This window comes from Pezoporus wallicus, unplaced genomic scaffold, assembly GCF_028554395.1.
Source record: "Pezoporus wallicus isolate ANWC-B61680 ecotype Strahan unplaced genomic scaffold, APGP_CSIRO_Pwel_v1 contig_4131, whole genome shotgun sequence".
Taxonomy (NCBI): Eukaryota; Metazoa; Chordata; class Aves; order Psittaciformes; family Psittacidae; genus Pezoporus; species Pezoporus wallicus.
In genome coordinates this window covers 4443394-4515482 of record NW_026641950.1, presented here as the reverse complement: position 1 = coordinate 4515482, position 72089 = coordinate 4443394, and the positions used below count along the sequence as shown (strand labels likewise).

The 72089-nt window shown below is 38.9% G+C and overlaps 2 protein-coding genes and 2 long non-coding RNA genes across 4 annotated transcripts; 2 read left to right on the top strand and 2 right to left on the bottom strand.

Moving 5' to 3' along the window:
* Positions 1 to 38781: 38781 nt before the first annotated feature.
* On the bottom strand, positions 38782 to 48427 carry XKR9 (XK related 9). The gene is made up of 3 exons (XM_057426275.1): positions 48149 to 48427; positions 41654 to 41877; positions 38782 to 40542 (listed from the first exon to the last, which is right to left on the bottom strand). Exons 1-3 carry the CDS (start codon positions 48421 to 48423, stop codon positions 39899 to 39901), a joined length of 1143 nt encoding a protein of 380 aa, XP_057282258.1. The 5' UTR covers positions 48424 to 48427; the 3' UTR covers positions 38782 to 39898.
* Positions 48428 to 48549: 122 nt separating this feature from the next.
* LOC130608389 (uncharacterized) lies at positions 48550 to 51676 on the bottom strand. Its single transcript, XR_008974529.1, has 2 exons — positions 51463 to 51676; positions 48550 to 48702 (listed from the first exon to the last, which is right to left on the bottom strand). It is a non-coding gene; the product is annotated as an uncharacterized LOC130608389 (long non-coding RNA).
* A 5744-nt stretch (positions 51677 to 57420) lies between these two features.
* On the top strand, positions 57421 to 70134 carry LACTB2 (lactamase beta 2). Its single transcript, XM_057426273.1, has 7 exons — positions 57421 to 57676; positions 58201 to 58364; positions 59597 to 59720; positions 61950 to 62128; positions 66112 to 66260; positions 67303 to 67384; positions 69977 to 70134. Exons 1-7 carry the CDS (start codon positions 57555 to 57557, stop codon positions 70018 to 70020), a joined length of 864 nt encoding a protein of 287 aa, XP_057282256.1. The 5' UTR covers positions 57421 to 57554; the 3' UTR covers positions 70021 to 70134.
* Positions 63172 to 64768, top strand: LOC130608390 (uncharacterized). The gene is made up of 2 exons (XR_008974530.1): positions 63172 to 63295; positions 63606 to 64768. It is a non-coding gene; the product is annotated as an uncharacterized LOC130608390 (long non-coding RNA).
* Positions 70135 to 72089: the final 1955 nt, after the last annotated feature.

Here is a 72089-nt window from a genome sequence, read left to right as displayed (position 1 = left end):
AAGGTCTGCTCATCATCACGCAGCTGCATAGAGTCTGCCCATGTCTTCAGTGTTGTGCAACTCAGATCCCCCTTCTCACAAAGGTTACAGTAGAATGCAAAGAGATTCAGAGAAAAGCAACAGGGATGATCAAAGTGACAGGAAAGCATTCAGGCAGGAAACAGTGAGGATTTTTTCAGACTGGAAAAGACATTTGAAGGCAGCTGTGATAGAGTTCTGCAAAATGAAGAGTGGCATCACAGATACAGATCAACTGCTTTTTGTCTCTTCCTAACCACAGGCAAAGAGGCATCAAATGAAATTAGTAGGTGGCAGGTTTAAAGTGGACAAAAGGTGCATAGATGTATGTGCACAACAAACAGCTAAACTTTGGAACTACCTCCTACTGCATGTAATGAAAGGTAAGAGCTTACCCAGGATTGAAGAGAGGCCTTTGAACCCCAGGGTCTCTTACACAGGTCTCACAAAATATTTCTAACAGTTTCTTGGTGTTCTTTTTCCTTTCTGCCGGGTCTTATGTAATTATGTTAAGTTATACTTTAGCTGTGAGCTGCAGTTTCCTAGCACAGTGTGGTGCCTTCTGCTTCACCTCAGAAATTAAAATTAATGGAGAAGATTTTGATTTTGCTAATTATTAGTACTAATGATAGTGAATGACATGTAACTTCTGAATATAAAGGACCAATGAATGCTTTACACATTGCAAATACTTTAACCTGCTAACCTGTTGACATCAGCTCTTAAAAAAAAATGGGTTTTGTCAGATCTGCATTATTCCCTTCCCTTATCACTGTAAGAGTATATTCTGAACAACAACACATCTGTAAGGGAGACTATGACATTTTTCCTTTCTCTGATGCTTTACAATTGAGAAAGGTCATCTGTTTTCTATTATTTTATTTAATCATCTTATTTTTATATAGATATATGCAATTTAATATATATATCTCTACCTTTTAGTCTTGAACCTCTTTAAAGCCATTGACTTAACTACTAATTTTGCCCGTATGAAAGCTAGCAGCCCAGATTCTAGTCTAATACTTAACATACAAATAAATGTACTTCAGCTAGAATAGTGATTTTTCTTTGTTTTACCTGTGGCATGGCATAAAGGGAATTCTTTATACACTAATAGAGGGTTCATCTTTCTAAACTTAAAAAAAAAAATAATCCTGGAACTATGGCCCAGCAGTCTGAAGGCTTCTTAGATATCACTTTATCTGTGTAATCTGACCACATTCTTCAGTTAATGTCTGTCCCATTTCTGTGACCCACTTACTTTACTAATGTTTGTAAAATAATGACTTTAGGTAACAATCAGCAGCAGTTGCATATAAATGACTTTTTTTATAAAAAGAAACCCTATAGAAGTTTCCTATTGGCTTATTTTATTCCTAAGAGCCAAAGGCTAGATGTTGTGATACCATAGATGCTAAAGCAATTTGTTTTGGATTCGAGAGATCTTTAAATTACATCCTTTGTAAGGTCCTTTAAATACAGGCTTTATTTTAATACACTCATAAACAAGTAGATCACAAAAAATACACCAAAAATTTATTTGATCAGAAAATACAGAAATGCAAGAAAGCCACTATACTATTATGCTGCTTTATATTTACTGTTATTCTGATGTTTCTATTGAGGAGAACATTCTTCACTTTTCTATGTGGCATCCTTGGTTACTCTAAACCATATGTACCTGAACCAAACAGTCCAACTCTGAACACGTGGTTGACTTTCTTGGGCATCTCCACTGCAGTCCAGTTGTTATCTGTCTTTCAGACAACCCTGGCTCTGGACAGCATCTTATATTTTTAACAGAAATAAAAACAATAACAAAATAATGGGAAATAATGAATATTTAATGCTTATTAATATTTAAAATATATCCAAATTACTTAAATTTATTAAAGGGAAAATAAAGTAAGTTGCTCTGTTTCATGATTTTTACACATGCCAGAAAACCTTGTAGAATACCTCTTGCTCACTCCAACATAGTAGCTGATTTTGCAAGGCGGCGTGTGCAGACTTCTACACTTGAAGCACAGACATACAACACAAGAATTAAGCCTTTCCAGTCCAGAGACAGCTTACAACACAAGTAAGTGGGTGGGGTTTGTTCCTTAAAGTACCTCTTTTTAATTCATGGTAATTTCTAATCTAAAAAAGCCACTTATTACAGAGGGTTATTGTAGAGACTCTCATGTCCAAGGAACAAGTTTTGGGGAAGGGCTGTGACAAGTGTCTGAACTGGGAGTTACATAGATTAAGCAAATTGCCAATTCTTTAATTTCAGCAAATTTCTTTAAACTTTCCTTATATAGGGCAGAAAAGAAATCTCAAGTTCATTTTGAAAAAGATCAATAAATAGTAAAACATGAAAATCAACTAATAACCAGATGGTTTCATTCAGAAGGACCCTGACAGGCTGGACAATTGGTCTGAGAGGAATCTCATGCAGTTCAGCAAGAAGTGCAAAGTTCTGCATCTGGGGAGGTACAACCCTGTGCACCAGTACATGCCAGGGGCCAACTGGCTGGAAAGCAGCTCTGCAGAAAAGGACCTGAGGGTCCTAAAGAACATCAAATTCAACACAAAAGCAGCCTAACAAGAGATGAAGCTTAGTCTAAAAAACACTAATCTGCTTTCAGAGCTGATATTGTGTTCCCTATGTATTTAGGGAATGCCTGCGCTGATATTTATGCACTAGAAAGTCACAAGACTGCAAGTGAAGATTAGTTTGTTTCTCATTTGAATGTCCTGTCACTTGGATGTCCCATCCCTCTCCCGTGGGATCTACAATTTGCCATCTACCAGGATCAAGTTCTGACTGCAAGTGCTTCTTCAGAAAATGCCAGAGACAGTGTTGGATTTTAAACATGAGCCCTTGGAAATATTTGTTTATTTACTCCTTTCAGCTTCTTTACAAAATTAAAACAATGAAACAAGCCCAACAGGCTGAAATATGTTACCCATATATAAGAGATTATTACTGAGCACTTGTATATAGTTTATAGCTCTTGCATGTTTATAATTTTACTTTTTTATAATTTGTATGACTTTTTATATACTTTTTATATAATTAATTTTTTTTTTATACATCTACTAATGGTGTGATATCTGTAATCGTATGTAGAATATGCCCAAATGATCTAAAATATACTGTCTCTTCTCACTGGGGAAAATACCTGTGTTTCCCTATCATTTCTTACTGAAAATCTGCATTCGTTTACATGGAAAATAAATACAAAACATTGCAAAGTAAAGAAATGGAATGTGTTTTAATCACAGTAAGCTAAATCCATTGGCAAAACAAAACCTAAAATGCCCAACGGTTGGAATTTAATTTTATTTTATTTCATTCAAGTAAATCACACCTCCTAAAATAAAGGAATAACATAATACACATGTACAAGTCTGTGACAGGTAGCAACATCATGTAGCAGAATAATGTAGATTGTTAGAAATTCCATTAAATTACTTGCTTTGGTGCTACACAAGAAAATAATGTGATACTTATGATTCATTCATTGTAAGATACTTTTGGTGTTTGTTGCTGACTTCTTGCAGAAGCTTTATTACTGACTGGCAGATCATCCCTTACATTTGGTACATGACACACAGCTGGATTATTTGTTCTGAATGTTCTTTATAAATGCAGCCTGTTTTCATAGAAAACCATTTCTGAATTGACCCTGCCTTTCTCTGAAGATATCTTCCTGTTTTCTGAATGGTTTTAACAATAATTTAGACCACTGGACCCAGTCTTCTAAACAGCCTTCTACCAGCAATGCACTTTTGATAAGAACTTCTGGACACATCAGCCATAATTCCTGGCTGATAATTCCACGATATAATCCCTGACAAAAATCTGTACACATGTCCAGCTGCCTGATCCTAGCAGTTTGCCCACAGACTGATATGAAAGCTACGCCTATATCACAACAGGGGGCAGATGGTAGCCTGGCCAGACACACCTGTGGCAGCTTAGATTTAACTAGTCTGGGTAACCAAGTCCAGGGGAATTGTGCTGCTGTTTTATTTCTGGGGCTCTTGGCTTCCCTTGAGGAGATGTGGAGTGCTGGATCTTTACTTCTATCACAAACTTACAGTTAGTTTGAACAAAAATGGTTGACCAGAAGCTCCTCTGTGCTACACGTCTCACCACAAAGTATTCAGAGTTCCTTTACAGATACTGTGGTAAGAAGATGAAGAAATAATTTTAACACATGGGAGACCAAGCCCAGGTCTGTTTCTGGATTTAAGCAGTCAGGATGATGTTTGGCTGTATGTCTTTCAATCAGTACCTTAATTATACAGAGGAGCTGCAATAAGTTCTTGTTTTAAGCCAATAAGTTCTTGTTTTAAGCCAATAAGTTCTTGTTAAATCACTGTAGCAATTGAAATCTTTCACCAAAGAGAAAACAGGCAGCAAATTGTCTCATTCTCTTTCTTGGTCCTTATGGCAAAGTGAGTTGCATGATCTTTAGCAGAGATGTTGCTGGAGTACATCATAGTGTGGAAAGGTGAAATGTGTCCAGCACAAGGCAGGGTAATCCATTCCAGATTCATGTGTAATGCAGGGAAAACAGGTGCAAACAATTGAGCTTGCTGTCAGTAAGCTATGGTGATCGCTTTTGATATCTTAATCGTTAGTTGATCCATGTGCAACATTGGCAACATCACTGTCATAGCTGACTGCCTTCTGCACATCTGTAAACCTTTTCTGGGTGCTTCTTGATGTGTGTGTGAGTCCACCAAGTCCTGACATCATGAGAAACTAAATTGGGCATGATTGCTGTCATTTCCGTTTTCCTGCTAGAAGACCAGAGAGTTGACAAATGTCAATAACTGCTAATAGCTCACTACTGTTTGTCAGATGCCACACAGGGCAGGCATGAAGAGAAAGCAGTGTGTTCCTCTGAGCACCACTCAGCAACCAATTCATTCACTGCTATCTAATTGTTTTTGCAGATAAAGAAGTTGCTGTTGCTTCACTTCATGACACCCTGGTAACAACAGCTCAGCATTAAACATGTTCCCACTGTGTCTACCGACCTCCAGCAAACCCTACTGCAGATTTCCTTACAGGTAATAACAATAGTTTGAAAACAATTTTTAGGCTACAGCACAGCTTTATTCATGATGCTGTCAGCTAATAAATTAGCCACCTTTTCTCTTTTTCTGAAGAAAACATTATCACAATTATAGACACCTAATTTATGTCCTCTCCGCAAAGCATAACATTGAAACTGGTGACAGAGGCTGCTGTGGTGGATGTTTCTATCTCCAGGTTACACTAACTTGAGGATAGCAGGTTTCTACTGCTCAATAAGATTTGTGTATTCTGCTCATCTTAAATGCCAATTAATTTTTGCAACAATAAAATGGGGGTTTTGTCTCTACAGCCAGCTTGTGTTCACAGCAGGATTCAGGTGAAAATTGTGTCTTCTCAGAGGAAGGCTTGCTCATACAAAAATATAGCCAATGCTCTACATGTTTCATTTATTTCCTTAATAATTGTTTTGGATTCCTACCTATTTTACATTATGATAGTGAATATTTTGACTGGCTATGTGATACATTTCAGTTACCATTGAGTCAATCTGGGCTCCACTTATTAAAGAATAATAAAACAAACATTAACTCTAATTACATTGAAGGTGAGAAAGAGCCAACATGTGTTGTTGCCTCATCTTCTCCATTACTATAATACCATAGCAAAGAACTACAGAAATTCCTGCAGTTATATGTAACCTATCCATTGACTTCTCTGTATTATCAGTTTTGGAAGGAGCAGCCAGACTTATAGAAGACTATCCGACAGAATATTGCTGTTCTCTAGAAATCAGAGCTGGAAATTGCTATGAGATGTTATTTAGTCTGCTCCTGTCCTCCCACTCACAGGAGGATCATCTCAACAAGCTCTGGGACATGTTTCCTAAAGCCTTCCCATAAGGAAGATGTCTTCCATTTTTTTCCTTCAAGAGTCTGTTTAAAAAGAGATTTACCTCATGCATGCCAGGACACAGATTCAAACAGAGGATTAACTGTAGTCCTTCTGTTAGACTGTCATTTCCTAATCTATAAAACCAGGGGGGATATCCTTGATTTTCAAAAATTGATAAACCTTGGAATTTAGGGTTGGGGGCAGTGGGTATCCAAGTTTCTATATATTTTATAAAACAGTTTTTTTTATGCATACTATAATACATAAATTCATATAATTCATAATATAATACATAAATTCATTTAACATATGTATATTGACAGATATGTATAATCAAACTTATTGAGACATAATCATAAGTAGCCTCCAATGTCTTTCTAATGTCACTGTCACTGTGAGCATCTAGTTAATACTCATCCCAGTGCTCCTGGGATAAAAAAAGCAGTACTTTTGTGCATTCAGATTTCACATCAATCAAATTTAGGGGTGTTACAGGAAAGGGCACCTGCACCCATACTGGCACAGACAGCGATCAGATGATCTCACTAATGAATTCCATTTTATTACTGTAATTAAAAAATATGCTCTTCCCTTTCTCTTTTTCTTATTTTCTTTTCAGGAAGTTTTCAGAGATCCTCTTGTCTTGACTAGGAATCTGCAGAGTGATCTCTGGTCCCAGGAAGCTCCTAGCTTACAGTTTAGAAGAAAAGCACTAACTGGTTTTGTTTGACATATTTTCACAGGCACAAAGTTCTGCCTATTCTCTCTTTTTGCAAGTTACATGTTTTTATGTTCTGCTATTTTTCCCCATTGGAAAGATTTTCCTTCTTGTGGTAACCCTTCAGAGCACCTGGCTCAGGAGAGGAAAAGACAGGAAAGCTTGATTTATACAGGATGCCAGTGACTTTCTTCTGGCTGTGAAATTTAGCTCTGTCCATCTGATGCCTTTTAAAGCACAACCATGTGTGAAAAAATAATGAATCTTTTCAGCTTCCTTTACCTTTTAAAACAAAAAGGTAATGTATTTATTTTAAAAGCTGATTGCTTTTTTTAGTCTTATATTTCATTTCAAAATATATTGCTTTATACAATATAGATCATTTAGGATGGATGCTGATAGGTAATACAGTAGTATGCCCTTCAGGATTATATAATATCATAATTAAATATTAAAGCATTAGAAAAATGTATCTGGACAACATGATTGACTTTTGAAAGAAAAGCCTCGTAAGACCAGAAAGAATTCATGTAATTATATGGAAAATTGTGACCATGTAGCAAGTCAAGCCCAGCTCTACTCAGTGACATAACACCACGTGTGTATTCCCCATCCGGTCGCATCCATCCTCTATGAAGCGTGCTGCAGTTTGCACCTAACCGCATCTGCACTTTGGATCACCCGTGGCGCCCCAGCCTGTGTCTGCCAGCAGCCCATTGGCTCCCAGCAGCATGAAAATGATTCAAGAGGTGCCACAAGGGAGCCCAGCTGGCCAAGCCATACCCTGCTGCTCAGCACGGGGTTTCTCTGTATCAAGGAGTCACGGAGCGTGGCCGGAGCCCATGCCCTCTGCCAGCACAGTGGCTGCCTGGCAAGGAAGGAGAAGGGCCAGTAATGCTTAAAAGAATATGCAAACTGCAGACTGGCAGGTGCAATATTATGTTTGGCTCCCATTTTGGCTGAAAATGTGTGACAGAGTAAGTGAAGACAGGTAAATGAGCGAGCAGGAAAGTGCCAGGACACTGTGTGTGACCATTAAAAGCCTGCTGCAGGGGGAACCAGGCCGGGCTACATTGCAGTGCTGTGCTGCTGCAGAGAGGCTGGGAGTGTTACAGGCTTGAGGATCAACAGGGAGATCAGAAATCTGACAAGTTTTTGGTTTGGCAGCTGGCTTTATCAAATAGTCCAATACCTCAAACTTACAGAGAGTAACAGGTTTTGGCACATTCAGCTACATGCAGCAGTAATGAGACATAATATCTATATTAGAATTTGAGATGGAAAGATACTTATAGCTGATCAGATGTCTTCAGCATAGACTAAAATGCTTAGTCTGAAGAAGAGTCAATCAAGGCAGTAAAGATGGCAATCAGTAAAACCTTGTGTGGTATGAAGTTGAATGGGGAGCTGTAGCAGAGTATACTAAAAATAGGTGGCATCAATTAAAATTAGTTGGAATTATGTTCAAAGTGAGTAAAAGAATCATAGAATCAGAATAGTTAGGGTTGGAAAGGACCTTCAGATCATCTAGTTCCAACCCCCCTGCCATGGGCAGGGACACCTCCCACTAAACCATATCACCCAAGGCTCTGTCTAATGTGGCTGTGAACACCACCAGGGATGGAGCATTCACAGCTTCTCTGGGCAACCCATTCCAGTGCCTCACCACCCTTACAGTAAAGAATTTCCTTCTTATATCCAATCTGAACTTCCCCTGTTTAAGTTTTAACCCATTACCCCTTGTCCTATCACTACAGTCCCTAATGAAGAGTCCCTCCCCAGCATCCCTATAGGCCCCCTTCAGATACTGGAAGGCTGCTATGAGGTCTCCACACAGCCTTCTCTTCTCCAGGCTGAGCAGCTCCAACTTTCTCAGCCTATCTTCATACAGGAGGTGTTCCAGTGCCCTGATCATCCTCATGGCCCTTCTCTGGACTTGTTCCAACAGATCCATGCTCTTTTTATGTTGAGGGCACCAGAACTGCACACAATATTCCAAGTGAGATCTCACGAGAGCAGAGCAGAGGGGCAGGATCACCTCCTTTGACCTGCTGGTCACACTCCTTTTGATGCAGCCCAGGATACGGTTGGCTTTCTGGGCTGTGAGCGCACACTGAAGCTGGCTCATGTTCATTTTCTCATCAACCAATACCCCCAAGTCCTTCTCCACAGGGCTGCTCTCAATCCATTCTATGTCTAGCCTGTATTTTTGTCTGGGATTGCTCCCATGTGTAGGACCTTGCACTTGGCATGGTTAAACTTCATGAGGTTGCCGTCAGCCCACCTCACAAGCATGTCAAGGTCCCTCTGGATGGCATTCCTTCCCTCCAGGGTATCAACCAAACCACACAGCTTGGTGTTATCAGCAAACTTGCTGAGGGCGCACTCAATCCCACTGTCCATGTCACCGACAAAGATGTTGAACAAGACCGGTCCCAACACCGATCCCTGAGGGACACCACTCGTTACTGGTCTCCAGCTGGACATTGAGCCATTGACCACAACTCTTTGTGTGTGGCCGTCCAGCCAGTTCTTTATCCACCGAGTGGTCCATCCATCAAATTGATGTCTCTCCAATTTAGAGACAAGGATGTCGTGTGGGACAGTGTCAAATGCTTTGCACAAGTCCAGGTAGATGACATCAACTGCTCTGCCCCGTCCATCAGTTCTGTAGCCCCATCACAGAAGGCCACCAAATTGGTCAGGCAGGATTTGCCCTCAGTGAAGCCATGCTGGCTGTCACCAAGCACCTTGTTGATTTTCCTGTGCCTTAGCATGCCTTCCAGGAGAATCTGCTCCAAGATTTTGCCAGGCACAGAGGTGAGACTGACTGCTCTGTAGTTCCCTGGGACATCCATTTTCCCCTTTTTTAAAATGGGGATTATATTTCCCTTTTTCCAGTCATCAGGAACTTCACCTGACTGCCATGATTTTTCAAATATGATGGACAGCTTAACCCTATCCCTAGTAAATGCTTAGAACATAATGGATGCTGGGAGGTTACATGGATTTAAGCACTGATTGTACAAACTCAAGGGAAAAACTCCACTGATGCCATCAGAAACCCAGATTATTTGTCTAGGTGAAGACTCTAAGCTGCAAACAGATTTTATCACTATTTGCTCTGTTCTCTCACATTTCTGTAAACATTTGTCATTGCACACTACTGAAAACAGAATACTGCACTAGATTAACCTCTAATCTCCTGCTTGATATCTATATAGTCTTAATTGCACTGCAGTAAAAATGGGGGGACCAACTACTTTAGTGGTTAGCTGGCATTTCCAGTTTTCTGGAATGAGCCCTGGCATCTACTCAGAAAAACAAAAGATTTTCTAACACAGCCAGATGTGGCGAAAGTAATTTCCAATTCTCCTCCAGTCAAATCCAATCCTTTGGCCAACTTCTTGATCACAGCATTAGCATTTGCCCTTTTTAAGTGAAGAACTTCCACTCTTATCAGTTTGCTCAACCGGGTTCACCACAAATCTTCAGAAACTCCTGTATAGACAAAAAATGTCCACCAATTCAAAATTAAGGGGGCTCCACTGTTGAATCAATAGAAAGAATAAAGAACACTCTTGAAATTCATCTACAGGCGAGATTATCATAGACAGCTAGGATTGTGCCAACATATAAGGAACCAGAATGATCCAAAACCTGCAAAAGGTTGTCCTTGACAGCTATAGCTGGGCTAGCCTTTACATTTGTAACTCACATCTAGGAGACTCTGGAAAAAATTAATTGTTCTGGAAGAAGCCAGATAAATCATGTTTTAAATTGTTTTTGTGGGAAGGGAGCCCTTTAGTCTATTAACAAATGGCTTGCAAACTGACCCTGTATTCTATTTATGTATTAGCTGAATAGTTTAATGCATTTCAGCTTTTTCTGAGTTGTTCCAAAACAGTCTGTCAATGGTTGCATGAGTCATAGGTCATTGTTTCTGAGAGCTGATTGGATGACTGCAGTTTTTAATACAGAGACAAAATGTGAAAAATAGCACCCAGAGAATAAAACACTTAAAAAGGTCTGTGCCAAAAGATTAATCAATTATGGTGAAATGCTTTCCTTGGGAGAGTTACAGCCTTTTATGCTGTCTGAGCACTCAAAACACATGGGTGACATGACCTGCAAATAACAGTTAGCTGGATTCACCACTTTACCTTGGACTGTTTCATACTCTACAGACATATCTTTTTTACGGTGCTTGGGTCAAGATATAGAGCATGTTTCTTTCTAAACAAATTTTTCATTGACTCCAAGCTGTTAATGGCAGACAGTAAATGCATGGCCTTGACTGCTATTTTCTGAGCTGTTTCTCCTTGCTTCTCATACACTGAGGAGAGGATGCACAAGAGGCTTAAGTTTAAGAAACACAAAAGTCCTGTTACAGAACCACACGCCTCTAACTATTGGTGTACAAGTGTTCAGGGTGTGTCACTCCTGCCCCAGGCAGTGTCTGCTGCCATGCACTGGACTACCCTCTGATGAGCCTCAGAGGTACTCACACACCACACAACAAGTGACTCAGGGCAGGAATCTCCCTCCTGGGGCATGCTTTCTGAAACCAACACAAACCAAACTATTCCTTTATGCTCTAGCAGGTACAAAATAGTTTTTTAAGAGCCTCAGCTCCTCTGTGTTAACACATCCATCTTGGAGTTGCCTGTCCTTTCCTTGTCCTTGCCAGCTTTGGTTCTTCCTGCCCTTGTCTTAAGGGATACAGCTTTGCATTGTTTGAAGAGTTCCCCAGAGTTGCTTTCCTATAAGTGCAGGCAGTGAGTCTCCAAGATCATCTGCAAGCCCTGCCACAGCTGCTCTCTGGATCATGGTCACACCAAACGCACCCACTTAGCATCCGTTATGGCCACAGTTTACCCCCAGGATGCTCCCATGAGCCATGTGCCTGCTTTGGAAGTTTGTAGCCACAGTGCCCAAGCCATTCTTCCTGACAGCCCTGTTGACCCTATTCCTTGAGCAACCTACCTTACCTGATTTCTGCCCTTGTGCCAGGGCTTCAGCTTGCAGGTACATGCCTGTGTTATAAACTCTTTCCTCTTGTACGCCATGAGGACACTTTTCCAGCAGCTCTTTCCACCAGTGAGTAGGCTGCAGTCACTCAGTAAGTATTCAGGTTGACTGCTACAGTGGGGGCATCTATGTTAGACAGACATCTATCTAATTACCACAGTCAGATGAGATTTAACCCTTCGCAGTCTACAAACTCTGGAGTAAAACCATGTTTCCAGGAGGCCAAAGCAAGCACGGAGGGTATACAGCCTAAGAGCCCAGGGCTTTCTTCAGCATCACAAAGCAATAATTCATAAATCACTATTTTAAAACCAGCAGTGGGTTTTAAATCCTTGTTCAAGTGCTAAATGTTCGGTTCTTTGACCTAAATATTCAGTTCTTTGGCTTCTAAGCCATTAAAAAGCCTCTCTCTTCATGTTTCCATCACAATTTTTGAGGACCTATAAACTTGTTGGGGTTTACTTTGAATTTAAAGTAACTGGATTCTCATGAAACTCTCCCTGGGACTTTTAAGAAAAGCACCAAAAATTGCAACAGCAATCAGTCTTGAGAAGCAGTTACACTGCCTTTCAGTGGCATTTAACTCTCACATAAATCACATCATTTGAACTGATTCTTTGACTCACTATTAGTGATTCCAGAACAAAAACCAGAAAAGTAGTTGAAATTTAGGACAAATCTACCACAGACTGAAAGAAATGGTTGTGAGATCACTTGCACTGCCGCAAGGATCCCTGGGGGAGGTGGTGGGAAGGGTGCTTGTAAGTGTAGTTAGAAACAAAGTCAGTTATACTGACTGTTGGATTTATCAGTTTATTTACAACCTTTCCTAGACTATATAGACTTTATTTTTCAAGTGGCTAGTTGATTTTTAGCACCTGTATCGGTGGGAGCTGAATTTGAAACATTGGGAAAGAAAAGTTGTTGGCACTTCCTGAAATAAGGCTGGTTTCTCTAAAAAGGCAGGAGGAAATATCCTCATTATCCATTCAGATCATTCATCTTGCATAGATCCTGGGGTCTTGCCTGATTCCTGCCAGTTGTACATCATACATTTGGGACAAACCTTCCCTTTTGATGTGAAAACAATCCACTAAGAAAGACTCTTCTACAACCCCTTCTCATGCCCTTTCACACTGAGAGACTCCATATTGTTTTGCATTATCTGGGATCTGTGTGAGAGAGAAAACGCTGTGTGATATTTTTGTGCTCATTGCTTTCAGAATACTCTGCAGGTCTATGAAATGCATGCGCCAAAATTATTTTAACTTTTAAAGGGCCTTTTATTTAGGACCATTAAGTCACTTTGTATTTGAATTAATGAGCAGGCCACCCAGTCCCTCAAACAGATGATATCGAATTAGACAGCAGTTGTCCATATACATTAGACTTGGGGAGAATTTGAGTCGCCATTTGCCCTGAAAGCATCTTTTAGGTGCAAGAGCTGAGAGCAGGGGTTGACTTGACTTGCTGCTCTTCAGATCATAAGCGTCTATAAGGCAAAAAAATTCCAGAGACATTTATGTGAAGTTATCTGGAGCTGTTCCCTTAGAGCAGTTTGCCAGCTGTTTGGCATTGGCATAGGAATATAGAGGAGCTGCAGCTAACACCAGGGCAGATGCAGTACCCTGGTGAGCATTGAGAGTTGTTCATCAATGGTTTGTTTCTGGGAATGGATGGTGACAGGGCAAAGTGGAGGATAAGCCAGCTAAATGTAGCGTGTATGGTCAAACACTGCATCTAGCAAATATCTGGGTCATAAAAATTAAGCTAACCTTCCAAACCACTTCTTTCTACATGGACTTGCATCTATCTATTCCTCTTTGAATGTATCAGCAGATGGACTTAATGGGCTAATACATGGGCTTTTTTACTACGTCATATCACCGCAGTCAAATCTTCTGGTACTAGTTGGCATGTCTAAAGAGAGGAAAGTTATACTACTTGGAGGATTCCTAGATCAAATACATCACAGATCAGTGCTCCTTGGGATTGATGGGCCACAGACAAAAAGAGCAGATGATCCTCACATTGGAAGATCTTCCCCCAGAAGTCCCCCAAGGCTATGCTTGGGTTTTGGGACACCAGAATAGCTTTACAAGGACTCAGGGTCACATTGCTGTCTACTTCACCTTTTGCTCTACATTTAAGTAGAAGAAACGTGTAGTTTAGTTTAACCACCTTTGCAGGAATGCTTGAGAATTTCCATGTTTTCTCCTTAAATCTATTTCCCTACTGTACCTTGTACTCATTTTTATTCAGATCTTTGTTTTATTTTTGAGTCAAGAGATCGTATCCCTGGAGGTAGATTGCATAGTTGTGAAATCATAGAGACCAGAGAAACAATCCCATAAGTACTCCCCAGGGCATAACCAACATGGAAACTGACAAAAAATGTTCTCCAAGGCTGGTGCCTCACAGACAGTTACAGCCTTCAATGTTCTGTCAACTTCTGTCTTGTATATAAACCATAAGACACATGGCCTCTTTGCATCATTATTTTGCAGCTGTTTTTATTGCTCCATCATTGACACTAGAACTTGAAATGGAGGCTGGAAGTAAAAACTTTCACAGTTGCTGAAAACAGTGATGGTTGATCTGCCTTTCTCGGGTTCATAGGTTTTTCTTTATTCTATAACTGGCCTTCAACCTGTTCAAAATTAGAAAAAAGTAAAACCTTAACTGCCATGACACAAGGGAGAGCAGGGACAGCTTGAACAGAGCCAGGGAGTTGGGTAATCTTTTGTTTTCAGAGGGAATTCATCTCCTCTATAGTGTGGTCCAGTTTAACACATGTACAAAAGAGGGGAGAGAAGCACCTCTTTAACCTGCCTAGAAAGACGATTTCACCCCACCCAATCACCTTCCTCCCCATAAAGGAATGTTATTTAATCTGACATTTTCCATATATGTTACAGAAAGCAGCTGAGTGACTCTGGCCACACTTCTTTGTCCTGCATCTGCTGGTGGTGAACACTCAGGAGGAAGTGAGCAGGTCAGGCAAGCCTCTAGAAATCATTCTAGAGGTAAGAAGAGCTTCTCATTGCCTCAGGCCCTGCAGGATCAGCACAGGCCACTTTCACTGCAGTGTCCTTCTGCCATGCCCTGTGCTGTGTGCTGAGGAGAGACCTAAGAGCTGGTCAGGGCAATGGGTGGCAGCCACCTCAGCAGGAGGTACATGGTGAGAATTACTCTGGCTGCTCTGCAGAAATCCCTGAGACATAAACACCTCTCTCCCTGCAGCAAAACCCCTTTTCCAGGGGAAAAAAAAAAAAAAAAAAGTAGTTTTTTTTTAATAAAAGCTGTTTGCATCATTTTGGCAGGCTAATTTTTTTTTTTATAATTCTACATAGAATGATTTATTTCTTTTACTCCATCTTCAGACCAGAATTACCAATTTTAGTTCATGTTTCTCTGTGCTTCTAGTGGCCTTTGGCCATGTACTCCACAGTCAAGTTTTAAGGATGGCCATAAATACTTTTACTACTAGAGAATAATTTGGCTTTCCATGCCAGAAGCCAGAGCCTGCCCCTGAGATACCTTTGCTAAGGTAAAAAGCCCTTCCCATCCCAGACTGATCAATTTCAAAACCTTCCCAAGCATGAAGAGGAGGACCTCTTTGATACATCCCATCTATCTGCCACAGAGATCCATCTTGTGACAAAGTAAACACAAGAAGTTGTCAAGACGCCTTGACTTTCTCTGGTTAGCATTATTCACAGTAGATACAGTGGTTTTGTGAGGGGGTTGAAAAGGCTTTAAAACGAAAGGTAAAGTCTAATTGAGTAAGGTTGGAAGGTTATTTAGATATATATCAATTTAAAGCTTTTGATATAACACTGTGATGTCAGCTTGGGTTAAACCTTTAAGATTGAGACTGAATATAATAAGGATAGTCCATCACGGGGAATGGGGTTTCCAGAGATCTGTAAGGTTAATCTAAATTATCCCGGAGATTAGCTCTGAGACAGTGAATGGTTCCACAAACATCATCACTGCTGTACCAAGCAGCCATGTGATACCTTCAGACCTTGGTTAGCATTTGCAAGGAGACTAATACAGAGCTCACCAGTGAGGAGAGGACATAATTTTATAGGTGAGGCTGTCACTCTCTCTCAGGGTGAGTTATGGGGCTGGGCTGGCAGTGGAACAGGAGCATACAAGTTACAGGTCAAGCTCTTCAAAGACTGTCAGCTCAAGCAAATCCACTCGGCAAATTTAAAGCTCTTCACCCTGAAGCGTCAAGCAATTTATTCTGCTTTAGAAGAGAAATAAGATGTGACCCTGTATCTTACATTTCTAGCTACTATCTTTGACTTATTGTTGTCATCATTCAACCACTTTGTGAGAGGTATGTAGCATCGCTAACATGGAAAAGTTCCCAGAAAACTTGTCAGTACTTACTCTGCAAGATGAAAAGAAAGATGCTAACTAAAATAGCTGCTCTTGGACACCATAAAGTGCAGTTTGCTGTCTGCAGATCTTTGCTACAATGATTTAATCCAGGGAATTTTTTAATAATTAACTTCATATACCCCTATTGAACATATGTGCCTGAAAAATGACTGAGAACCATGACTATAAGTAGCAGCTGTGTATGCCATTGCCCCCACACACATGCACCCATGGTCCTGTACACTCACCTGATGAATACAGTTTCCTCACTACAATAAAAACGTCAAGTTTTCACTTTCTGTTCCTAACTTGTTTTATAAATTACGTAAGGAAAACCTCCACATATTTGCTTGGGTGCAATTTTAAGGGAGCGCAGTGGATGTGCATTGCCAGAATGCAATTTGTGTGGACACAAAAACACTTGCAACAAATTAGGACAACTCAAAGTATGTAGGGGTGAAATGACAAGGACAACATAAAATCATCAGTGAAAACAGCTAGATTTTAATTAAACATTCAAATAATACCAGATCACCAGTTACTTTCAAAATCATATTTTGTTCATTATAAGCACTATCCTAGCAGAAAATTGATGCAGGGTAAGAATTCAAATAAAAATAATGTGTGGTTATGGAAGGATTCTGAAGTCAAGACCAGTGCAGATGCTCTGATTATTTTTACTTAATTGCATTTTTCAAGTGGTGAAAGAGGAATAAACAATGCATTATAATTCAGGTAATGTTAAACATAAGATTAAAAACCTCTCTGAAACCAGTGGATTTTCATTTCAAATGCCTAGAACTACAGAGAACTAGAGGTACACATAACAAAAGCAGATTTCTGTTTCATGAGTCTTATCTTGTACAGACGGACTTTTACAAAACCCTGTACTCATCCTGCACAAAATGGAAAATATGTATGAATCAAGGAGCAGGAAAGCCTGTTTCTTACAGAAGCATCTATGGGGATTTCTGTCCTGACATTGGCCCTTTTAAAATCATTTTTCATATAAGAACATTTCACATTATTGATACTCTGAGTGCAAGAAAGGAGGAGATAGCTATGGCCATTCAGGCCCCCTCACAACTCTTTGTTACCCAACACTTAACTGTCATCTGAAATGCTAGAAGCTTTGAAACATGCAGGTTTCATTTCTAGCCTCTGTTAAGAACTGAAATTGTCAAATGCCACAAATAAAATAAGAAAGGCAGTTGGTCACATTTTCATCTCAGTTTTCCAAATTCAAAAAATGTGGACAGGTTGGACAAGCTTCAAGTGAACACCCAAACGCTTCAGAGCAGAGGTAGATCCAAACCAAACCAAAAGCCTGGATTGGAAACTTCCCACATTTCATAGACACTTGGATTCAGATCCAAAAATCTCTGTGGGGCACATACGTAAAAAGGGGTGAATCAAAACCATGCCCAAATCACCTTTCTTTACTTCTTGAGTCTGAAGACATTTGAATCTGAAACCAAGTCTGAACATTACATCTTACATCGGTCTCCAGACCTTAAGATCTAAGCACAGATCCTAGGTTTGGCCAGAAAAAATCAAAGGTTTGAACCAATAATGTTGAATTGGCTATGACCCTATGAGACAGCGTAATTGTGTCTGCTTCCAAAGCCAAAATATTTCAGATGGCAATATGAGCTACTTTATTTTTATCAGTTAATACAGTGGCAGCAAAAGGTTCAGCCCCAGTAGGCTTAGTTTTTTGAAAGCAACCGTAATTTGGAGCTGTCAGTTTGAGACACCATACACTCAGTTTTCGTAAAATGCGTAAAATTGTGAAAATTGGAGTACCTCAGAATTACTGTCCTTTCCCCCCCCCCCCCTTTTTCAAGTTTTAAAATGTCAGATAAAACAATTTAGAGAAATATGAAAATGTTGCCACTATAGACATTATTTCTGTAAAATATCGGCACATGGTTTGCTGTTTTTCCCCTTCTACGTAGTGAGCATTTTTACAAGTGATGCCTGTATCCTCCTTAAACTAATACAAACAACAATCATTCGTTGCACCAGTTTTCTTAGAGTCAGGCTATGAACTAGCCGCTAAAGCATAAAGTACGTGTTTCACAAAGAGCAGCCCGGCGGGCAGCCCCGGCCTCAGGAGAGGTGCCCACGCGAGCTGTGCGTGACCGCTGCCCCAAGGGGAGGTGGAAGCGAACGCCCGGCCTTCGCCGGCGCCCCTCCCGCGGGGGCGCAGCGCCACCTGCCGGCCAGCGCCGCTCAGCGCCGGGGGCTGATGGGTGATGGGGAGAACCCCGACCCCAAAGAGAGCCCTTCGTTCAGAGCATAACGAGACCAAGCTGCGTGCACAGGGTACCACGGGCCTCTCCACAGCCCTGCATGTTGCTGCAGCTCCGCATCAGGTCGCAAAGCTGAATAGCGAACTGACTCGCAAAAATCCCACAGATTTAGGCGTTTCGGAGTGAGGAGATTCCCATGGCGAATGCAATGCAGGTCTCTCAGGACTCGGGGCTTTAGGATGTCTGTGTGGTTTAGTATTGGCTGTGTGTTGGCTCAGAATATAAATAAACGGTATACATGGGGTAAACCGAGGGTGGTATCTGCCCTCGGAGAAGGAAATAGGTGTGACCAAATCAGCTGAATCAGTAGGGAAATTAAGATAGTGCTGGTTTATAAACTGAGGCTCCCATTGACTAACAGGGGTGAATTTACAAAGTGGAATCAGCAAATAAAGTAAATACACAGTTTTACATGCTTCTGTCATTTATAATCTCTGTGTAAAGTACTGAAGAGACATCTTTAACTTCAGTTTTGATCCATTTACAGTTTTCATCCTTTTATCCCCCCTTGTTAAAATGTCTTTGCAGTACTCCAAGCAGTTATACAGTCCTTGCAGAAATACAGTGACAAAAAAAGTGGCTGCTATCCCAAAAATAAAGACCAAAAAATAAGAACTTCCCATATTTCGTCCAACAGTACCCTCCTGTGCTTAAACTGATGTTCAACTAACTCGGATTTCAGCAAATAAGAAATCAGACTGCATTTAGGATAGATAATGCTTACTGATATTTAGAGCTAATAATCACTGTTGCTTAATCAGAAAACAATGCTGTGGCTCAACCACATATTTATCCACAATGGAGTCCTGTTGCTGCCTTAGAGGGTTGGCTCCTTTGGCAGCCGTGGAATATAACTTTCTTCAGAAGGTATTCATTTCAAGTGTGGGAACAGACCGAGCACAGGGACTGACTCAGTCTTTGATGTTACATGCAAGCATATTGTAGATCTCATCAGATGTAAACAGCTAACAAAGAATCAGGCTTTTTTTAACAGTAAACTATTGCAGCCTTCTCTGAGAATGCCTGTCTGGAAGTAAAGCTCTTCAGAAGACAAGTTAAAATATCTATGGCTTCTAAATTACTTTTACCTTCACTTTTTTACTTTTTCTGCATGCATATTCTCAGCCATAATTATTTGTGCTGGTTATAAATACATACAACCTCTTATCCACGGATGAAGTGGTGCTTCCTTGCAGCACCAGAAACCTCCAGTATCGTACCTGAAATACATTGTGAATAGAAAGCTTAGTGAAAAAAAAGAAAAATCAGTTGAGGCTTGAAAATAATCTGGATTTGGCATGAAAACTAAAACTGTTCTGTCTGTGCTGTCTCCAGTTATTTCAGTTATGTAGCTGGTCTCAGGGACTGAGACCATGGGGCCAACTCTGCTACCAGAGAGATGAGTACAATGGCTATAAACTCACTTATATTTTTTACGTGAGGGGATGTAATACGGCATTTATTTTGGGGGGCACTTCAGGTGTTGCTGGTACGGGACTGCCAGTCTCTATTAAATAATTGAGGCACAGTTTCAAGAGAGATCAATATTTTCACTACAGGTTGGTTGACAGAATCAGCAAATGTAAGCCCTTCAGATATGAACAAGAATTTGTGAACCTCATTTTTCCTCTTCTTGATAACATGAAAAGATACATCAGTTTATTGTCTCTATACATACCTGGCCTCACTTACATCCTCCTGCTACAGACTAAGCATAGTCCAGTGCCACCACCTGGTCAGTGCCTGGTGTGTGTACTGTAGCACTGGTGGGTGACCAGACTTTCCTTTTGTTCCTTTGTTGGACAATAGCTTCGGCATACTGATCAAAGAGAAGTTTAGTAGAAAAATGATATTTGTCCATCATATTTGAAAAATCATGGCAGTCAGGTGAAGTTCCGAACAACTGGAAAAAGGGAAACATAACCCCCATTTTCAAGAAAGGGAAAATGTATGTCCCAGGGAACTACAGACCAGTCAGTCTCACCTCTGTGCCTGGCAAAATCTTGGAGCAGATTCTCCTGGAAGGCATGCTAAGGCACAGGAAAATCAACAAGGTGCTTGGTGACAGCCAGCACAGCTTCACTAAGGGGAAATCCTGCCTGACCAATTTGGTGGCCTTCTATGATGGGGCTACAGAACTGATGGACAGGGGTAGAGAAGTTGATGTCATCTACCTGGACCCGTGTAAAGCATTCAACACTGTCCCACACGACATCCTTGTCTCTAAATTGGAGAGACATCAATTTGATGGATGGACCACTCGATGGATAAAGAACTGGCTGGATGGCTGCATGCAAAGAGTTGTGGTCAATGGCTCAATGTCCGGCTGGAGACCAGTAATGAGTGGTGTCCCTCAGGGATTGGTGTTGGGACCGGTCTTGTTTAACATCTTCGTCGGTGACATGGACATGGGATTGAGTGCGCCCTCAGCAAGTTTGCTGATGACACCAAGCTGTGTGGTTCGGTTGATACCCTGGAGGGAAAGAATGCCATCCAGAGGGACCTTGACATGCTTGTGAGGTGGGCTGATGGCAACCTCATGAAGTTTAACCATGCCAAGTGCAAGGTCCTACACCTGGGTGGGAGGGGAGCAATCCCAGCTACAGCTACAGGTTGGGCAGAGAAGAGATTCAGAGCAGCCCTGTGGAGAAGGACTTGGGGGTATTGGTTGATGAGAAAATGAACATGAGCCAGCTTCAGTGTGCGCTTGCAGCCCAGAAAGCCAACTGTATCCTGGGCTGCATCAAAAGAAGCGTGACCAGCAGGTGGAAGGAGGTGATCCTGCCCCTCTACTCTGCTCTTGTGAGACCTCACCTGGAGTATTGTGTGCAGTTCTGGTGTCCTCAACATAAAAAGGACATGGAACTGTTGGAACAAGTCCAGAGGAGGGCCATGAGGATGATCAGGGCACTGGAGCACCTCCCATATGAAGACAGGCTGAGAAAGTTGGGGCTGTTCAGCCTGTAGAAGAGAAGGCTGCGTGGAGACCTCATAGCAGCCTTCCAGTATCTGAAGGGCGCCTACAGGGATGCTGGAGAGGGACTCCTGACTAGGGACTGTAGTGATAGGACAAGGGGTAATGGGTTAAAACTTAAACAGGGGAAGTTTAGATTGGATATAAGGAAGAAGTTCTTTACTATAAGGGTGGTGAGGCACAGGGATGGGTTGGCCAGGGAAGTTGTGAATGCTTCATCCCTGGCAGTGTTCAAGGGCGGGTTGGACAGAGCCTTGGGTGATATGGTTTAGTGGGAGGTGTCCCTGCCCATGGCAGGGGGCTTGGAACTAGATGATCTTAAGATCCTTTCCAACCCTAACTATTCTATGATTCTATGGTTCTATGATGTAGGGACAGAGCAGTAAAGTGTTATTTGGTATATGGGACAAGAGAGAGAGATTTTCCAGAAGTCCTTTGTCCTGACGTTCCTTACAGCACTGCTTCTCTTCCCCAGTAAGATTCCCTGCTCCCTTGGACTCTTTCTAGCCACTTCAAGCCACCACCACTATGACAGCTCTTTTCTGGGTGGCAGCACTAGCAGTGACAACAGATGAAGCGTCTGAGATATATTTATTCGTATCTGGCATCTTCCTCTTACCTCCCCTTTGCTGACCCTACTAGATAAACTCAGATGCCGGTGTAAGGCAGCAATCTCTCCCCTGCCCAACTCATCTTGCTGCGGAACAGCAACACTGTGGTAGTGGTCACAACCACCCCCTCCTCTGCTCTGAAGCCGGGGTCATGCCAGAGGGAATGCCATTTGCTTCATGTACTGTAAGGTTAGGAAGATGCATAATGTTTCGTAAGGCAGAAACCTAGGAAGGAATTTAAAAGAAAAGAATGTGGGCAAGGGATCAAGAATTGCTATCTGAGATATATCACGGCTTGAAAACAAAGAAGCCTAAATGATAACCAGTGACATGTTTAAGTCAGTTTTTTAATGACCAGGATGTTGTAAGTCCCCACTACTAATACCATCCTTTCACCTCTGCTCCCACACAAACACATGCACATGTATATATACCTGTGTACAAAATCTCATCTGATTTACAACTGTGTCCTCTGTTGAGAAGAATCTTCTGAAAAAAGCTCAAGATCTGCTGCTCTATAGTTTTGAAAAAGCATAAGCTCCAAAACACTATGTAACAAGAGCAAGTCACTTTGCCCTGAAACAATGTTAGGAACTTGATACCCCATCCAGAAACGAGACCACAGTGAAATAAGGTGATATGTGGTTCATGTGAAAGATTATTTGTTTTAGATACCTGATTTTTTTTTTTTTAATTTTATAATCAGTCCTAATAGATCATTATCAAACTAAAGTAAACCTCTTAAATGCTCAATCTGTGCATGTGTAAATGAAGCTATGCAGAAAGGCCTTCGTATAGAATGAAGTTTATGAGACGTGAGTTCTATTTCTAAAACTGTTTGAAAATGAAACAAAGAGTTGTTCACGGCTCACTCTACACACACCATCATCCCTAACAGGCAGCCTGGGACACTGTGCATTTGGGATTTCCTAGTTCAGTAGGATGAAAATATACAGTTCCTGTGTTTCAATGCAAACAGAGCTTTTTATAGCAAATAGTCTGTTTTTGAAAAATACTGGAATAGAATATGCTGGAAGTGTAAGAGAATAGTGGATCAAGTTCAGTTTGTGTCAGGAAGCAAAATGATGGTTAGAAAATCCATATTGTGTTTTAACAGGCCTGATCTGTGCCCCATTTTTTAGGACACAATGTTTCATGGATATCAGGTATTACTGGGACTATTTTGCTTTCTCCTTCACATTTCCATACTTCACTTTAGTTACCATGCAGTAAAATATTCTACATTTATTACTATATATCCTTGTATATATGTATAATTGTTTAATAGAGAATTTATGTCATAAATTAACTATCTGAACATCAGAGATTTGTTTTAGAATCTCAGTAGGCATGTGCTATAGTCACTTTCATTTGTATTTTTATAGAGTCAAACATATGATATTTAAAAGAAAGTAATTGTACTAGTTTTTTCCTGCGGTCTTGAGGAGCAGTGTGCAAACTCTTCCAGGTACTAATCTATCTTTTTATGACCCATTCTTTCAGCCCTAGGAAATTACTTTTTACCTCACTTCATATTCATAAGCTGAGCATCACTACAGTGCTTCTATTACAGTAGGATCTGACGAGGAAAATTATCAAAACAAACCATTCTGATGACAGTTATTTTTGTCTTTAGAGTTTGCACCTGTGGAACAGCTGGAAAAAAATCAGTTCAGATTAAAACTAGAAAAAAAATGGTTACCACAAATGCAGGTTGTTGGGGTTGGGACCAGGGGTTTGAAATAAAGACAGCTGATATTTACTGTTTAGAAAGTTTACCACAGCTTAGATTAAATATCCTTTAGCCTCCTATTTAATTTTCACAGATCAGTCTTTTTAGGCATGCTCTTTGAGAAGATCTTTAAAATATAGGTATGTATCTATACATGCTCAAACACACATACATATAGAGTCATAGAATAGTTAGGGTTGGAAAGGACCTTAAGATCATCAAGTTCCAACCCCCCTGCCATGGGCAGGGACACCTTCCACTAAACCATGCCACCCAAGGCTCTGTCCAACCCGCCCTTGAACACCACCAGGGATGGAGCATTCACAACTTCCCTGGCCAACCCATTCCAGTGCCTCATCACCCTTACAATAAAGAATTTCTTCCTTATATCCAATCTAAACTTCCCCTGTTTAAGTTTTAACCCATTACCTCTTGTCCTATCACTACAGTCCCTAATGAAGAGTCCCTCTCCAGCATCCCTATAGGCCCCCTTCAGATACTGGAAAGCTGCTATGAGGTCTCCACACAGCCTTCTCTTCTCCAGGCTGAACAGCCCCAACTTTCTCAGCCCATCTTCATACAGAAAGTGCTCCAGTCCCCTGATCATCCTCATGGCCCTCCTCTGGACTTGTTCCAACAGTTCCGTGTCCTTGTACAATATGCACAAATATGCCATTGGATGAGGCTTTGAGCAACCTGGTCTAGTGGAAGGTGTCCCTGCCCATGGCAGGGAGGTTGGAAATAGATGATCTTTAAGGTCCCTTCCAACACAAACCGTTCTGTGATTCTGCAATTCTATGAAATAGGAAGAGGGTGAATCATACGTTAGAGTGGTTGAAAATGTCTATTTTTCTTTCTCTTCAATGAGTAAAGCACAGGCTATGGAGGGAAAATTTTAAATCATCCATGTTTATTATAATTGAATCAACAACAAATGTTTCAACCACTTTTAAATTGTAATTTCAGGAACTTTGATCAAAGAAATGTATATTTAACAGTGAATATTCATCCAAGCTCATTGCAAAGAGGAATGAGTTGCCTCAGCCAGAAGTTAAAGCCTCACTTGTGCCCACTGGTGGCACTCAGGGCTTCCCCCACTCCCCTTGCTGGCATGTCAGGACTTTGCACCAGAGAGTTCTCTCACACATGCTCAATAGCTGTCCGCAGCCAGGAGCAAATTGGTTTATGGCAAGATCTTGCAGGCATGGACAAAATTTGAAGCTGGCTTCCCAAAGAGAGAGCGCAGCAACACAGCTGTGGGCTATGGGATGTGTGGCTGCCCCTGTTCAGAGCCTCTTGGTCACCCACTTCTTGTGGGTGCCCCTGGGTGCCCCACTGGCACAGGTTCCTTGGCATCACCATGGCTCCTCTGTGGCTCCATGTAAAGAATGGGGCACATCCTCACTTCTTGATGGGAATTATTGCATTGCAGTGGCTCAGAAAATTCCCTAGACACCAAAAGGTTCAGGCCCAGGACTGTGGAACAGAGGGAGGTCTGGGCTCCAGTCCCCTGCAACAATGAATGGTCTGGCATGGAGGAAAAAGCAGGAGCAATGCCTTGACAGCCTCTCCTGCATACAGTCTAAAATATTTCTTTCTGTATAAAATTGCAGACAAACTGAACATGAAGTAAGAGACTTGTTGCAGGACAAATGCAGCTTTCCATTTATCCCCTAAATTTATTTTTTCTTTTCACTTAGGCAAACAAAATGAAAGCCCCTTATTAGAAGCTGAAATAATTTTCTTTCAAAAAATGAAAACCTTTTCAGCTGGGGTGATAAATTGCATCTCCTGTCCGAAAAATGCACTTTCTGGCTTAGGAAAGCCTTTTTTCTCTCTTAATAGCTGGCACGTTCCACCATGCAAACAATTTGATCTAGTATTTAGTTAGGTAAATAGAACATTCGTGTTAGAGCACGAGGGGCTGGTCAAGCATTCCTGACTCAAGACAACCTCTTAGACACTCTGACCAGAAAGGAAATACTGCTACATGTGGGCGAATGAAAAATGAGACGTTTTATATGCAATATTATTTATTGTTCTATTTGAAGTTTGGATAACAATTGTAAACCATGCGCCTGCATACATATGCGTGCACTTAAAATAAATAGTTAATGAAATCTGGATACGAAACCCACTGCTGATCACCTTCTATATATATAGTGGACCCTGCCAAAACAGTCCTCAGGTTTTGCAGACCTGGATCAAGATCTAAATGTCGTGGCTCATGCCCATCCCTACTTCTTTTCAAGGAACTCATTCATCAGTGGTGTGGACATTTCCCTGGACTTTATTTTAACTGCCAGAGATTTTTTGGCATTTTATAATAAGACTAATTGCAGTGCATGTGGACCCTGAGGAATGAAGACGCTTCTCTGCTTTAAAATTAGTAGCTGTGACTGCCAAAGTGACATGCAGAAATATTCTGGAAGGCAGATAGAAAGCTCAATGAGAGTTTCCAAGGCCACACAACAGAGTGCTGACTTTTTCAACTTAGCAAATACGGTTTTCCAAAATACTTGTCTTCCTTTTATTCCTACGGGGCACTGCAGCTAAAAGAAGTAGAGAGAGCAATTCTTGGACTTAACCACTTGATTTCCTCTCTGATGAGCTTTCTTCTTTTTCTTACTGCACAGCACAAGTCTTTTCTTGACTGTTTTGAACATTGGCTCCTTGGCTAATAAAATTTTACAAGTGATTTTGAAAACAAACAATACTGTATTATCCCTTTTTTTTAACTCATGAAATAAATATTCCATCAAAGAGACTTTAATGTTCCACAGTGGCAGCTCTCAAATGACCAGCATGGTATCATGTTCAAAACAGGGCACGGTCCATTTTTACAGTAGATTTACTCAATCACAGTTACTAATCGGATTAGTACTGCTTTTATGTCTGACAAATTTTTAAAAGTTGAGGGTCATTAAAGCACTTGCACACTGAGAGCCTGTGGTGCTGAGCTGTGCTTTTCCAGTTAACCATTTCTGCTTGGAAACAAATTAGACCTCTTTTTAATGCATGCAGAAGCTAAGTTGCTCTTTTAGGTTGCAATGCTACCGAGCATTGAAATCCATCGCTCAACTTAGCACAGCACATGGAGTTAAGAAAGAACATCAGTTTAAAAGGTAGGAGAGGCTAAGTACTAGGGAGGGACCCAGGCATGCTACTATCCAAAAGAAAAACATTTGCTAATGCCTTGCTCTTTCCCCTCAACTACATGCAATAACTAACCCTTGCCATCTGAAGCTTTTGATATTACTCCTTCACAAGTGTTGTCTAAAATGCTAATTAAAAATATTAGGGTTAGAATTAGCTGTCATGAACTTGCAAGTGATTTCTCTGAGAAGTTAAGAAGTAACTGCCTGTACCTCCAGAAGGAGAATCTGGCCACAAAAAGGCTAAGTTTTGCTCAGATGCTGGACTCCAGTGAAGTCAGGGGTTTATTATAGATCTTGTGGAATTATAATGCAGGCCTTGTTTGGATGCTAGGGGTGTATCTCCTACTTTGGCTGGGCTCATGAATTGCACAGGAAAACATCTAGAAACCTTTTACTCATAAAATTATAGGAAGGTCTAATATTCACTATCAGACAGTTGGTTAAAACCTCAAGCAGAATTAGTCCTCTGCCAAAAAGTAAGCAGGCAAAACAGACAAAAAGGGTAGAAAATTAAGCCTATTTCTATTAGAAATACCCTCCTGGAGCTAGAGGAGGGAGCAGAGGGCATGCAATAACCATTCCAATAACTATTGCATCATCAAAGCAGTAGGAGTGGTTCTGACTGGCTCATGAAGAAATGGGATTTAAACTTGGTGAAAAAGCTACAAAACATTCCAGATGTCATATAGCACCAAAAGCAACTAACAGTGTCTGTCTTTTCATGCAAGTCAAGTCTGTTTTAGTTTTAAAAGACTGTTACCAGAAGGCCATCTTGCTAAAAGCACCACAGATGCTGATATATGCAAATGGCTCCACTGCTGCCTCCCTAGAATGTATGCAACGAAGCAGCTTTCATACAGCCATTGAAATGCCTTTATTTCACTCCAGTTTAGTAAGTATGGAAGTTATAAGCAAAGATTAAATTTCTTAATGGATAAAGAAAAATAAGATATTTAATTTTTTTTAACATAAATCAATTATGCCAAAAGGATTTCAGTAGAAACAGATGCACTAGAATACAAAATAACTCAAACAAAAATTGAATGAAATATAGTCTATGTTTGTACATGCTCTCTATAAACACTAACTTTATGAGAAAGCGAATCAGCTTTATGAGAAAGCATCAGCCAAGCACAAGTCAGGAAATGATCAAATTAAATTTACACACCGAAGCTTATACTCTGTCCCCTGGGTACATGCATTGCTGTAAGATCTTTGATATTAATATCATGTGTCGTTTTCCAAACAATGAAGTGCAGTAGCATGCATTCAAAAAAAAAACAAGGAAAAGAAAAAAAACTGAATTCACATATATAAATCCATATACAATGCAATGGAGCCTTGCTGCCTGTGTGTCAACTTGCTTCTTTGGAAGGGAAAAATGAAATAAAGATAAAACCTTTTTAGGTTTTCAGATCTCCTCTGCAAGACTGCAAAGCTCTGTTGATCTTTAGAGTAAGAACAGTAAATAAATACAGCTTGCTATTTGTTAACAGAGCTATTAGCTAGTCTAAGGAGATGATCATTAATGCAACTCTGTTTCCTTTTCATGGTCAGGGAGCAGTTTTATGTCTTCTCAGTGAAAAGCAGGAGAGGAATCTTTCCTTTGTTTTACCCAAAATCATTAACTCCCCAAGAGCTTCAGAACTGAACACCATCTCATACCTAGAAACTGTGCAACTTCTACTCACTACTCAGTACTTCACAGATTAGCACAAATAAACTATGCAGAGTGATACACCGACAGTTTTTCACAACTCTTAAGGAGTAATAATGTCTATTAACCTAAGGCTGCTCCTTTGAAGACACTGAAAAATACTGTACAAGATATGAATAATATTAGATATTATCATATGATATCATATTCATTTTCAATGGTAATAGAAAGGTTTTCAAGCAAAATAAAGGCTCAGTGAGGTTTTGGCATTTATAAGCAAAGGTAGTGACAGAGTTAACAGATAATCCCAACTAGAAAAAATACTTTCTCCTGTGACACAGCAGGTCTTCCTAAGGCTACTATTGAGCAAGTGGCCAAATACATAAACAAACCCTCCTGGATCAGTAAATATGTTTTAAAGGAAAACTCACAAGATATGAAATAGATCTCTATTGTGTTTTTTCAGTGCAAAACACATCTTAAATCCCTTTTAAGGCCCCATGTGAGAACACCAGCATCACTAAACACTGTGATTAGAGGGTCAAACTGACCCAAATAAGTAATCCTTAAACTGGGGCCAGTTAACAAATACTGTGATCCTGAAGATTCAGGAGCTTTTATGTAGGGGTGTAAGGAGTAGGTTTCAGACAGAAAGTCACCAGAATTTAAGTGTCTGCTATAAGCCAAGGTCATCTTAAACTTCCAGAGTAATCACGGGAGATAGAGTCAATACAGTCAATGAAGCCAAGAGAAAAATCTACCTTATCCTAAAATAAATAAAGAAGAGAGGCTTTTGATCTCCTAAAGAGAGATGTCTAGAGCTGTTTGAGATGCTCTAGGATACCTGGGACAAACCAGGGGAGGCTAGGTACAAGACCAACAAAAAATCTTTGCCCTTCAAGAGCTGCAAATGATCACCAGGTGAAATATCCTGGGACATCAAAAAGGTCACTAGATATACACGATTAGGCAACTGAATTGTCAGTTGAAAAACTCCCTAAGGAGCTCTAAGTTTATGGACTAGACAGCTAGTGCATATATGCATTCACTGCTAAATTTAGGTAGATATCTAAGTCCCATGCAATGTGTCAGTTCCATAGTTCCTAGTTCCTAGCTACAAGATGGATGGCCACATACTTCTGACTGCCTGAGTACACAGGATACTGAGAGCAGAGCAGAGGGTAACCTTAGGAGCAGTTGCTTGGTGCACACTGAACAATGATGAACCTTAGAGATATGCATTTCATGTGTTTAAACTTTTGGCATGTTTCTACTCACAGTGACCCAGTTTATTTATTCTTCTCAAGATAAAATAAACAACCACAAATCCCCAGGACTATGACAAGAAGACATTAACAGTATTCATCCATTTCCAGAAACAGATAAAATTATTAGCAGTAAAAGTTTCTGGTAAAGATGGCCAAACAACTTGGCGATAAAGAATTTCCATGGGAAGGACCCCACTCCTGGTTCATTTGTTAGCCTGTCTTTAACTCAGACCAGCTTACAGTAGCACAACATTTTTCTATCAGCAGGTCTGGAGAAAAGGCATATTTCATGCTCATGTCACTGACTCAGACCTCTGGCCAAAGGGAGTGATACTGATGTGCTCTGGAGCAGGTTTATCTGACTCTTAATCAGAAAGCTATTAGCCTGACACAAGGGTCAAAGAAGGGAGTACAAAATGCACTGATATAGGAGGGATCCCTGTGATTTCCAGAAAAAGTTTGGAAAAAGAGTCTGTGGCACTTCCTCTAATTATTTTTATTACCATGTTGGACTTCAAAACAGCAGCTTAGGAAAAGAAACAGTGAGGTAAAGCCCTGACCCCGCTGAAATAAATGGGAATTTTATTACTGACCTCAGTAGGAAAAAGCTTGACTTTTTGCTAAGTTTAAAAGAGTCCCTGCTTCTTTCAAGTGTGCAAATATTGCAGGATAGGCAGTGATTTCAGTGAGACTCAGAAATCTCCTCCTGGTTTCTTGTGTGAACCGGAGGCTGTCGGATCAAAAACATTGGCTTTGCTCATGCCTACTGGGTACGCTTCCCTGGTGCCTGTCAGGAGGCTGCACAAATTTGCTTTAATTGCCCTGACCAGCCTCACCTGGGACTCTGACCACACCTTCTGCCCACAGGCTCATGAGCCCCATTTGGGGCTGGCTCTGGGATGCTGACTGGTTTTCTCCGGGCATGCTGTGGCTGTGTGGTGGGGAGCTTTCTCTCTAATCCTATTTCTAGCTGCGCTTCCCAGATGGGCATCAGAGCTGGCCAGTGGCTTTGTTTTTGTTTTGTCTCCTGACTGGTGTCCTTGGCTGGAGTTTGGACTTAAATCCTTACTTTGGCTTGACAGAGACTCCCAGCTGAAGCTAGGAGCAGGGCCCTGTTCAGGTACTGTGGGACTGTGGCTTGGTTATGCATGTAACAAATTACAGTAGCCTGCTTTCTAGGGAGATACAGTAGTCATCATTGCTCCCCTGCTGCTCTGTTTAATTTCTGTCTCCCTAATATGACACCAAGCAAGTTAGATTCAGCAATGGGAACTGAAGTGCTCAAACCACTGTTTCCCATTTGGTTTTTGTTTTGTCATTTTTACACTGACAGTGTGATAAGTGGTTACTTGTTTGTCCTTAATGTAACTAGGGTGCTGCTAGCAACCCATTCTTATTGGAAGCTTAAAGTAATTGTTAACAAATTTGACTTGGATGCTTATTAAGATGTGGATCTCTGCATATGCAGTTTCCTGTCACACTGGAACACTAACAGCATATCAAGGATTCTGGATTACAAATTCCAATAGCTGCATTATATGCAAAACCAACTACCAGTGGCAGTACTCTATCTCTAGGTATTGTTCTCCCACCCCTTTTGCTTGTACTGGACTGAGGTAAGCATCTTTTAGACTAATGGTGAGGAAATGGGACAATCTTGTGATAAAAGTGTTTCTATATTTAATAGCCCTCAAATAATTTTTATGTGGTGGCTTTTCATTTGTTTGTTCCCCTCTCCTCCCAGTGGCTGAATGAACTTGCACAATCTCTGAACATCACTATATCTATGCCAAGAGCTTTCACAACATAGAAAAGTCTCCATTTTATTTTGAAAACAGCACATTTGTTTTATTAATGTCCCCTCTTTATATCAGTACAGATAACTACAGAATTATTTATCAATTGCAATTTTGTAGACCTGTAGTATATTACCTTTCAATTCACTCTAGTCTGAAGAGCTTTGATATAATTTGTTCTTTTACATGGAAGTTGTGAAATAGCTTTGATTGTGCTTGTCTCCCTATAGGTATCTTTTGCAGTCGTACTATATTCCTGTTCTTAGATGGGGAAATAAGAACTGTGCAGAGTATTTGAGGTCAGCACATTGTGGAGTTGCAGAATGGTGTAATATTGCTGTAAAAACAAACCCTTCACAAAAGCGTTGAGAAACGGAATGTTATCTCAGTTTGGAGTTCAGCTGAAGCTCCTCTTGCATAAAGAGAGTCCAGGCCTACAGTTCATCTATAAAGGCAAGTGATTTACTCAGTAACACAAGCAATTTTAGATAATTTAAACTGCCATCACTTAAATTGTTATCCTATTCAACCAAACAACTGACCTGCCTTTGATCTGTGGGACCAAATATTGAGTAATAAGGGATTGAAATAGTCTTCTCTAATAATCAGAGATTACTACGTAATACTAGGATAGTTATAATTCTTCAGGTAGATCCAAACCCACAGACTGTATCTATGTACCTAACCTTCACTCCTTAGCTACAGATGTGCTGAAGCCCACGAGTGGAGTGCCTCACTAGAACTTCTTTGGCTACGTTTTAGCTTCATTGAAGTTCTCATCTGGGGTAACTAGGACTATTTAACCATAGAATCAAGCCAAAAGAAGCTAACAATTCCTTATCCCATGCTCTAACTGAGATAAGTAACACTGATGCCACTTTTTCCACATGGCAACTTCCCTAGAAAATTTTAATATTCAAGTTCTTGCTACATGTCCTGTTTTGGGCTGATGCAGGTTAAATGAAGAGCCTCACTTAATAGCACAGGGTGAGTTGAAAATATGCCATTAACTGTGTTGTATGTTTTTGACGATAAAAAGAGCAATTCTACTGCTGGCATTGTCAACCTCCCATCTTTGAAAGCCGAGGGGAAAAAGAAAATCTTGACAGTTAGAAAGGGAGTGGGGAGTAGAATGGAGTGATATAAAATGCTGCTAAAATATGTAGTCTGTGAAATTATTTTTATCCCTGTATTACATTTCTTCAATAATCACTTCGGCAGTTGGATCTCAAAAATGGAGAATGCTTTCTCCACAAACTGTCCTTGTGACATTATTTCCATGCAAGGAAATCACCATACCATGCCCTGATGCCTATCGAAAATTGCAGTCTTTTTAGTAATTCTGCTAAGAATATCTTTCTAATGGAAACTGTTTTCCAACTGAAAATAGCGCCTAGATAAAGACAGTCAACCGCATGATGAATGATAGTGCTGCTGATTAATAGTTTATGCATAAAGTAGATTAGTTGGTAGGCAACAGACCAAGGATGTCAAAAAAAGGATTAGGAAAGTGAAAAGCAGCCCCCGTGCTTATGGTTACTTATACAGTAAACAATACTGCCCCTGCTAGCACAGCAACAACCATCTGTTTTCATTATATATGTGTATATATATATGTATGAATATTTTGTGGTGCTTCTTGCTATTCCTGTTAGTATCATGTTTGCTGTTTGTACACCAGAAGACATCATTGGCAGAGATGCTCTTTTTGCAGTCGGCTATACTGACTGGATTAAGAAGGGTAAAATACTTAAAATGAAACAAATGCAGATTATACAGACACATAAGTGCCAGTTCAGTTAAAAGGAAGGATGTGAGACTCTGGAGTCATGGAGTTAGTGACATGAGCCAGTCCATCCTTGTGGATCAGTGAAGCACTGTGGGGATATTTTGGCTGAAGCCCATGGCCCTTACACTTGCACAGCACCATATTCACACTAACAAACTCTCTGGGCCTAAAGTGTTCACTAAGCAGCTCCCTGCATTACATTTCTTGGTTGAACTTCATGAGGTTGGAATCAGCCCACCTCACAAGTGTGTCAAGGTCCCTCTGGATGGCATTCCTTCCCTCCAGTGTATCAACCGAACTGCACAGCTTGGCGTCATCGGCAAACTTGCCGAGGGCAGGCTCTATCCCACTGTCCATGTCGGTGACAAAGATGTTGAACAAGATTAGTCCCAACACCAGCCCCTGAGGGACACCCCTCATTATTGACCTCCAATTGGACATTGAGCCATTGGGTCAGTTATATCCTATAAGTAAGGGGATCAATACTGCTTGGATAATGCTGCTGTGACTGTGGATAATGCACTAGTGACCGTGGCAAAGCAGCACAGGGTTATACAAGGTACAGTTTCACTGCTTTGCAGTGCTGACTAAAGCACTTAACAGCTGACTAAGATTTTTAAATCTTAGTTTAGGAATGAAATCTAAGTTTAGGAAAGACTATAGGCCAGGAAAACACAGCCCAGAACAGCTTGGAAAAGACCTGTAATATGTAACCTTTCTGTGTTATTTTACTTATTGTATGACACTATTTTCCAGAGCCTAGATTATAAAAAATACTTTCACTCTGCCTTTTATCCAATTCAAACAATACAACAGATGGTTTACAAAACTGTCAACAGCAGGTGGCAGTTGCATGTATCCCCAGGTAGTGTAACTTTAACCTGTCAAATGCATTTCTTCTCTCAGCTGAATAATGGAAAGATTCACAATGTTGTGTAGGATATACTTTCAGAAAACCCGAAATCGAGACATAACAGAATTATAAAAAGCCAATTATGTTTTTCCTGAAGTCTCACAAACTTTTATGAGAATATCTAGCCAAAATCTGGTGACTAAACATTCGTCAATGAAGAGAACCTGTTCTCTACAGTATGGGCTGAATAGTCTCTGAAGGAAGCCAGACCCTAAAGAAGGCAGGAGCTGAACTTCACCTTACAGGAAAAAACAAGTACCTGAAGGAGGACCAAGAGATAAGAAAATGCTTCTGCACGAAAGTATTTGTGCTACAGTGCATTGAGCATGAGTCCCAGAGAGACATGGTGTCAAAAAAAAAAAAAATTTAAACTGTAATAATTATATAAAAATAGGATTATATCCTGTGGGCACAAGTAATCCAGCTGATAGACTCAGCAGTAGCTGGAGTACTGCCTAAAGATATTGGTCCTGCAGTTCAAGGAGGACATGGGCAACAGCATGTCTAGAAGACAAGATATACAAGATTAAGGTTTCATGCATTTGGCATTCTGAGAACATGATAATAATCTTCAAATATGTAAAATACTGCTTCACAGAAGAAGGAAACCATCTGCTCTGCTAGGCAGGGAGGACAAGAAGGGTCTAAGACTGCAGTAAAGAGGCTGGACATAGCAGGTTTCTGACTGACAAGACTAGATTTGGGGGAAGATTACCTGGGACGTTGTGTTTTTCAGAACCAGTAAGAAGACTTCTGCCAGGAATGGCACAAGTACAGAGGTCCTGCCATAAGGCAACCTACAAAATTATGTCTGAGGTACTTTTCTGCTCTACTACAGTTTAAGACGCTTCAAGTTTGACCAAATGTATGGAGTATGCCATATGGAATATGGCTGAAAAACACCAGCTCCCACTGTCTCCAGGAACATTTAGCCCTTGGTTTTCAGCAGCTGACCTACTCCCCACATAACAAAATTGGTAACCGTCTCATTTTCCAGCGTTTGTAGGTTCCCATTAAAAATTACCTGTGCTCAATTAGAGAGATTTAAGATTACTTCTGAGTGCTGAGCAGGCAAGGCATGACATAACTTTACTGCCAACTTCTTGTCGCATAGTATTTGCAACAGATATATAGTCTTCTAAGTAGTGTCACCCTGGACACATCGACAAAGTGCCAGTAGTAGTAACAACAATGGTAATGATGATGAAGATTTTGTATGGAGATTAGCAAAATCACACTAGTTTCTGATTCACGAATGCGCATTTGAAACCCTTTTTATCCTTTGTCATTCTGCTCTGCTATTCACAGCTGCGTTCATTTCAGAAATAAAAATGGTATGCCAAAAATAGAAACATATATGGAAACAAACCTACAGTCATAGAAAGGCCAGTGCAGTTTGTAGCTTCAGCAAGTGTTAGCAGGCTAAGGTAAACTTGAAGAATTACTCTCCTTCACACCAAGGTCTACATTTTACTAAGCTGTAATGTAAGATTCGCAAGTGAGAATCTTCAGTATAATTTGTATTTGTTATATGTCAGCTAATTGGAGGTAAAAGAAGAAAAATTTTTTATGAAAGTGGATTCGAAAGGGTTATCTGCATTCCATTCAAACATTGATTGTACAGCCCACCTACTTTGCTATTCTTCTATTCAAAATCTGTAAAATTAAACTGAAGTGCTAGCAAGTAGAGAAGAGCATGAAGAGGTAGAACAGGAAAATTCTGACAATGACAAGTACATGTATTGCCTCAGGTTCAACAAGATAAATTGTTTAATCTCTCAAAACTTATCTTTTTTTCAGAAGAATCTGCACATGGTGAAAACAGTGGGCAGAATGTAAGTAGCTAAAACCAGCTACCTTTGAGATGTGCTCATGCTTCTACACTGCATAAAAGATGTCAGTTTTGAAACCATCTTTGAGATGTAAGACTTTATGGCAGAAAAAAAGAGCTGGTACTTTAATATCTAAATATAAAAAGGTTAATGTTTGGATTTAGGGCTTTTAGAAAGAAATATGTATAGTACCAGTAACAAGCAAGAGGTGGAACTTGGCACTCTAAAGGGTTAAAGTTAACTTTAGTCTTCCACCATTCACCCTCTGGTACGGTGTCTTCATAAATTTCCCCTGTTTATGGAGTGTTTTTGATGGCAAGCAATTCTTTGTTGAAAGTTAAGTGCTCTTTTATATGAATAAATAAAGAAGGCTTTGGTTTGAATGAATACATTATTTTGACAAATGTTTATTGGAAACCCAATTATGGCTTCATAAATCAGTGCTATCTGTGGTACATCAGGTGAGCTCACCCATGCCATCAAATGGCACATTGAATATTAGTAGGATAATTAAAACAATTCTGTTGAATGTTGTCCCTCTTACCCAGGTCTGACAGTAGTCAAAACAGGAAGAAAATGCTTATTATTTTTATTTAATTTATTAAAATACTTCTTGTAAGAGGTAATGGACATACTTAACAAAGAAGAAAAAAACACATTTGTTTTCAATTTGCAGCTAGATGAAAATGACAAGGTCAGGCACAATTCATGAACAGAATGACAGCTGAATTTTAAGAGTCGGCAGAGAAGAGAAAAGATATGTATGAAGTCTATTGTTTGCACTTTACACCTAGGTGAAGCAGGGCTTTGTTTTGTCTGAAGTGGTCACTGATGATATGAAATATGTCTAGAGTCAATTCATGTGCTTCCTTGTCCTCCCTGGTACAGTGATTCTGAGTTAGAATGACCAAATTACAGAGAAGCTATTTTCATAACTATGAAAATGAAGGGAATCAAAGCGAAGGTCTTGAACTCGAGGTTGAGCAGAAAGGAAGGAGGTTAAAACTGACAACAAATAAATAAGTCTACAGGGGACAAGCTAACAGGAATTCCCATCTCTTGAGGCTCTCTGGCTGATGACAGCAAAATAGAGATGTTCACAGTATCTGTGGCAGGACACCAAAGATCTGTTTAAGCTTTAAGAAAAGAATCTGCATGATTTCCCAAAGGATTGTTTCCAAGGTTGAGGATATAGCTATATTTATTATATTCACTAGGACTTAGAAGCATAAAATAGGGATCAAAACTTCAGTAATTTTATTTTATGTGTACATGAATTAGTGTGATATAAATAGCCATCCAGATGCCTGTTTTACTAACTCAACTTCAGCATGACATTCTTCTCAATGGCACAGAAGAGGGAATGAGGAGATATAAGGAGAAAACCAGAAAGCAGCACAACATTCAGCTTTTCACCCATGAAAGAAAATGAGCGTTAGATGTTAGCTAGGGAGTTGGCAATGAAATATGTTTATATGGAATTTACCAGTTCACTGAAAGGAAAAAAAAATCACCAAGACAACTTTTTTTTGTTTCACCTGAAGTAACCTTCCTCCAGAGCAAATCAGCCTCCAAATTCCTGGCATCTGGCAGCATACAGGCAACCTGGAGGCCACAGGGTCGAAGCTCCCACATTAGTACTTCTCAGTTCATATTTCCCCAGAGATCTGCTTCTCAGATAATGTACGAAGTTGAAGTAACAGACAAATTTTTGTCATTTTCTGCAAGATAGACATAATATTCTCCCTATTCCATTGTACCTTGCCCTCATTCTTTCTCAGGATTTCAGGTAGACAAACAATAAGTGCGGGAAACAATGTAGAACTATTTAGCATCCTATTTTTTCATAGCAAAATAAGAGTTCATTCAGCCTAAAAGCAGGCATGCACTTTGCTACCAAGGGCACCATCACCAGCAATAAATACTCTGTAGATGACAATTCAGGGCACTCACAGTGCATGAAGCAGGATGGAGCCATGGGCTTTTTCTCTTACTTAAGCAGTCATTTCAGGGCAAACAAACCTAGAAATCTCTTTCCCAGAGTAGAGGAGTGAAAATACTGGTTTCTATATTCATTTTAGAAAAAAAAAAAATAATGAATTGTGCTTTTTTAGCTCTTAACTTCTGGACCCATGTTCTAGTTCCCCTTAAATAGAAATGAGGGATTTTAGAAGTAAACTCTTTCTACTATGCTTCTTTCTCATCCATATCCTCAAAAAGGCAGACCACTCAGCCCAAGAAATGAATTTGCTGTAGTAGGATTAGGGAGATATAAGTGGTTGGCCTGGTAAAGAGAACTATGGAAATGGAACAGGAAAGAGACACTTTTAGAAACTTCCCCAAGCTGTGCTAATGCTGGAAGGGTAACAAGAAAAAGGCAGTCTGCAGTCCATCACCTTGACAAAAAGACTCAAGACACAGCTCTTCAACACCCTAGTTATCAACCAAAGCATCAGCCCTTCCTCAAAGTTTCATGGAAGTTTGTTGTCAATCAATAATGCTAACAGATTTGGTTTGTGGCAAAGTTTATCAGTTTTTCTTATCTCTAGTCTCTCTTCTCAAGCCTTGTTTCCTCCCTTTGCCTGTGGCTACTCTAAATGCACATGTGAATTACTGGAAGGGATTAGGGGGGAGAAAAAGAGCCCCGGTTTTCATAGTTCCGATTTCAAATGCAGCAGCTCTGAAAGACTTAGCCTTAGATTTTATTTCTGAAGAAGCTTGGCTATCTACCTTATTCCCACTGTTATTGATTTGGCATTTGAACACGGGACTGAAGTATTGTCCAATTTCACTCTGCCATCTGCCAAAAAACCTTGAGGGACAAGCTGATTATTCTATCGTTCCCAAACCCTGTGAGTGCAGTGCATCAGGACAGTCGCTTCTCTTTTCTACAGTGACAAAAGAAACTGCACCACTGCACACCTTGCATAGCCTCCTTTTTCAACAGAAACCAGCATTTAAAGTATTATATCTTAGAGCTCAAAAGAGAGGAAAGCTTCAGGGAAGATAGTTCTTTTATATGCAAGACTCATGTTGCCATCCATAAATCACTCAGGCTGCTATTATAATCCAGAGGAACAAGCTGGTATCACCCCTAAACACAGAAGGTTGTGAGAGAGATTATCAGAACAAAACCAATAAAGGGGTCATTAAAACACCTAGAAGTTAAAACACTTGAAAATAGCTCCCCAGATTTTCTTGTGGCAAGACAGTGATTGAGCCATAAATCAAAGCTATTCTTCTTCAGGCGATATTCAGAAAGAAGGCCATACAATTTGTAACTCTCCTCATCTAAAGAACTGCAGCTTTTACGCTAATGGGGAGAAGCAGATAACTGATCACCACCCTCTATTATTTCAAATGCACTCCTTTCCTTCCAGCAAGAACAGAAAAGCAAGCTTTGTTTTTAATAGAGTCAACATAAATTAATAGAATATTGTTTTAATGCTAGCTTTCATTTGATTAACTTTTAGCATTCCCTATGTTTTATTCGCATTGCTAAAAATGGAAACAGTGGATTGTGTTAGCTGGATTAAGTTACTTTTTTTTCAGAAGTTACTTTGACCAGAACATAGAGAAATATTCATGTTAGAAAGGCTTTGTACAGCATCACTGAAAACAATAGTTATTCAGAGCAAGTAACTCTGATCCATTATGCACTACTCAACCACAATGCATGAGAAAAAAATGACAGAGGAACAGGCTGTCCAGCAAGCATTTGCTTTGGAGTCCACACAATTAAAAAAAAAACTACATTGTTCACTGCATTATGAAATTTTGAAATCTACAGATTCTCACTCTATCTTTGTGTCTGGCATCTCCATCAACTTCATCTGAACATGCCTGTGGTCTGCAATAAGAAGTGGGATGAAAACACCTATAATAAACAACAAGAAAAGTAATACCTAACACCAGACTAAGAATAGTTAGGATGCTCACAATTATAAAACTTATTTCCATAATAATTGAAGGTTTCCAGAACAGGTATACAAACAGAATACCTAGAGTTACAACAGTGTGAGTAGCATAATAAATAGAAATGCAAACTTTTGTTTTTCTCCCCTTTATGTTAAAAAAGGTAAAAATTAGAATGATTCCAACAACAGTTCTGTACAGATATTCCATCTTCTTAGATTTGCAAAATGTCGTATGTTGTTTCACAGTCCAGGTGAAGCCACAGATCCAAAGAAGTATCAGCAGAATTACAGAACTTCTAACACTTAGTAGCATGACCAGTGTAATACTGAGTATCCAAGAAGTGATGGTAAGAAGTTTGTAGAAGAGATACACTACCTTGGAAAGCACAGGAAATTCATCTTTATCAGGCAGAGATTTTCGTAATGAAATCTGATAATCAACCACTGAAAAGGAGATACCACAAAAGGACATAATAATGGCAACATCTATACAAAACAAAAGAAAAAATGTTAGACCAAACAAAAAGATGTTTATTTTATGTTATAATTTCTGAATGAACTTTTGGATAAGTTCATGTTTTGTTAACACTTTCTTTATAGCAATTTCATATTTCCTCCATGCTCCTGAACAAGTCACCTTCATTTTAAGGCTCAGTTTAGTCACCTAAATCTAGGCACCTAATACTGCTTGGTATGCTTCTGGACATTAATTAATTGCCTAAATTGTGTGTTGTATTTGTCATCTCCATTCACAGGTGACTTAGAAATTCACAAAGTATAGCAAATAGCCCATAAAAAATTTTCAGCAGCTGATACTAGCTCTGGGTTGTCTAGAATGAGGAAATCTATAAGCAAGACTTGACCCTTCACATGGTCATATTTAAAGTCAATGTCTTGCCAATAATTCTGCTAGTTTTAGAGCTGGAAATGGTATAGTTGCTGTCTTGCTTCTGAGAGTTGAACCATATCATCATATGGTTCTCTTCATCATATTGCACTCTGCAATGCTGACATAGTCTTTTCTGACTCTGCTCCTCATCTGTAACACAAATGATGGTAGTGACAAAACACAGGGGTACTCTAAATACATTACTGATTCCCAGATGCTCATTTCGCAGTTTTAAAAGAAACTGTAAATAAAAGCACACAAAACAAGCTGTTCTGCAAATTATATACTAACTGTATTACTTTGAAGTGATGTATCATCACAGTATCACAGTATCACAGTATGTTAGAGATTGGAAGGGACCTCGAAAGATCATCTAGTCCAATCCCCCTGCCGGAGCAGGAACACCTAGATAATGTTACACAGGAATGATTTTGAATGTCTCCATCATGTTTCCATATTAGTTTAAGTACTGTGTTCCAGTTTGTACTTGTCCTATCATGTTTATATTAGATACTGTGACTTGTTATAGTGAAATCTTTCTTCTCATGGATTGAGCAGAATGGACCATCTATTAGTCAGAAGTTCTAACTAAATGCAGAGTAATCATACAGCACAGTATATCTTTTCCAAGGCATGTTTAAAATGTTATCTAATCACGAGTTATCTTTTAGGTAAGAAACTCAACTTGCAAATTAAGGAGAAACTCACATTGAGAGAAATTACTTTTGCCATATTCCATGAGGATATAAATCTGGACACAAAGTTGTGGTGTGGTCTCAAGAAAAGTCTTGAATACCCTGAGCATGTTAATATCAGTCACTACGTCAATGGCTTGCTTTTGAAGGAAGTTGGGAGAGTCTGTTTCTGGTGCATCTCCACTGTTTTTTTGTTTAAATGCAGCTTGGTAGCCATATTTCAAAGCAAACCAATACCTATAAAAAAGGAGACTTGATTAGACAGTGGCTTTTAGAAGTACAACTCAATAAAACGATATAGCCTAACAAAGTTTTTTCCAATGTCATTCTCCATTCACATTTTATCTTTCAATGTAATACAGCACCTTCTGCTAAGATAAAATTTTGTTTGATATCTATTTAGTATCAGTGATATCAGATAATAATTTAAGCCTAGCAATACCAGTGCAATGTAAAAACTACTAAAGACAAATGACACTTGCCTGAATAAGTATTTCAAGCTTTATTTTGTTACATTCTTATTTCTTTAGAAGTACTGCATTTCTGAAAATTCCCCTAGCATCTCTCCTCAGTCTCTTTTTGAGATACTTGTTCAATTTTTTTGTATCCTTTTAAGAGTAATAGTGAATATCCAGTTGTGAACATCCATATCTATATAATATAGATCCATAAGCCCCAAGGATAATATCTGATGAATTGCAAACATGCAACAGGCTAAAACAATCACTACACTATCATTTTCTAAATACTCAGGAAGACTATAAATTCAGAACATTATTTTCAAGACACATGGGTTCCTGGGTTGACAGATTCTGTTAATAATCTGAGTGGTTTTACATGAAGAAGCCATTTAGCTTGACAAATAAGTGTATCTGAATGACTTTTAGAACAGTTCTGGTTTATTTTCAATTAAGCTTAAATGAACATTTCCTCTCAAAGAGCAGTAAATTCAAAGATACATGGAATTTGTCACAACTGGTATATATTCTGTGTGGTAAAGAATCTTTTCTGTTCAGGATAGCTCTAATGCTGTGCTTAGGGATAAATAAAAGCTAGCTCTTATTCTCATTTTCAAGACCCTTGTTTCAGGCCTGGAGGTGGGTATAGCACCTTAGAGGGGAGAAAATGCTTAAGTTTTAATCAGAAATCATTTTGATAACTAAGAGAGCAACCAGCTATTGTATATGATAATCAGTACAGATGTGTTTAGCAAAACAGGATGGTGGCTACAACCTGATGTAGGATGAGATCTGCAGCTGCTGGAAATAATAGTACTTCTGCTGTCCCTATTCATAGAATGTTTTGGGTTGGAAGGAACCTTAAAGACCATCTGGTTCCAAACTCCTGCCATGGGCAGGGACAACTTCCACTAGACCAGGTTGCTCAAAGCCCTATCCAATCTGGCCTTGAACATTGCAAGCACACAGAGAAGCCACAGCTTCTCTGGACAATGTGTGTTAATGAACACGTACAGAGACACACAGCCCTGGTGATGATGTGACTCACTGAACTACTGCTTTGGAAGCCAAGGGAGGTAGGCAATGCCCTTTACTGTGATAGGTTAATTGGGAAAATTGCCCATAAACAGGATTTTGATTATAACAGCCTTCAGAAATCACTTTTAAGCCTTGTGTCATGGTTTAAGCCTAGCTGGTAACTCAGAAGGACCAGGGGGTATTGGTAGATGAGAAAATGAACATGAGCCAACAGTGTGTGCTCACAGCCCCGAAAGCCAACAGTACCCTGGGCTGCATCAAAAGGAGTGTGACCAGCAGGTCGAAGGAGGTGATCCTGCCCCTCTACTCTGCTCTCATGAGATCTCACTTGGAGTATTGTGTGCAGTTCTGGTGTCCTCAACGTAAAAAGGACATGGAACTGTTGGAACAAGTCCAGAGGAGGGCCACGAGGATGATCAGGGGACTGGAGCACCTCCTGTATGAAGGCAGGCTGAGAAAGTTGGGGCTGTTCAGCTTGGAGAAGAGAAGGCTGCATGGAGACCTCATAGCAGCCTTCCAGTATCTGAAGGAGGCCTATAGGGATGCTGGGGATGGACTCTTCATTAGGGACTGTAGTGATAGGACAAGGGGTAATGGGTTAAAACTTAAACAGGGAAAGTTTAGATTGGATATAAGGAAGAAATTCTTTACTGTTAGGGTGGTGAGACACTGGAGTGGGTTGGCCAGGGAAGTTGTGAATGCTCCATCCCTGGTGGTGTTCAAGGGCCAAGTTGGACAGAGCCTTGGGTGACATGGTTTAGTGTGAGGTGTCCCTGCTCATGGCAGGGGGGATGGAACTAGATGATCTTAAGGTCCTTTCCAACCTAACTATTCTATGATTCTATGATTCTAAGCCTGCCTGGGAAAGGCAAGGTTCTATGCCTTAGCTTGTCTCCTACTTCCATTCCTGAAGGCTGCACCTAAGATGATTTCAAGATTCATGCTGAAGTGCCACAGGTTGCCAATTCCTTGATTGTCCATAGGATCATATACATTACAGACCCCATGAAACACATGCAGTTGCATTTCGCTTACACAGAAAACTGGGAACAACAGATCATTAGACACCTGGATCTTACAGAATCACCCGGTACCAGTATGACATTGGAGCATAGTCCCCTTCTGCTTACAAACAGAGCTAGGAAGAATTCCTGGCTCCTCCAGATGTTAAAAGTTTAACACCTTCACCACCTTTAAAGACCAAATCCTATAACCACACAGGAGAAAGTGTCGGTGGTTCTTCCATAGCTATAAGCAAGACAGCCAGGATTTGCAGGTCGTGGGCTAAGTGCACGCTAAAAAAATCATGACTTATTCCTTGGTATGTTAAACCACATTGACCATACAAGTGAGAATTGCTGCCTGGAAGCATCAGTAACAGGTGTGGGGCAGCTACGTTACTACTGAAAAGCTTTACAGGAAGATCCTTTGACCTTCCCCTTGCAGAGACTTACAGACTGCAGCCCTGCCATTCAGGCCATACTGTGAGCTGGCTTTAGATCTATCATTCCCAAAGGACACCGTTTTCTACTTTTATGTTTTTGTGTATTTATCTTACTGTTCTCTGAATAATTGCTCATAAGCAAAGAATCAAACTGTCTGGCAAGGCATCTATAGGTTTTTCCGTTTATACAAAAACTAGTATTCTAAAACATCTGGCTCTTGTATCCAAGATGTAAACATCTAAAGAGTTTGCAGTGTTTTCAAGAAAAAACAATGGGGTGGACCAATCTATTACTTGTCCGCGGACTCATCCACCAGAACCTGTGTTTGTCCAAGCAGCAAGAATTGGAAACCAGCTGCACAAATTTCAAGCTGCAGAGCTCATAGCTAAGAAGGCAGATGGTACGCAAGTCAAGAACCAGAGGTGTTGTAAAAGCAGTATTTCAGCTGGATGCACAGCTGTGCATCACTCGTCAGTTTTCAGAAGCATACTCGTTCTCAGTATGGTATAATAGGCTTATATTATTATAAGATGGTATGCTATAGCATTTTTCACTATTTCAGTCCACACTAAAGGGTAGGTCAGGCTCAAGTTTTCCACCCTCTATGTCCTTGAATGATACTGCAAACTGCTACACATTAGTGTACTCCAGAATTGATACTGAGCCCCAGCAAAATGTCCCCTTTTTCCACATCCACTGACTGTGTTACTGTCTTTATGTTGACTGTTATGTCACAGTCTGTTTTCAATGATACCAACATCTGTGTGGCCCATTTAAATGTATCAGGCTGAAAATCATTTCAATCAGCATAGCTAATATATGCTTCACCAACTTAATCTTGTCTCCTTGCAGGGAATAATATTGCATATGGCCATAAAGGTCTACATTCTTTCAATTAAAAGAAATTAAAGCCTTATTAGAGATTAAATAATTTTAATTCAATTTTTTCTCTATTGTTAATACATATATGTACGTAACTGTATACACATATATGATTTCTTTATTTATGATTTAGCATTGGTGGTGTGACAACACAACCAGACTGATTCCCATTGTGCTGTGCACTGTACAAATGTAACATAGTTGAGCTCCCTGATTCAAAATGGAGCAAGAGGTGTAAAAGGTATACAAGGGAGGGAAGAAGGTAAGAAAGAAAGAAATGAAGGAAGATAATTTGGTAAGATGCATTCACATCTCACGATTCAGGAATCCTCAGTTCACTGGATAAATCATAATTACTGGGTAGGCCCCTATTTTCCTCTGTAGTGAAAGGAGAATAAAGGCTCCCATCCCAGATGACCTTCTGGAGAAGCTCACCTTAACAAGCATGACCTGACTCCTAACTAAATCTATTTTTAGCCATTGGCTGCAGAGATAAACCTGAGAGACTCATTGTCTAAATTAACTGGATAAATAAAAAAGATGATGAAGAGGGAGAACAGAAGGGGGTTGTACATGGATACGCCTAAGAAAACACATATAACAGAAAGTATGTAATAGTTGATCACAAAGGTACAAGAACAGTTGGCAGCCTGCTACTATCAATTTATACTTTACAATATGCACTATCACACTGCTGAATTTTGAGGAGTGGCTGAAAGAACTTTGTAATTTATACGTATCAACTTGAACATTTTCCAAGCATAAGTGGCAGCACAGGAGAAAATATTTGTGCAATAAAGAACAAGTGGACAACACTGTTTGGTGCAAAGGTCAAAATTATGTGTACTAGATAATAAGCCACTCAGAGAAGATGGGGCTAATTCTGGGAAGGAAACTTCAAAAAGCATAGAAATTCATGGTAAGAGGTAATAATTTGAAAGGGTATGAGTTCAGGTAAATCCAACAGTTTATTACTTTAGGGTACTACTTTAGAGTTAAGCTAAATCATTAAGATTCTTCCATAAAGGCAGCATTTTTAATAGATACAAGCACTGAGTCAAGATTACGGTGTCTAGAGTTATAGACAATCAGAGCTTGGATCTGAATTCTGAAAGTCTTTGTTGAAAGGTGAAATAGAAAATTGTCTTGGAGATAGGCACTTAACAGCAGGAAATTTTAGGGGCAACCTGGGAGGGTAAAACGAAGCAGAAGGTGAAACCAGAATTACTATCCTGAACAGATTACAGAGGATGAGGTCACGGAAGAGAAAGGGGAAGGGGAGTTTTGGCCAGACACTGAAAGAGCAGTTCCTGCTGTTCTACACCACACATACTGGTTTAACATTTATCATCAGTTATCAGAAAAAGCAGTCAGGGCTGTAATTTCTTTTGGAAGAAACAAACTCAGAGAGCCAGGTTTCTAAGTCGCAAGTACAAGAACGGCACACCCAGCCATAACTGAAGATGAAAAGCTTTGGGGACTGACAAAAAGAAGTGTACCACAGTGGACCCCAAGACATCCCCTCTCAAAGGTGGAACCTGGGAGAGTCCCTGTTGCCAGGTCTTTGTTTATCTCACAGAAACCAACCCATGTCCATGGATCTGGTTAGTGAATAAGAAACCATTCAGAGAAACTGAAGAAGGATCTTCTTTTTCTTCAAAATGTAGTCTTTCTAATTTTTTCTAATACCTGGCAGCAGAAAAATCAAACCTGTCTCAGCAAAAACTCCTCTGTGAAATCTAAAACGTCATGATTGTAAGAGGAGAAGGAGCAGGAAAGTAAAACTGACAGGTAAAAGGAAAAATAATATCAAAAGTTAATTGTGACACCTAAAAGCTCTATCATTTTCCTTAATCTATCATAACACCAAGTGCATAAAACATGTGTGAGGGAAATTTTTACACTGGCATAAACACATCTTTCATCACTACCCATAGAATTGTATAGCAAGTTAAAGGAGGTAAGTAAGTATTAAATATTTTAGTAAGTGCCTTTGATAAGTCTAGATTCACTCATGTTTCTTGCATGCTGCATACCCAAAAATTCAGGACTTTTCACCTGTTTTAAAATTTTCTCTATAATGATAATTTTATAGCAAAGCCACCACAGAATGTTAAGCATATGGTATCTTAAACTATTCCTGGACATGTGTCTTTCAGCAAACAAAGGTTCCTGTCATAATCAACACAGTTCCTGTGGAAAATACTGCTGCAAGTATTCTTACTAACTATTCAACTATTCATTTCTCTCCTGAATGTTGGTGGGGTTTCTACATATGGTTAGACTCTCAGGTTCAAAAATTATGTCTTACCTCAGCTATCTCACCTGCTTAGTGTAATCAAATGAATCCCCTTCTTAACATAACTTTTAAAACTATATTTATCGGTTACAAGTGTTACTCTGTAAAGTAGGCATTTTTATTAAGTATGCTGTGTCAAAAGGCTGATGAATCAAAGAGAGTTAGGTTGTGAATTATAAAAATTATTAATTAAAGGTAAAATGAAAGAATATCAACATTTCCCTCAAAATCTGACATAATTTACCCCTGTCATAGCAGACAAAAATCCATTTTCTTACATGGAGCAATAATTGTTATGTCCCTAAAGCCACATCAAGCATTTCTTAATAAACTGTCTTAAAGCAACACGATTACTCACTTTAAAATAGATTTTTAAATCTGCTTACCTTATAAAAATTCCACACTGGAAGAGATGAACTAGGAAAATCCATTTCAGCTTCCCAGTATCAGTACATTCCCAGTCATTTTTAAACCACTCATAACTGAATATCTGAGTTATTAATAATGAAAGACCTCTAAAACACAGTATCAATATACTCCAAGAATATTGTCCTTGACAGAAATATTTACTAGCTACCCAGAAGTCCACTCCAATATCAACTACATAAATTATAATTCCACCAAGTAAAAAAATAAAATTCTGCTTAGTAAATTTCATCATGCATTAGACTGATGAAATTAGACTTTGTCATCATGTAAAGGAAAGTCAGAATTAATCTAAATGCTTTCCTACAACAGAGTCTTTTTCCTGATACCACCTGCTCATAGTGCTTTCTACACAGGAAAATTGGGTTATGCATTTTATTATGCCAAAGGGACTTGCATTTTTCTGTATTCTTGATTTCAATATTAAATTAACTTCACTGAGGCAGGTCTATTCTGGAAAAGCTACATGTAAATTATCTTTTTAGTTGACGTAGTCATTCTTCATTACTGGTTCCTAAAAAGAAGAAATAAAAAGGAAGATCAGCAGTTATAATATTTTCTTTTAATGTATCACAGAGCAATTCTCACATACATTTAAATAAAGTACAAAATGCAGAATGTACCGAGATATTAGTGAACAAGAGAAGCTGCACCTCTGAACTTGCTGAGGTCACCCACTCTCTCAACCACAGTGACTCTCCACTTACGAAGCAGCTGTTGAGATAATTCTTAACAGTTGCAAAACACTAAGAAACAAGCTTACTTCTACTAGTTTTTAAAGCCAGTTTATGGAAAAAAAAAGATTGATTCCTTCCCAGAACTTTCTTAACTTCTGAGATCTTCTCCCTTAGTGTGCACAGCACAAAACACTGAGAAAACTGATGTCTTGAGTATACACAACTGTATCAACATACACTTCATTATGTAATTTCCAACCCCGTTACTGCATTTGTGTGCATCCATCTAGTGGTTTCATCATTTCTGTTTTTTTATTTCCATATGCAGCACAAAAGTTCTGAATAGGATTGAAGCTCTCCTGTTAAAGAGGCTTGCAAGGAGCCAGACCTGCACCAGTCTACACTTCTTTGGGAAATGTCTCCCAACCTGAGTAGTAGCTAGACAGAAATGACCTAACCACATAGCCTACTACAAACAAAATCAATTCACAGTTAGAACTACCTTTATATTGCCCAGTATTGCAAGGGTTCTTGGACCTTACACATCTTTCCTCTGTAGAGCCATGGTGTTTGGCAGGTGAAACAAAAGCTGTAACAAAGTCCATCCTCTGTTTCATTCATTTCCACCTCTGCAAAGCTATAAGCATTAAAATGAGAAAGTCCCTTATTTCATTTGCAAAGCTTAGGAAAAAGATGCTGGCAACAATCCCAAAGGATGGGATCCAGGACATGCCAAAGCACAGGGTTTGGGCTTGTACCAGTGCCAAACAGCAGCAGACAATACATGGGAACAGCTGCACCAGGGAACTCAGGGCAGGGGAAGGGCATGTGGAGGCAGACTTTAGATTTCTGCGAATTCAGGCACACTGCCACAGAAGAATGAGATGAGACAATTGGTTAATATCCCATGAAAAAAGGTAATGATTATTCGTTGCTTGTGTTGACTGGGCTAGTCTGTGCTGTGACCCAGGTACTAAAAAAGAGATCTTAAGCTTTTAATTTCCAAATGAAAACAAGTAGGAACATAACAACCTTAAAAGGTGCTCAGTGTCTGAACATTTATTTTTTTTTTAAATCTAAGCCCTAGATATTTCTAGCCTCTTGTTCTGTCTCCTCCTTAGGTTTCATATCCTGGCCCAGAAAAGGTCAGAAAGATCAGGCGATCTAATAGCTGGGATAGCTGGAATACTTTTACTGTTCTTTCCTAGCCTCAGCAACAAAATGCCATTAATCTCTTTCAAATAATTTCATCAATTTAGATCCAATTCACAGTCAAGACTGGGGCATAAGTTTGATGCAAAGTCCAGCATAAACTGAATTTTGTGTTTACAAGTATTTCATAATCTGAAAACTTGTGTAAGACTCAATTTAAGAGTTTATTACTAGGGTGCATTCAAGAAAATTCTAAGGGAAACTGTATTTACTCTCTGTAAGAATATCATGTCATTCTGCAGCTTGATGTACCACTTTTGTATCCTTTTTTGTGGCAAGAACATTATGCATGTTTTTTAGGACAGATAAAAGAAAAATATAACAGGTTCATTACTTGACTGTTGCAGGAAAAACAGCTGTAAAAGTTAATTCAATAACTGGATCCAAACAGAATGTTCTTTGGTTAGGCAATTAATGAAGTAGGCAATATACCAAGGTTCACATGTAATGAGTAATGATGTATGCATTTGAGTGGCAAGGAGTAGGCTCTAATTTTGTACCTGAAATTAATAAACAGCGTAACTGGATTTCTCCCTTTTTACAACCTCTGTATCCTTTTGTATCTGATCACTTCACAAAGAGGAATTATCCCACTATCATATTACCCCTAATAAGAAAGGAAGTTTTACAGGCTATGCGCAGATTCCTCTGAAACAGCAGCATAAGGAGTAGCTGTGAGCCAGGTGATTTCTACTTCTGACACACATACTGCCCAAACTTCTGCTATGCCAGCAACCTGCAAACCTGTCTGGATGTCTTGGTCATATATGAAGCCATCAGGTAAGCTGAGATAAATAAGGAGCCATACATTATAAAGCATGCCAGCTTGCTCATAGTCTCATAATTATCTTGAATAAGGGATCTAGTCTTGAAAGAGCCTTGGAATGGCTGGTAAAACATAGGGTTTATATTTTGCTTATGGTAACCTAAAAAAAAAAAAAAAAGTCTATCAGAGACTCACAAATCTGAATTCCCAAACTTCAGTATCTTAATACCAAGCCCAAGAACAAATGCCTGCTCACAGGTGCACATGAAATCTCTGTTGAAGATCTCAGCCCTTAATATCCCCTATATTTTATGCATGATAGCACTCCAAAGAGCACCATGGCCTCATGTACCAGGTGGGGGACTATTAAGTGCCACAGGAGAGAGTGTCTTGTATCAGTCACAGTTATTGTCCCTGGTCTTACTAAATATATGAGATCTAACATGACATGAGCAAGAAAAGTAATGTGTTTGCCAGCCAGCATAAATATAAAGCTGTTCTAAAAAATAATATACTTCTACAGAATCATTCTGTGAAAAAACAGAAACAATAAAATGTGATTAACAAGGCCTTCAGTTCTCACAATATGTAGAAAATGCTACATAAAATGCAGACTTACCTTAATATTGGCCATGGATAGAGATTTTTCACTTTTAAAAAGTATAGATTTGCATATTTGCAGGTTTCATATTCATACCTTTACAAGACTTGTATTCCAAGAAAAGATAAAGGGCTTACTGACATAACACAAACAGAAGCTAAAATTATATGAAAACCACATGACACAGTTAATGATTTGCTACCTGTCAAGAACAGTCATTCTTCTATGTTACAAAAATTCTATTCTAAAACTTTAGTTTAGAAGTCCCTTTCTATACTTAGTACTAAGTTCAATATAAAATTTCCTACAACAAATTAATTTCATGCTTTATCCATAAAAGTAAGAAAACAAGCAAACAAAGAGTATCACTTTCCCTCTGTATGGTTATACATGTGTATACATGTTCAAATTTAGACTCTTAGTTTGCTAGATGTATTGATATTTATAGGAACATATACTGTAGATGTGTTTCTATAAATATATATACATTTATTTATTTGCACACATATTTATGTATCTCAAAGATTTATGAAAAAAAAATCTCTTTGACTATAACTGAAAACTGTAGTACAATGCACTTTAAAATATGTACAAAAAGCTTTTCAGTGCAATGATACATGAAGAAAATGCACGCGTCCAGGGACATGTGACTCCTGGTAAAAACACAGGAGTTCGCAAGAGTCTGCTCGAGCTGAGCTATGGGCAGTCAACATACATACATACAATTTTAATGCATGTTTAAAGAGCTGCAGGTGTTGTGATTCAGCCTCTATGACTGTGCTGCACAGGATAATACCCTCAGCCAGAGACACTTACAGCTTTTCTAGCTCCCAGGGACAGAAAATACAATCCTACCTGTGTCTTCACAGGAAATAGTATCAGTGCTTCGCCTTCCTGTTTCCCCCTTATAGGTTAGCAACATCCTAAACCTAAGCAGTTTTTGCAGTGCTTGAAATACCATTATTTTCATGTGATCACTTGAAGAACAGAATGAACAGATCAAATTAATTTTCCAAAACTTAAAAAAACAGTGTCTGAATCTAAAGGAGTACTGCATAATTCCTGGTTCTATTGCACATGGCTCATTCCTGCAAGACAACACACTGGGAAAACAACTTAAGACATCAGCGAGGCAATGTATTATCCATAACAGCCTTCTGAATAAGTGCAGCAGAGGCCTTTCTGTTGGTGCAGAATCATCTCAGTGATGATTCAAAACTAACAGGCCCACTGCACGCATGCCCAACAAGCTCTTCATAATGGCTGTGAGCATCATGACTGCACTAATTCAAAATGTATTTGTATATTGCTCCACAATAAGATAACTTCAGAGAATAAGCAGCTCAGCAATTACACCACCTGTTCTGTCCTATACATGATCAAATGAATGCAAGCACTCTGTCAGAATATAGTTTTTGTGGACAGTATTTCTTTCAATGTTGGACTGAGCTACTGTGTGTTTTGGCAGCAAATTGAAGGTCTGATACCAGCATAAACCTACGTAATTTTTGCTAAGAAAACCAAAAGTGATTCATCATGCCCATCCTGCTTTAAATGCCTGTCTTGATGGTTCTACTTGAAGAAAATCCGCTGTAATGGACTGGGGCACTGGTTCTTCACAATCCTCACTTGACTCGATGGATGAGACTGCAAGAGTAGCTGCAGACAAGACAAAACTGGCAAACTGACTGTGGACTAGACTATCTACATTTAGCAGCTTTTACCAAGACTGCCCCTCTCCATGGATGTGGGCAGATTTCAAAAGCAACTGCCTTCCATTACAACAGAGGGCTCTTTCAAATCCCAAAAAGTCACTATTGATCTATCATTCCTTTATGTTTGAAGAATTTTGGTCATCTGAGATATGTTCTGCCTGAAATATAAAAATATACATAATTTACCAGCAGAGCAATAAATACAGTATATACTTAGACAGGTATATACTTTAAATTCTTATAGTTCCACCTCAGCTTTCTTAAATTTGTAATAGGCTTTGCAAGCTATTTGCCCAAATAGTCACTAAGTTCCTACACCTTTAAAGGAGGGCATCTTAAATCAGACAAGTCACAAACTTACTGCTGTGACCATTGTTGTTATTAAAAAATTACAAAAACCCTGTTACACAGAGAGAGAAAAAAGCTTTGTGTAGCTCATTCTTGGAGTGTAAACCAGGCAGTTCATGAGCTAAATTACTGTCTGGATTAATTATTTGTTTTCTAGTTACACTTGCCACCGAAGAAAGCACATCACTAAATTGTGACAGAACTCCTATGGTATTCAGTGCAGATCCTGTTATTTGCTTCCAAACAGGGTAGGAAGGACCTTTTTTCTCTGCTTTAATTAGTATTAACAGGATATTGTATATTTTATCTTTGGAAGAGTTGACTTATTCCAGACACTGGAAACTAAGGTACTCACTAGGACTAGCATAGAAATAAACAGGATGAAACACTAAGCTAAAAAACTTTGGGATTTTTGAAGATTCCTTCTGTGTTTTACTTTTTCTACTTAAGGTTTGCAGTCAATGAATATTTCTGCCATCAGTATTTATGGAAGTTACTGAAGAAAATGTATGGTCTGAAATAATGTGTGGACTGATGGCTTCCGCTCAGTGTAATAGATTCATCTGCTTTTTCATTAATTACTCCAATGCCAGTACTCAAAGGTGCTAAAAAATGCAAACAGTGACCTTGTGGGATTTTCAGAAATGCCAAACTGCATTTTGTGTCTCTTACAGTTGTAGAAATTCAGTTCTCCACCAAATATCACATTGTCTATCACCAGAAACCTCACTTTAGGTTTTTTGGTTGTTTTTTTTTGTGTGTGTGTGTGTGGTTTTTTGTTGTTTTTTTTTTAACATTCCCTGCCTCAGGATATCTATGATTCTATGATTTTTCCCCTCAAATTTTTGTCTTAACAACATAAACCAGTGAACCAAAAGAACTTGAGGGTATACACACATATTTTCTAGTACTACATTACAGCGTATAATAGCAAGACATTTACTACATGCCTGTTAACCCCCATATTATAAGAGAAATAACAGTTTTTTAAACCCATGAGCTTATGCAAGATACGATGATCGTAGAACCTGTACTTCACTACTCAAAAGCACCCACTTCTGCCACCTACGGACGAAACAGATTCATAACTCCTACCTAACGCTGGAAAATTTATTCTTTCAGCAGCAGACAGTGACAGTTGCAGTAAGCATTCCCTGGGGAACAAGTCCACAATTCCCTAAACAGCTTTAATGTAGGGAAAAAAATCTTGTGATGTTATATATATATAAAACCGGCATCTTGCTGCTGCTGAGTTATCAATGACCTGACAACTTCATGTAAATCAGTTCAGAAATCTCTAAACTTCCAAAATTTTCTTAGAATTTCTTAGAAATGGGAAACCACTTTTCTTAGAATAGGAAACCTTTGCTTAGGTAATACCTTCTTCTAGTGACATAGCAACTAAACTCTACCTATAGACTGCAAATGGGTTGAATGTACCACCAAATTGGTGTAGACATGCTACAAAGTCAGCATAATATTGCACCTCATGATTAGGTAAGTTCAGGTCTAGCCACGGTTTCTTATAAAACAGTATACAGGAAAATTATACGAGAAGAGACTGAAATACTGTGTATTGGGGTGTTGCTTACTTCAGCAGCATACCTGCACACAAAAAGGCTTCTTTCCTTTGACCTGAAACATCCTTTCTGTTATCTGTAGTTCATGCTTTGATGAGCTTGTAAGTAAAAAAATAAATGTAATGGGTTTATAACTCAAGTAAAATTTTGGCCTATGAGATAAATCAAAGAAATTGGCTTGGAGGCTTAAATATAGGCATGGACCTTACCTGTACTGTGGCAGAATTTCTGTTCATGGCTTTTGTGATGCCTAGCAACTAACAGCTGCAGTCGAAGTCCATGTCCAGGAGTAGACTTGTTTAATTGCTGCATACTACAAGCCTGCAACCCATACTGCCAGCAGGCCTCTTATGCATCACTCTATGGCTGAATGGGTGTCTGTAAGGTAATGAACACTGCTTGTGTAGCTGAAGAATTAGCTAGCACTGTAAGTGTACTAACTATAGCTGAATTAGAACTGATGAAACAACTCAAATTGGCCCTTGGACCGAAAATGCAGTGCTGCTGTCTGTGACCAGGCAGCTGAAAGGCACCATTTGTTCTCTGACCTTGCAGGCCATCTGAAAATCAGAAGTTCGTAGTCAACACTAGCAAGCATGGCATGGCTAAGCAGGTAGAAGGGCCTGCCTCAGAGCTGCCTCTCTGCCTCGTGCCAACCCCTGCCTTGCACTCCCCAGGAAGCCAAACACATCAGGTGGATCTGTGGCAGATTGAGAACCTGCAATATGGGAAGGAGAAAAGAGATGTAGTGTTAGAGTTTGTCATGCAAGGCAAGATGCAGACCTTTGTTAGTATGCCAAAGACTTTAATAGCTCATCTCCCAGCATGTACTACTGGTATTACTTGCCCACATTAGCATTTAAGCAGACCAGAAAATTTAAAGTTTCATGAAGATGCGAAGTCCTGTTGAAGCCACCTAATTTTGTTTTTCAGTTACATGCTGTACTCTGAGTTGTTTTTCTAACAAGTCATTTGGAAGTTTGTCTATCAAGATCATGTTTAGGAATTTCTGCCCCTTCAGAAGGCAGTTGGATTCTGTTGTTTGACCAGGCAAATCCTAGGAACGGCCTCAGATGGCATATAAGGGTTGCAACTCTGTTTTCATATAAAGAAAAAACATTTGAACAAAAATTTGATATCACCAAACACTTTTTTGTACTTTGCATTGCTATGATCACCTTAAAAATTTACATTTATTTGTTACAGGTAATATCTAGGATTAGGATCTGATATAGGTATAAACCAATGAGATAATATTTGAAATTCTAATATTGGTAAAGTTGCTCATACGAATATTATCTGCTCTGATTTCAGGTTAAATTAGCTTTATGCTTCATTTGCAGGTACTTTAAGGAGAGAACAAGTCTGCTCTAATTTCTCTAACAATGCCAGTTGAAAAGCAATTCATCAGGCGTTTCAGAGGGGACATTGCAAAGCTAAAAAGGTGAATTTCAGCACCTCACAGACTCTAGAATGAATGCTGTTTGCAAACACAGTGTTACTATTTGGATGATATTGACAAAATTTCACAAAGTCACAGAATGTTTGAGGTTAGAAGGGGCCCTTCTGCTCAAGCAGGGCCACCCAGAACCAGCTACTAGGACCATGTCCAGACAGGTTTTCAGTATCACCAAGGATGGAGATTCCATAACCTCCTTGGAGAACCTGTGCCAGTGCTCAGTCACCCTCACAGTGAAAAAGTGTTTCCTGACGTTCAGAGAGAACCTCCTGTGTTTCAGATTGTGCCCACTGCTTCTGGTCTTGTCACTGGGCCCTGTGAGAAGACCAGAGACAATGGTCCTGTGACAACCTGACTCCATCGTTTATGCATCATCCCTTCAGGCATTACATACATTGATGAGATCCCTCCTGAGCCTTCTCTTCTCCAGGCTGGACAGTCCCAGCTCTCTCAGCCTTTCATCACATGAGAGATACCCAGTCCCTTCACCACTTTAATGTCCTTTCACTGGAACGCCCTCCAGCACCTCCCCATTTTAATTTAAAATGCCGAAACCTAGATAGCTCTTATATGACACACAGGAGCATATATAACTCCTATATATGCTGTCAAGCAGGCATGTTCTCAAAATATGCAGCAGATGCAGCTTGTAGCTACAACAAATTCCTGCAGCTTTAGATGCCAGCAGAGCCCAGACCTGCCTCTCACAGAGCAGCAGCGAGGCACCGACCAGCCAAAGAAGAGTATCGCCTTTATTCCACCGAATTACCACAATGTTTGAGGTGTTTCTGGCGGCTGCTTTTAACCTAAAACCGCCGCCGTCCGGCCCCGACAGCGTCCGGGAAACACCGCCTCACAACCGGGCGGAAGGCCCCGCGTCCGGCGCCGAGAGGCGGAGCAGGGGGAATAGTGGCTTCCGTCTTCCCGCCCTCGGTGTTGGTGTAAGCGGAGCCGGGAGTGGGGCGGCGGGGAAGGAGGAAGGTTTATTTGTTGAGTGCCCCTGCAGGGATGGTTTCGCTGCTGCCGCGCATCGAGCGGCTCTCGTCGCGGGTGGTGCGGGTGCTGGGCTGCAACCCGGGACCCATGACTCTGCAGGGCACCAACACCTACCTGGTGGGCACCGGCTCCAGGTAACGACCCTGCTCGGGACCGGGGGGGGGAAAGGGGAAGCGGACCGGGTGGCCGCCGGATCCCCTTGCGCCCCGACCCGCTTGAGCCCTGTGCGCTGCCTCCGGCTGTTCCGAAATCTCTTAATTAGGGTAAAAAGGAGAACAAATATTACAGCGTTAAGTCTCCGTGACCGGTTCTAGGAGGTGATTTGGGCGGCTGGGGTGTGGACCCGTGGCCGGGCGAGGGAGTGCCGTGAGGGAGCGGATGGGTGCCTCGCCTCAGGCCTTCCAGGCCGTGCTAAACGGTGGCTCCTGCGGCTCGTCCTGGAGCTGGAAATATGTGGTCTAAGTTTAATTACTTATTTCCCCCCCCCCCCCCCCCTTTGTAAATTGCTGTGTCACTGGTGCGGAGGAATGTCAGGGAGGGTGTGTGGAATACGGAGGCATCTTGACTACCACATTGCTATGTAATGTAACATTGTCACATGAGCACAAGGAACTATCTCACTGTTTGGTTTTTTTCTCTTTCTTTTGTCCGTGTGTAGAAGAGTCCTTATTGACACTGGGCAGCCGAATACTCCTGAATATATTGGCTGTTTGAAGCAGGCGCTGTCAGAGTTCAACATCTCAATTCAAGAAATTTTAGTGACACACTGGCATTATGATCACGTTGGTGGAATATCTGATATCTGTGAAAACATCCCTAATGGTAGGCCAGAGATTTCAAGTATTGTTGAAAATGGTAGACATATGGTAAAGAAGAAAACTTTTACGGAGTGCTTCTGTGCAAATCAGACAGTTTATTCTTCTAGAATCTCCATATAAACTATATGTAATTTCATGATACTGCTGCAGTGTATAGAATAAGAGCAGTAGATCATCTGAATACTGTAGTGGCAGTTTTTCTTCAATTTTTTATGCATACATTTATAGTGAATTTTTCTTACATGTAAATAATGAGACCCTAATTTAACATGCAGTTTGCATGGTATTAAGAGATAAGAGAAAAACTGGATACTCATTCCTTTCTATATTGACAGTAATGACAAATTGACCACTATTTTTGCTGTGTGAAAAAAAAATAACATACTCTCTGAAAAAGAACCGTGCATAACTTTGAGATTCCTTACAGCAGACCATTAGTAATTGCTGACAAATTCATAGGCCTCAGATCAAGAGAGGAAAGCAGGTAGGGCACTCTGCAGGTAAATTCTGATCTAAAAATATCTACTCGGTGTTGATAAACAGAGAGGTTTCTGCTTTAGTATCTGGCAGGAGAATAAGCAGAATGGATAACGTGGCAGTTCTTAGTTTCTTGGACTTTGTCACAGGCTTCATCAGAGTTTGTGAAGTTGCCAAGTGTTTGTCTACAAAGAAGCACAGGCATTAGTTAAAACAGCGTTGATGCCTTTGTGAGGTTTTTGATCTTGTCAACCCATGAACATGGTTGTAAAGGCTAGCAAAGGATATAAATAACTTTCTGGGTTGCTCTATGTAGCTGTTCCAACTAAGGCATTCATCGTTCATGTACAGGTGTGGATGGCAGACACTGACGGAAGCTGCAAATCAAAGCCTCCATCCAGTGTTAGGCAAATGTTGAATGGTGCTTCTGTGAATCATAATGTAGAATGTGAGCACAGAAATGCGTTGTCATAGAAAATTGTGGGTTTTGGCTCTTGATGGGTCAAGATTTGTAAACTATAGTAATTATTGACATTTCTTTATTATTTGTGCTTTTTCATCTTCAGAATTGCTGCTTGTCCAGAGTACAGTGTTCAGATTCAGTGGCTTTCACTGGTCAGTGTTTGTGGCTCTGGAATAAATACACTTTGTAAACAAAATTGCTGTACCGAGTTTCTTGTTTCAAGTTTCGTATTCATACTGTATAATAATTAAGCTTTGTTAGCGACAGATAATTTTCTTTGCTTTTTTTTTAAATAGACTCAGAATATCGCATCAGTAAGCTTCCTCGTGTCCCTCACCGTGAAGAAAATATAAGAGGAGGACATAAATATTTTTATCTTAAAGAGGGAGATGTGGTGCAGACAGAAGGAGCCACACTCAGGTAAACACCAATTTCTGCAAGTTTTCTGGATCACTGTTTTTCTTCAGGATTCTAACATATATATGTATCCTAGCTTCTAATGATTGTCAAGCCATACATCTAGTCTTTTCTACATTTAGGCATGTAGACTTCCTATCATGAATTAGCAGGGTATGTTTATACGAAGAAATTGTTTTTATGAATGAGGATTATCAGGAATTAGCCTTTAGTTTTTCTTTAGCAGACAAATAAAGAATATTTCCCTTAAAAGTATTCTCTCCAGGAAAATTAAATAGGATTTTACTTACTTTCTCATCACTCTTAGATGAGTAATTATTATTAAAATTGATACATTTGGGAAGTTTATTGTAGTCTGGATGGATTATTTGGCATGCCTTTCTTTTTAGTTTTAAAATATTTCCCAAAAGGATACTAAAACATATGTAAAATGTTACATCTTAAACATTTAATCTGTCAGGTTCTTGCAGGGTGCCAATTCAGGAAGGCTTCTTCCCAGAAAGCATGTTGCCTGTCTTGTTAGCTTGAATGAATGTGAAGTAGAAAGCCACTCTGCCTCACACAAACACACACACTGAAAAGATTGGACCATTCCGTTACTAGACTTCTTTCATTAACAAGGCATTACTCTTCTAAGGACAAATCTTGCTTGTTTTCCTCAATTTATAAGTGAATTATATTCCACTTGTAGAATATACCAGTTGGCTGATTGGAAGAAAAAATATACAAAGGATGTATGTGACCAAAAGCATTTTCCTTTGTTAGTGTGAAAATAAAGTAAACAAACCAAACAAACAAGCACCTAAGCAACAACATAGAGAGTATTATATTGAATATTGCAGATCTATCACTAGCCTTAGTGGCATGTTGGGACAAAATCGATTTAGAGATCAAAAACAACTTGTTAAATTTGAATCCAAGTAAGACAGACGTGGCACATCTTGAGGTTTGGGGTAGTGCGACCAAACTTTATGCTTGGTTGAAAGCAGGTATTCCCACCTTGTTAATTCAGTAAGCATTTTAAGGATATGATTAGATGCACCACTGGCTCCAAAATAACCAATAACTGCATTGTAAATTTTGGTTAACCACCTTCAAGTTTTCAAGGTGTGTCAGGTGGTGTTGGGTTCTTTTTCCTTTGTTTTTTTCCATATTAGTGGTTAAGTTTCATCAGGAACTGGAGGATGCCACTTCCTACCAAGATATGATGAAGCAACCAATGAACTTGATTTTTATGTTGCCTCTGTAGGGTGTTGGCTCACCTGCTTTCTGGTGGACTCAGTATTCAGTAAAAGCTGGAAGTCATTACATCAGGTGGTGCTGTGCTTCTGGCCTCCCAGCCCTCTACTAACGTGGTTGGGTATTGCTTAGCATGTACACTGTTGGCCTGTACCGTGTGCTTGACACCAAATATGTCAGTTCCTGATCGTTGCTTTGATGCATCTACCATTAATAAGACAATTCTGATGAATTTCAGCAGTGATGTAGGTCTGAGTTGTGTTACTTTCGCTTTGAATCAACTTCATCATGAAGCCTTCTGCCTTTTAAAAGTTACAGTGAAGGGACACTACAGTACCGCTCCTCAGAAGCTCATATCAGCTGCCGATTTACCTTTTGATTCATTCTAATGCAGTACTTATTCAAGCTGTGAGGTCCTAAATCCTTCCCACTGATGTTTAATGACCTGCACATAGAACAGCTAGAAGATTACTTGTTGTATTTGACAGCTCCACTCTGTCATGGGGCTTTCAGGGAAAAATAAATTTTGGGAGACAGAACTTTAACTGCATTGGATCCAGCAGTTTATAGTTAATTTCTAAAAGAATTGGCACCATCATCCTTACCATTTTGCTAAATGCAAGGTGTTTGTCAAGAGTTTAACACATTTCAATCTGCAAATGACATGCCAATTTTTCTTTTTTAAAGCTTCAGAGTAAAGCCCTTTATAACACAAATTCTACATGGCTAGCCAGCTCCCTTAATTCACTTCTGTTATGTGTCACACAAGTAAAAGTAGGTTTGCGATGTATTCTCTACATGGTGTAGGAAAATAGACTGGGATTAGACAAAGCAGTCACTGTTTACATTGACATTTCTGCCTTTTATGGTCTATTTTTTTTCTGTTTGTGAGCTGCTTTCTAAGTGTACGATTTTATTATTTGTTTCTAGCTTCTGAAAATGAAGCATACATGCTGTATGAAAAGCTAACACTTTTTGTTGTTTTTTAAACAGAGTTTTATATACACCTGGACACACTGATGATCATATGGCTTTACATCTAGAAGAAGAAAATGCTATATTTTCTGGTGACTGCATTTTAGGGGAAGGAACAACAGTAATTGAAGACCTGCATGACTACATGAAAACTTTGGAGAGGTTGTTACAAATGAAAGTAGATTTAATATATCCTGGTAAGCGGTTCTATTTATAACTGCTCTGGTTTACTATATATTTTTTAACTACAGCCTCTAAGAATCTGAGAACTCTTACTGTAAGCAAACACCATTACTAATGTAACAATTCAAGTTCACTACTTAATATATGTCCAAGAAGACTTTGTGGCATGGTGGTTTGCAAGACTTGAGAATTTTTCTGTGATGGGTATCTTTCCTTCCCAAGATTTCTCCATTTGAGGGTGAATCTTGTGCTTCTGTGCCCAGAGCACACAGAGGTCAGAATCACTGTTGTAGTCATTCAGCAAATTTGGGTTTCTGATACTACTCTATCCATATGCTTTAATGTACCCTGGCAGAAAAAATAATAGTTGTTGTTTTGGTCATTTGCATCCCCACACAGTCAATGCGAGCTACTTAGGAATGTTTTTGGAGAGAGATGTCTGTTTTTTGCAACACGGATTAATCACAAATTTATCTTGGAAAGCTGCAGAACTGTCAAATGGTTGTCTTATTTTAATGACTTAGCTTAAATTTGAAAAAGAGCCAAGAGGCCAAACACCACATTCTAAAAATGTCACCGATTCATTTGTTCTGTGAATTTGCTTTTGTTTTTTTCCTCTATCTTCCCCAAACCTTGGGAATGCATTTACTTTTCATATAAACCACATGTCTGTTTGGCAAGACTGGATTTTAAGAAATCGTTATGTAACTAAAGTTTAAGCTACTCATTTGGTTTTTCAGGGCTACATCTCGGGATTTCTTCTGACTTTTTCTGTTCCATCTTCTTCCAGTTGTCATTCTGAGTGACTGTGTCTACATTCTTAGTTCTGTCTTCCTCCATTAACCATCTGTGTTTAGCCTATGTAAGCAAATCTCTTTTGTGTTCATTCTTAAAATACACTTCTTGAAGTAGGTGTTCTTTAAGTGCTTTAGGATCTAAGCATAAGAATGCTATTTAAGAAAAATATCATTATAGATGTTTCATGGATGTGGAAGCTGACATAGAAATAGTGACTTGCTCACAGTAATTTACTACTAGTAAAATTAATAATAACTCCATACATGCCAAATTAAATTTTATCTGTTGTATTTCACTCTCTCCTTAGTCATTATTTATCTAGATTATACATTGACCAAGGTTAAATATTTGTGTATTTATTTGTAGCTTTTTGCTACACTGTTGTAAGTATGTTCATGCTGTACTTGCAGTAAGAAAGCCAGTGGGATATTACACATTTTCAGTGATGTACTGAGATAGTTTGGAACTAACTTCCTTTTTTTTATCCACGCAGCACAAAATGTATGTGCATTTGTGTAAAAGATAGCTATTGCACCATCAGAAAAATTGTTTAAATTACTGGTATGAACTACAGTAACATGGTAACTAGAAGGTAGTTTGCATTACCAACACATTCTGGATAAGTTCAGTACTTAGATTTTATTGCAGTTTTAGGTCTTCATAATTCTTGAACTTTTTCTGTACATGCTTTAGCATTCACATTGCAGCCTCAGAGTTAAATGTAGGAGAGCATGAATTTCTGTAACAAGCTGACTGCTGGCTACCTGTGAGTAGCTGAATTTTGCCTTCCCCTTCCAAGTTTTTTAATGTGGAAATGAATTCAGGCATAATGCTCGTGACAGTCTATTTACAGCCGATAGTTGATGAGAATTCTTTGGACCAGAAAAGAGCTTTTTAGTCAGTAGAGGGCTCCCCATCCTATAATAATAAATGATGTTGCTTGAAAATACAGGTACAAAACATACTGGAGTTAGGAAATCTGGGTGAAATTTCATGAGCTGGTTCTTTTCTTCAAATTCATCCTTTGTGCTTTAATTTACAGTAAAGTAAGAGAGCCTGTATTACTTCATAGGGTGTTATGAGAATAAAAACTTACTGTTTCTGATCATATGGGCTCTACAGAATTCTGAAATAATAAGAAGCTGCTGGATACAAAGTCTGAATTACTGGGAAGATGGTCGATTTTGACGTCTCTTTCACATGCTCAGGAACATTTTACATTTATGCAGATATTTATTGGTGAAGTTAACTGTGTAGCTGTTAATTATGGATGGAAAAGATCCACATCTGGATTTAGTTGTAAGCTTTCTGACATTAATGTATGTATATGCATACACATTTGCTGTAATGGATGTGAAATTCTTTTAACTTTGGAAAATGTGGGTTCCATTCCAGTTACTGACATGCACTTAGAAGAGCAGGGACTGGTTTTAAGACTGTCTTGTGATTCCATGTTCAGGCTTTAATTTTGAATAATGTAACTTCTGTCATTAGAGGATGCAAAAGAATGGACAGTTACCATTATAGTCTCTTTCTAGTCTCTGCTCTGTATATCTTGATGTGTTTTTTCTAAATTTAAACTTCTGTTTTTATAAGTGGTAACATATTGACTAGAGATACTGTCATGTTTGTAATTTACATTGTAAGTAACAATAGCTTCAAATTAAATATCTTTGAAATCATTAAATATATGTGCATATGAGATTACAGTTTTCTATTCAAGTGTTGCATATTTGTTATTTATAATACTACCTTTACACAAGTTAAGCTTCAGTGTATATTTTGTCATTTCAAAGCTGCTGAAGTGAGTGTATAAGTGAATATATGCATAAATATTTTGACTTGTGAAGAAGAGATTCCTCTGACACTTCATTTCATGGATATTCAAACCATGAAAAATGAGTTGCTGTTTTTCTATACACTACCTGTTCTCAGGAAATATAAGCTGTAATTTTAAAACCTTAAAACTAAAACCCCATGTAGTCAGTTAGCCCAAAAATACAAATAAAGAATATGTTTTTTTTAAATTGTCAGCTTCAGAAGAAACTGATTTGGATGATAGCAGGTAACTTCTAAAAGAAAGGTATGTTTCTTTACAGCAGTTTCTGTTCTATCAATTTTATAAATTACTTGGAGTTATACTGGCAAAGCCGGAATTTGGTGCTGCTACTTCAGGTGAGGTATACAGGCAAAGAAATAGAAAATCTTGCTAAAAGTATGTGACAAATATTCATGCAACTAAATTTCTCCATAGGTAAAACATTAATTTCTGTGCATGTAACTTTCAATGTCTGAAAAATATTTAATCTATTGTTTTAGCATATCATGAGGCAGTATTTGATTTTTCCACAAAGATTAGTTCTTTACCAATTAAGCCTTTTTCTAGTTTGAATGAAAGACCTTTCAGTAAGTTGAACATTTCTGATCTGCCACAGTAAAAACACATTTTGTTTATTAACCAGCCATACATAAAATGATCCATGTATAACGTTCCTTGTGCATTGCTTATTCCTGCCCTGACACATTCCAGCTGGTTCACTGAGTTGTGTTCTACTAGTTTTTTTGATCAGACTTACGAAAGTACATGTTTAAGGGAATAAAGTACAGTGTGTGAGTCAGTTTTGAAGATCTGTCCTGGGAAATTTATCTGTTGTAATTAAAATGTTACTTCTCTAGCCCTTGTGTTCGCTAGATAGCCCCCAGCAGCACAGTAGTACATGAGTCCTTTGCCTCACCACTACTGTTCAAAGACCAGGATCAGTTAAAATCATCAGTATCAATATCCTTTAGGGAGAGTGGTACAGGCAGAGGTAACACAAAATCTCTTCAGCAGTGAACTCTTTTCCTGAACTCCCTTCCATTATTTTTTTTTTTTTATAGTCTAATCTTCCCTTCCTTTCCTTATACCATTTGAAGTGTTCCCTTTCCACGCTCACGTTTTTTCAGATCCTAATTTTTCCTTTCCATCTTAATATATGTCCATTGAAGACTGTGATGCAGACATCGAAACTTAATTTTTGCGTATTTATATGCCAAAAAAAAAAAAAGGGTACTCTGACAGGGTGGTATGTACAGGTGCTGCTCCCTTCTTATGACTTTTAAGTCTACCAGAGTTTACATAAGAATGATTCAGTTATTCAATAACATACTTAATTGCAAATATAAGTAATAGTGGTCTGTTATGTGTCTTTTGATGTAGGTCACGGCCCAGTAGTACGTGATGCAAATACTAGAATCCAGGGCTACATTTCTCACCGAATTGCACGTGAACAGCAAATTCTGAATGTTTTCCAGAAGAATGTTGGAAAATCATATACATCCTCAGAACTTGTAAAGATAGTGTATAAGGTAATTGTTGATTAGAAGTTTTTAGACAAAACTAAAAAAAAAAAATTGAAGTTATGCTCATAAGGTGGTATGTAACAGTTTAAGTATTTGAGTGAAGACCATGGTGGCTTTTTAAAAGATAGAAAATATTTCTGCTTGTTTGGAATTCATATATGACTGTGCATTTAAATTATATTGTTTAACCACTTTATTGGCATGGGGCCCAGATTATTCTTACAAACTCTTATTTCATTATCAAGATGGTCCTAATCACAGTTTTATAGGACCAAGCAGAAATAAAGTTTTAGTGCTTGGTTCTAAGTGAAAAGTAAGAGATGACTGTTAATTGTTAAGGTGTTTTTGGAGTTTTCTGAAAGATTGGTTAAAACTTCTAGTTCCTGGTCTTACCAGTTTGCAGGAGGGTGCAGATGTGTAGAAATGGAAATCTTTCAAAGTGTTTTTTTAAGATTCAAAAATTACTGAGTTTTCTAGCAAATTTTCCTGCCAGACTCATTATTTGGAGAACTTTTTAATTTTCAGAAAGGAGGCTTTACTTTTAAGATGATAGAGCTGATGATGATGTTGAGAAATGTTTTGGGGTTTTACCTAATGAGCGTTTGAAATGTTAAGAGACATTCTGTTCTTCTGAAGTTGTATAAGGATATTTAAACCCATGCAAATATTGTCATGGAATAGAAGTGAAAGTATCAGTGGACAAATGCATCTTTAAATTTGTCTTTAAAAATACACAGCTACACTGACAACCTGGTGCAGACCAAGTTTAGAAGAGCACAGGTTTCTTAGCATTGGCCAGCCTTTGCATAATGCAGATGGATAATGCAAAGCATGAGCAAAGCAAACAGAAGTGTGTTATTAGGCTACCAGTTTAACTGCTGTAAAATTGATTTACTCATTTCGGTTTGTTGTCATTATATAACTGAGTGCTCAACATAGCAATTCAGAAGAGAAAAATCTATATTAATAAACTACAAGTTCCATATATTGAAAAAATAATTGGGAGATATTTGAACAAATAGAGAATGCCTATTTGTATTCCCATTAGGAGATCCCTGAAAATTTACTTCGAGCAGCAGAAAGTAACCTCCTAGTGCACTTGAAGAAGTTGGAGAAAGAAGAAAAAGTGTGTAAGTTGTGGATGGAGGGTGGAAGGAGCATAATTTTCATTTTGATTTTCTGTGTGCTGTTTCTCGTTATACTTTAGTGCATTATTTCTTGGCGTGTAAAAAAAAAAAATAATAGTAATACTTGCAGGCAGTTGCAGTAGCTGTCCTTCAGGCAATTTGAAGTAGAATTATATACAAAATATATATATAATTATATACTGCAATGCATATACCTCTCATTTTTTATGTAAGACATACCATGGAATACATTCCTCTAACACTAGTGTTTATACCTTTGTCTATTTGCTGAAATTCCTACCTAACTGTGCTTGCATATAGCATTTGATGGGATTACATTTTACAATTCTGCCTTTCCTAAATATGTATATTGTATGTTTGTGTTCCAGAGACAGTTAAAATCACGTAGTGTGAATTTTTACAATCTCTGGTTAGTACAGTACTGAAGTAGAGCAACTATGTTTAGTTTGCTGTTTCTAGATTGTGCCTTTACAAGGTGAAGTATTCTATTTCTGTAACGGCATATGCATGTAGAAACATCATTCAGGCAGAAGCTAAAGAAAATGTTTCTTTTTGTACATTATATAACTGCACCCAGGACTGACTACTTAGAAGTAAGAATTACACAATATTTACAACTATTTCAAATTTTCAACATTTAGGAGCCTGAATAACAACATGAAATTATTGTATTTCTTCCAACTTAGACTTTCTGTTTATTTTAATAACAAATCAGCTTCTAGCTGCTGTTTGAACAGTTGAGACTTAGTATTTGCAATAATAATGACCTTCTTGTTATTAAAAAAAAAAAAATAGAGTCACACAAAGACAGTCATTACTGAAGTTCAGGAAATCATGTCCTTATGCCATGAAACCTTAGTGCATGATACTTGGTGCACCAGCTCTTGAATGTTAACATACATTATTGACCTACACATTTTTCCAGTTTGGTTCCACAAGATTCCATATGGGCCATCAGAGGCTGTTGACTATCCTTTCCTTTCACTAGCAAAGTAGCTCAAGCAACAGCATTTTCTGTTAAATGAAGTAGTGGATAAATTACCATCCTCTTTAAGGTAGACTTGCAGTCCTTCCTGCAAAAGATTGTGTATGTGCATCTTAAATGTCCAAGAATTAATTTGTTTGAATGAGAGAGTGATTTTCATCCCTTAAGCCAGGGTGGGATTTTTTTGTTGGGTTTGGGTTTTTTGTTGTTTGTTTTCAAAAAAAGCACCCTTTTCATGCTTACTAGAAAAAAAAAACAAAAAACACCAAAACTCAATTTTCCTCAGAAATCGCCTTTGAATTTTGAAGATTCAGCAGATATGGAGCTTCAGATAGATATGTTCCCCAAGTTGCAACTGTCTGCAGTTACTAGAAAGCTTAAATAACTAAAGGAAGAATTGTTGTGACTCTTGTACTCAGCTGCATGCTTCTGCTTTCCAGCAAGCTTAGTTGCCCTTTAACATTTTTTTGTTTGGTTTGTTTTTTAGTCTTCAATTTGTGCTCACAGAGAAGGTGGAAAGCAGTCTTATCAGAACACCCAGGGGTTTTCTGTGCTGATCTCTGCAGTGTGGAAATGGTTGCTAAATTTTTTAATACAAGCTTAGACACAGATCAATGATAAGCACGTAACATCATGTGACCTTAGTTTTTCAGTTCAAATTAAGGACATCTGTTAAGGAAGATTGATTCTGTTCGTTTCTGAGCATGTAGCTTAAAAATGCTTGCGTACTCATGGACTTATTAATTTGGCTTTGATATGGTGTCCTTTCCACATAGTCTGAGTTGCAGTATTTCAAGTTTTTTTCTCATTATGGAAGACTTGAGTTGCAGTCACAACACTGCTTAATTTTCACAAAGCATTTTTCCAAAGAAACATGTTGTCAGTATTGATAATGAATATGACAGGGATATTACAACATTACAAAAGAGTTACTCAATGCAAATTACGGCCATATGCTGTCTGCTGCAGTCATTAATTCACCTCTTCATTGAAGGGATTGCAGTTTATATTAACATAACTTTTATACCTTCACTTAGGAGTGATACTGCCTTTACAGATTTGCTTTTCTCACTTAAACCAGAAAAATAATGCTTTGTATTGGACAAGAATGGTACAATAGGTGCATGTAAGCTTTCTCTGATGTTTTGATATAAAAATCTTGGTCATTGCTGTGCATTTTTAGAACACAGCTGATGATGAGATAAAAATAATTTGGCTGTTCCTAATTTAGCAGCACAAGGTTTTTTCTCTTAAGTTCATAAACTTCAGAAAAGGAACCAAGTGCTCTGTTACCTCAAATTTCTTAATATCTAGAATTCTAATGTTCTGAACTTTGAATAACTGTAGGTTTATTAAACCCTATTTTATTAATCATTCTTTATATTGCTAGGTTACATTGTGAAATAGTGAATGTTTATCAGCTTCCGTTAAAACTCAACACTGGCCTGAGGGAAAGTATTTTAATACTGTTAATGAAAATGACATGTATAGACATACATGCAAATGTACAGGTGAAGTTTGAGATAGTCTAATGTTTATACATAATGTCTAAACATTAGTTTGCAACTAATGTCTTGTTTTCTTAACAGTACGTGAGGACTCTCCCAACCTCAGATGGAAAAACAATTTATAAGTCACACAAGATTGCTCAAGAATATTTTAAATCTGCACAGTTGCTGCATGAAAAAATAAAATGATGAGCTGGGACAACAAGCAAAATCACAACTAATTCTTCCATTATTTTCTTTTAAGGTGATACCAATTTTAAAGCATCTAACAGTCAGTTAATTGGTGGTTTTGATATTATTATTTTGGGAAATTTAAAAATAACCTGATAGATACTGAGTTAATAAAATAGAATGAGTGAGAAGAGCTGAATGTTACCTCTCTTATAAAATAAGCAGCATTATTATCATCAGTGGCAGAAGACAAATAGCAAGGTCTTGCAAACCAAATATTATAATATTATAAGGTAATAAATCAGATTTATTAAAAAACTCTAGTAAAAAGATGCTATTCTAAATCTCTTTTCATTTGCTTGTGCTTTCCAAAAATTGATTTTCTAGTAAGTTATCTGTACTTTCTAAAAACTGTTATTTTTGTTAACAGATGTAAATACTGGGGTTTATATTCCTTTTCTAATTTAGCTGCCTGTGCACATCTTTGCTGGTTGCTCACTGCAATAAGTTTTAAAAAACACTGAAAGTAATTCCAGACTTCTCTGTTTTCTGATGGAAACGCTTTTTCTGTGGAATTCATTCAAAGGATTCATTAATTTTAACTGATCATTGTCAAAAAATGCAGAGTCGGAGCATGTCTTAATAGCTATCATTATTTTATGAAGTTGATGGCATTTGTTCTGATCAGCTGAGCCAAATCCAAAATACAACTATTACCAGGAATAGCAATCCACAACTGAAAATCATAATCTGAAGTAGTAACCAGCCTGAGATTACCAGTCCTCCCCTGAGAAGGGGAAATAACTTTCTGCTCTTAAAATGATCTTTTTGCAAACTTTATTGATCTGTTTTTTGACCAGATCAATGACTCTTACTCCCTTTTAACTTCCTGTGCAATGCCATTTTGGTGTCTTTTTCAGGTCTCCTGGTTTTAACTCCTTTGTGTTTACCTGCATTTCCCATCTTGGCCACTTTTTTGCCCCTTCTACCACAAACCTTGTATTTTTTCAGTTCTTTTTGGATTATTTCTCTCTTCATAATTACTCAGAAACTTTCACATGGACTTCCTGCCATTACTAATTGCTGGTTTCCTGTAGCTGTTTCATGAATTTATAGTTACCTCTCTGATCATGAGGAATAAACATGGAATTATTAGTTGAAAAACTGAAGTCACATGCTCTGAATGATGTCATTTTGCTTCAGGAAAACAGATAAATGAAATGGCAGTTTTCTGTCATGAGGTCTAAAAACCTAAGCCAGCAGGAAACTGGTGTGAAATGGTGATGTCTCATGAACTTTCTGAGCTAATAAAGAAATCTGCTGGTAGGCACCGTGTCTTCTGTTTTTACTGTGCTTCATCTTTAAATACACAGAAATGGCGTTAGACTTCACTTGAAGTACTGTTGGAAGTTGCAGGTAGCAAAGAAAGCAAGGATGTAGATCAGAGAATTCCATGTTCTGCTCTGTGCTGTAGCAAATCCATGACACTCAAAAAATAGTGACATTGCAGTTTAACCAGTCTTGGCATTAATGATTGTGTATGGTGTCTCTGGAATGGTAAAAGCAGAAATTGCGCTGAGATTAATATAGAATAAAAGATATTTACATTAGCCATGACATGTTGTGAAAGTGTTGGGACTCCTTGTTTATGACAGGAGTGTTTGCTTATTTAAAAATAGAGCGGTAATGTACGCTAAATGTCATGTATGTATAAAAATGTGGGTTAGCCTTTTTACATCCCTGACATGAATTCATTCATCTGTGCGGTATGCATTAAAAATTAAGAATCAAAACTGGAGAAGGTGCAATTTCTGTCTCATCAAGCTGTAAGGGCAAACTTTGTTTGATGCATTAAGTTTCTAAACTGTCAGGAACAGAAGCTGGAAGGAGCACAAACTGCGTTTCCAGTCTTCTGCCAGCTAATTTGAAGATCCTGTCCTGAGAGGAGCATCACTGATCATCATTCAGAGTCATAAAATTGGAATCTCCCGTGGAGTGACTTGTGCCCATTACCCCTGGTGTT

Excerpts from the sequence above, each read along its gene's own strand:
- XKR9 (XM_057426275.1), bottom strand. The coding sequence starts at position 48,423 with ATGATGAAATTTACTAAGCAGAATTTTATTTTTTTACTTGGTGGAATT. Across the intron at positions 41,878-48,148 it reads CAGTGTGGAATTTTTATAAG|GTATTGGTTTGCTTTGAAAT; the intron begins GTAAGCAGATTT and ends CCTTTTTTATAG. Across the intron at positions 40,543-41,653 it reads CAAAAGTAATTTCTCTCAAT|ATGTTGCCATTATTATGTCC; the intron begins GTGAGTTTCTCC and ends TGTTTTGTATAG.
- LACTB2 (XM_057426273.1), top strand. The coding sequence starts at position 57,555 with ATGGTTTCGCTGCTGCCGCGCATCGAGCGGCTCTCGTCGCGGGTGGTG. Across the intron at positions 57,677-58,200 it reads CTGGTGGGCACCGGCTCCAG|AAGAGTCCTTATTGACACTG; the intron begins GTAACGACCCTG and ends GTCCGTGTGTAG. Across the intron at positions 66,261-67,302 it reads TTGTAAAGATAGTGTATAAG|GAGATCCCTGAAAATTTACT; the intron begins GTAATTGTTGAT and ends TATTCCCATTAG.